We start from the raw sequence: 72,089 nt of genomic DNA, 5'->3' as shown, positions 1-72,089 counted from the left end.
TGCTGGAAATGTAAATTAGTGTAGCCATTATGAAAAGCAATATGGAAGTTCCTCAAAAAACTGAAAATAGAAACACGACATAACCCAGTAATTTCATTTCTGGAATTTACCCAAAGAAAACAAAACCACTGATTCAAAAAGATATATACACCCATATGTTTATTGCTGCATTATTTACAATAGCCAAGTTATGGAAGCAACCAAAGTGCCCATGGTACATATACATAATGGAATACTATTAAGCCATAAAAAAGAAAAAGTCTTGCCATTTGTGACAACATGAATGGATCTAGAGGGTATCGTGCTAAATGAAACTAAGCCAGGCAGATAGAGACAAATACCATATTTCACTTATATGTGGATCTAAAAACAAAACAAAATTAATAAAACAGCAATGACTCATAGATACAGAGAAGTGACTGGTGGTCACCATGGGGGTGAGCTTGAAGTTGGGGCATGCAATAGGTGAAAGGAATAAAGAGGTACAAAATCTCAATTGTAATATAAATTAGTCACAGGGATCAAAGTACAGCTTTCAGGAAAGAGAATATAGTCACTAGTTCTGTAACATCTTTCTATGTTGACAGATAATAATTACACTAGTTGGGGTGAGTATTTAATAATATAGATTTTAAAAAATAACAGGAAATAAAAAAATAAGCTTAACACTTTTTTCTAGTTATTCCATTAATATCAGCTTTTGAATTTCTTAAGCATAAAATTCTACACTTTATGCAATTTGGAAATTTGTTATTCAACTATGAAATCATCTGAGTGCAATATTATTGAGAAGACAATCAAATATTTACTCCATATGTAAATATGAGAATTGAATCTTCTTAATTCTTACTCTGGTAATGGCAAAATCATCAAACTAACAACAACAGAAAGCTTAAAAATCCAAATTTAGATGTAAGTTTCCATGTAGTGATTACAGAATATTTATGAGAAATTAGAAAGTAATATTAGATAAAATCACAATTACCCATACTTTTCACTTCACTACTACCTAATTCCATAATTATGCTTGTCTCTCCTTACTCTAAAAATAAAGCAATAAGGTTTGATTATAATAATACCTCAGGAAAAGAAGGTTTCAAACCTTTAAATATAATCCTTTGCTTATAACTCCCTGGGTTCATGTTGAGTGGCTTACACTACACATGCAGACCTAAAAACATGCAAGATTGTTAAACTCTAGCAAATAAAACTTTCAATTTTTAATGGACTCAAAGGCAGCTTATATAGATTAGGAAAAGCTTTAAAAATATAATTTTGAAGTTTTCCCACTAATACCTATCTGAATTTTTTTTAAGAAACAGTATTTAACTTAATACAATAATGACCTTTCTCTAGTAATTTGCAATATGTATTATTCCTTTAGGGGATATCATCATGCATCCTGGTAAGATGAGCTTTCCTATGTAAATGCTACCCTTTTAAGGTCAAAAGCTGTACTCAGTTAATGATGGCAAAGGAAAAATGGTCAGGTGTTCAATATAAATGCAATGAAAATCCAGAGCTTTTTGATAATCCTCTAATATATTTTAAAGTAGTTATAGCTATTTTAATATATCTATATATGTATGTATACTTATAAACATAGTTATATACACAAATACATTAGTTTCTACAAGTAGCACACAATTATGCTATTATTTTAAATTTCAATTTGAGCCTTAATCTATACTAACAAAATTAGTAAGACCCTTCTAAATATTATTAGCATTGTACATAAAATATTTTCCTTCAAGCATTAGGCATGTATCTGTTTTAATATCATAGAAAGTCTAAAGTTCATATTGAACCACACATCCATGCAGCATAAATATTCTCTGTGAAGTTACCCTTCTTGGTTCACAATTAGAAACTCATCCTCGAAAGAAAAAGATTGAGACATTTAAATAATTACTTATTTGCTTATAATCAAAGAATTTTTTTGCAGCCATTATTGAAAATCTGTCTCTTCTATTATTATTACCTTAGTTAAACAAAATGTTGCAGTCTAAAAAAAGCTAACTACAAATGTATATTTTATTATTATTATTATTTATATTTTGGGTAAAATCAGCTTTTGCATCTGCAAAAATTTGAAGAGTAAAATGCACTTAGAGGGAAAAATAGAACTTGTTAAGAACAAATTTAAGAACAGCAGTTACCTATAAAGCTGTCAAATGGCACTGTTAACTATAGTAATTTATTCTGTAATTTAATGTAATCTTGACCCTGTCACATGTTAATACAGCACAAAGAACAGTGGGTAAAAAGCATGCTTATTAATGAATTGGGGATATAATATGCCATTGTTTTTTGCCACATTCCTTTGAAATATCTTAATATAGGAATTAGCAGAGCCTAGACAATTTCAATATATAATTATATCTGTCCATATCTTGCTAGTTAGTGCTGTGATTAAGAGACATTTAATTTTTAATTATGCTATAGATGGCAGGTTGATTTCAGGTATAACAAGGATAACTCTGGGCATGAACTATGTAACATGGGTTATAATTTGTCTTCTAGGAAAGCCTCTGCTGGAGACTTTTAGCAGAAAGACAAACTAGACTTAATGGGGCAGGGGTTGGTGGGAGGAAATTGCGTAGCTGATTCTCTCCACTGTTTTAATGACTTTTCTGGTTAAGACGATGGCAACACAAATAAGGTAAGTGCAGTTTCCTCAGTGCGTGTTGACAGATCAAGGCCATGACATATTTAATTCTCCATTCATTTTTTCCTGTCCCATTTCTCATCTTCCCACCAGATACACATACATACATACATAAAATTACTACCAGTGATGTGTACTGCCAGTTTCTTCATGTTTGATTCCATTTGTAAAAATTACCCTTAGCTGCAAGGGAAGATTTTATAGACAGGAAGTAAAGAATTTCTTGTTCATACAAATAAAGACTATTCTGTTGGAGAAATACGTGGCGGGTAGCCCCCCTTTTCCTTTCATTGTGTTTTTTCTCAACCTGTAATACTCCACTTGATCACCCTCCCAATCACCGATATATATCATTAAAGTGAAATTCTTAAATTAATGTGAAAATAACAAAGGTTTCAGAATTATTCCTTGGAAAAGGAGAGCCACTTTGGTTTACTAAATTAACCTGCAATCCCATGATAAAAGGTCATCAAGAGCACGGGACGATACCTTCTGACTTTGATTGGTCTGACAGGGCAAATTACTGAGTAGTACTCGCAACACACAGCTAGGTGAGGCTCAGAGACCGCTAGACTGCACAGACTTGATTCATGTAAGCCGCTTCAAGGGGATGAAAACCTGGAGTATGCAAGAACATTATTTTCAGTGGAACCGAGTATAACCAGAACACTCATCTTTCATGTCTTCTTGTCATAGGGGAGGAATCACTGCTACCCATGTTGGGTATGGGTGGGGTAGAAGGCAATCAACAGGTAGCCCTTTACTCAATATGGGGGTCTCTGATTTCTCTAACACTTCCCAAGAAATGGGTTTTTCAACTAAAGGTGACGGATACTATGTCCTAATCCTCCGACATGAGCCATCATCCTCCCAGCTCTTTTTGCAAAAGCTCACAAGGAGACTTAGTGTCTTGCAGGCCCACCAACCACTGCCAGATGGACACTCGAAGCTGTGATGTAGATACAAGATGCTCTAAATATAGCCTTGACCAATCTCAGAGAGAAGTATCCCAGTATCACAGTACAGGACAAATAAAAATTTACATGCAGATTTGAACTTCCCCTTGGGATGCATAAAGGAAGATGGAGACTTTTACAAGGAGGGGTCTCCTGTGCATACTTGCTTAGAATGTGACTTGCTTTTTCCTCCCTTGGGTCTTCCCAATGCACTGCAGTCTCCCTCAAGAGTCTTGGTCTGGACACCACCCTAAAGAGCTTGGAATTCATAGTTAGTGTTTATATTTGACCTTGTAGGCCTGGGGAAGTTCTTGAAAACCTACAGCCCCATGGCTTATATTTCTTTTCATTTCTTAGGAGCCTAGCACTTACCCAGCCTGGAAATGCTGATATTTGACACTATCAGAAGTTACAGATTTAGTGACCAAAAGGGAAAGTGGTGGCAGATCCTGGGGAAGGTGAGCATTTACTTATAAGATCTCTGCTCCTTTGAAGTTCTTTGTAGTCTCCCACCCAATGAAGTCGGGATCTCTCGTTTACAAAGCATAGTTTAGAATACTTCAGCATGCCCAAAAGGTCTAGTGGAATTGGGAAATTCAATGTTCTCCAGTACACTAAGATCGATACGCTGCCCCAAGTCCCATTTCTTCCCTGTTATGTCCTGAGGTTGCCAGGGATGAGAATAGAGTCTTCTATGGATCTGTGCTACTGTTAGAATTAAATCATGAGCTTAATCATCAACTGAGTCTGTTTTCCTGCTCTGGGAGAAAAAGGTCTCTTTATATGGTACCATGGAGACCCAGTAATACTGACATTTTATTTCAATTGTTAATTAGTAGATCTGAATCTGTCATTTTTCTGTCTTCAATGAATCAATGACACTTATTAAAGCCATCAATTTCTGAGTCCTTACGGGCACATGTCCCTCCTTCTCTCTCAAATACTCTAGACCCAGTTTGGGAAACTTTGATCTGTAGGTCAAGTTCAAAATGTCTCCAGTTTTCATAAATCTGCTTTTATTGGAAAACAAGCACACCCATTTATTTTTCTATTGTCTGTGGCTGCTTTTGCAGTGCAACAGCAAAGCTGAGTAGTTGACAAAGAACACATGGTCTGCATAGCCTATAATGTTTACTGTTTGATCTTTACTAAAACTTTGCCAAGTCCTGAGGCAGATTGTGTTCCTGCTAGTGCCCCCTTTCCACACTGATTCGTATTACATCACTATCACTTACCAGTTGGTCATCAGAAGCATGCTTCTTAATTTTTCTGAGTTTCACTGTGCTTATCCCTATGTAACTTTTTAAAAAGCTAGGTCATGTTTTTCTGGTTCATCTTAGCAGGAGGAAACGTGAAGAATAAGTCAAATACAGTATCAAAAACAAAGGAAATTTACATCTTTACTGAACTCTTTCAAACATGTACCAAACCTGTGGCATTTTTCTCATGTGCCCCCAAACAACTTCTTTCCATTTTTTCAATCACACACAAGAATGTTCGCTTTATTTCATCATGTCTTTACTATCATCTCTTCCCCCATATTCTCCTCAAACTAACTTCCAACAGTGACTTTCTATGTTTTCACTGATTCAATTTCTGTTCCTCCCTTTCTTCCAAGCTTCCTATTCTTTCTATAACTGAGCTGTGCTGTTTATATGTTATAATAATAAATCAATCATTTTCTCTGATTCATTTTAGCTCCACCATCTTACCAGTTAAGTAAATCAAAACAATTCAGATGTGACAGATTCTGCATACGTATATGAAAAAAAATGTTTTTGTTCTTATCACCCATTTCTCCTAGTAAAAACTGCTCATTCCTCTGCCATGGACATACTCAAATCCTAATCAAAGCCTTTCTTTCTTCTCCAACTAACTGGATTACTCTGAGATATCCTAAAGAGTACTTTAATTTCAGCCTGCTGCATCCAGAGACATGGTGCTAATAATATTAAAAGTGCTTTCAAATTTGAAACTATTCTAGAATCAAAACCAAAAATAACAGAATTTAATTCCCACTTCCTTAAGAGGCTGTAAGATAAGAAAGCTGATATTTTCACTAAATCCTTTTTCTCATGGGGTCAAGCCTCAATAAAACTGAAAGACACATAGTCTGTTGACTACAGACTTCCCCAAAAGGTCATTAAGGTAACCTGGTGATCATGAAAAGCCAAATGTACTGCTTACTTCAGTAAAGAAGACCAATCTTAGTTGAGTCTCTGAATTCAGAAGTGAAAGCTAGGTGGATTATTTATAAGATTCTGCAGGCGTGGCTTTCATGGAGAGGTCCTATTTGGAAGAAGGCAAAATTTGTTAAACAATAAGTTTGAGGGACACAAGAAAGGGGTAGTTTGAAACAGTGAGACCATTTAATAGATCCAGTTGAGCAATCTATTCTGAGAAGGGTGGCATTTTTCAGAGGGTTAGTGGAGTAACGCATTTTTCACATAAATAGATATTCAATAAGTCTTTGAGGAAAAAGAAAATTTTAACGTTACTCTGGATTTGCTAAGCAAAATGCTGAAGATGTTCCCCAAGAATTTTATCCTGTGATATTCAATAAAATATAAATAAGTACTTCTGTGACGGAATTTTTCAGATATGAACAAGGCTATGAACATTAAAATGTGTGAGTGTGGTAGGGGGTATTATCCAGCTGGGAACAATATAATTACATCAGCCCTTAAAAACACAGAAATTTCTCCAGCTAAAGTCAGAGAGATATGGTGGAAAAAAGAGAGGAGAGGTGAAGCCAAAGGAGAAGTCACAGAAATGTAAAGCTTGAGACAGACTTGACCCACCACTGCTCGAATTAAAGATGGAGGAAGGAAGAGGTCTTTAAACCATGAGATATGAACAGAACATCCTCTAGAAGCTGAGAAAGATCCAGGAAGAAATGATGGGGACCCCAGTCTTACATCTGCCTGGTAGTGAATTCCAAAAACAACCTGAAAGAGCTCAGAAATAAATTCTCCCTTCAAGCTCCAATAAAGAATTGTAACCCTATGCATACCTTACTTCATATGCATAGCTTTGTCAGACTCTAAAGAGAAACCACTTGAGCCACAGTATACTTGGATTTGTGACCAGTAGAACTATGAGATAATAAAGTAATGTTGTGTTAAGCCACTAACTTTGTGATGATTTGTTACGGCTGCAATAGAAACTAGTTTCATGGGCTAAACTATCTAGCACAGTAAACTTGTGGTAATGCAGACTATGGAATCTCAAAAAATTAAGCCGTAATAGTATTAAATAATATTTTTAATCCTTTAATATTTCATGTATACAGTTAATTTTCCTTTAGAATGAATAACTTGCAAACACAAGAGTTCACAATTTTTCTGTTCCTCTAGATAGCTTGAGATTGGTAAGCAGTGGTTCATAAAATGCACAACTTTTGGAAATTTCTGTTTGAGACATTTCCAGTCATTTCTTCAGGAACCAGCAGCTAACATTTGATGAAGTTTAATTTTAAGAAAAATTAAAGATTATATAATGTAAATGTGTCCTGAACAGAAACTTGTAAATATTTTAGTTATATTTACCCTGATACAGATATTCACCTTCGAATAAACTTCTAAAAAATTACTTCACATACAATACCCATTGTTTTCTCAAAATGTTTTAGCTCAACAGTCTTAACTAGGTAGATTTACACAACAGCTTAGGAAGTCTCTTGGTACTTAAATATTAACAGTTTTGTTTCTGTTACCCATTTAACCTTGTAAAAATCTGCTCTTTCTTCTATTAGTGGACTCATCGAATTCCTAACTAGTTCCTTCTTTCCTCTTCACCACTGGTTTGATTAAAAAGTTACAGATATGGATTCTATGGCTGCCAGATATTAAAGGAATGAAACTAAATATTTAAAATCCTATGACATATATTTGACTGGTTTGGGGATACCAGAAATATTTGTTACCCCTGTTTCCTTCCTTTGAAAAACTAGATAGGATAATCCACATGTCTAAGATACAAATTCTTATATTTCTGTGAAAATGCAGCTGTAGATGTCATCATGAGTAGGGACTTTTATAGTGTCATAAAAATTCAGTGTCACTATAAATTTATGCTGCTGAAAATGTCGACATTTACGGCAACTTCTACAAGGACATATTTTTAAATGATACTAAAACTTGATGCAGCAACTTTTATTTAGTTAAAAAGTAAGGTTATAGAACAAAAACATTTGCTCTAATTTTTTAAACTATCAATATGGATGATAAATTTTGAAAATTATCAAATCATATCATGGTTTGATGGGTACTTAAAAATCAGATTGCTTAAAATTAAAAAGCATGAAAGCATGATCATGTATTATTCAAATTAACAGTTAATTGCTGCATATAATTAATATTCATTTACAATGCATTTAATACTGACTTTTAGTACCTTATAAAATTATTTAAGATACAAGCATACGATGAAGCTTATTTAAGAATTACAGATAATCAGAAATTTATATGAGCAATCCATTTTCACTCATTTCATATTCTAGGACAAGAACAGTTACTATTTTAATTAATATAAAAGAAAATAAATTCATAATAGGATTGCCCAAGTCCACCAACTCATGCAGAAGTACTTTCTCCTTTTTAGCAATAAAGTCTCCTTTGCAATAAGGAAGAGTAGCTTCATTAACTGGTCTACTTTTTGCAACTGCAGTAAAACCAAAGAAACTTAACATTCAAATCCAGTAACTAAATCACAAAAACTGCTGTGGACTTATTGGACATGTTGTGACAGTGCTGGTGGTAGATGAGAAACTTTGGCAAAGATTTAAGAAAGCTTGCTCAGAATCTTTCAGCTTTTTGCAGTAGCTCAGGAACTTAACACCCACCAGGAGGGCCAGCCTTATATGTGCAAGTCTTACATGGTCTATCTTCAGAGTTAGGGCTTCAAAGAGCTACAGTTCAGCCCTCAGAGGCAATCTTGCTGCGCCTTGGATTCAGACACCATGTTACAGTTCCTAGTTATGAGATATTGCTATGTGAGCATTTCCTGGGGTTAAGTGTTTACCTTTAAGTTGTGGCACTGCGTAATTTTATTGTTCCTAAGTTTCTGTCTTGAAAGCGTACCATTGTGAAGTTTAAGTGAACGTTTTTGGAGATAGGATGCCTGGACCACAAACCATTATAATGCTATAAATGTGACTGATACATTTTTACGATTTGCTGTGTATCCTCATATTTGAATGTGTTCAGAGGTGATCTGTCAAATAAGCAGGTACCTCATCTCTTTGGAAGGAATAAAGAGTCTCAAGTTGAAGGACAAGTTCTCAGAGCTTATAGAGATGTTTAGATTTTCAGCAACTGATTACTATCTTTTTATGTAATAAAAGAAATAAGGGACTACTACTTCCAGGAAAATGGCTTAAGCACACTTTTCTTTGTTACCAAGTATAACTAAAAACTTAAATATAAAACAAAAATAAGATTGAAAGGTGGAGTGAAGAAAGTAGACTGGCTAGGGGCTTTAGAGGACAAGAAACAAGATGACTGTGAGTTCCCTCTGTTAACTTTTTGCCCTACAGAATCTAGACTTGGCACTAATGAAATTGCAACCTGTCACTATTAGGGATGAGCAAAAAAAAAGCTCCAATAAAAACCTGCTTTCTCTAACCAAAGGACTAGGAAAGGGGCAGCCTAGTAAGACAGAAAACTTTAAAATAATTATTACCCTGTTCTTGCCACATTAAAAAAAAATGGTGGCCCTATACCATCTGTGACAGCACAATCCAATTAAATGGTTTAAATGTTGCATTTTATGTCTATTTTACCATAATAAAATAATCAAATAGCACACTTGTGCTCCAATATTAATTACATTAAATTTAAGTGGTCTAATTACTCCAATTAATAGACAGTGATCAAAAAGCAAGACCCAACTACATGTGTTCATAAGTAACTCAATTTAATATAATGATATGAGCAGTATGAAAAAAAGAATGGAGAAAATTATATAATACAAACATTAATTAAACAAACTCAGGAATGACTATATTAACATCAAATAAATAGTACACTTTAAGACAAAGAAAATTATCGAGACAAAGAGGGAAAATATATAATAGTATTAACAGTAGTTGTTGAAAAAGCTGTATTTTCTTACGGAATCACCTTGATATATTCAAAAAATACCTTCTAATAAAAAATGTAAGGGTTTATTTTTTGGACTCTGTTCTGTTCCATTGGTCTGTATGTCTGTCATTATCCTAGTACAACATACAGTTGTATAGATATAACACTTCTGTCATTTTCTTTTCCATTTGCTTTTGACAGACACTTAAATTGTTTCCACTTTTTGGCTATGACAAATAATTATGCTATGAACATTCATGTGCAAGTCTTAGTGTGGATGCATGTTTTCATTCCTCTTGTGTGCATACCTAGACGTGGAATTGTATGGTGACTGTATTTAACCTTCTCAGATACTGCTAGACTATTTTCCAACTTGTCAGTACCATTTTACAACCTCACCAGCAGTCTGAGGGTCTCAATTTCTCCATATCCCTGCCAACAGTTGTTTTCTGTGCATTTTATTATAGTCAATCTAGTGGATAAAAAGAGATATCTCATAGTGATGTTAATTTTCACTTCCCTAATGACTAGCTGGGCATTTTTCATGTGCTTATTAACCATTTATGTGTCTTCTTCATTTGCTCATTTAAAAACAATTGCCTTCTTATTGTGGAATATTAAGTGTTCCTTCTATCTTCTAGCTAGAAGTCCTTTATCAGATATAATGACTTGTAAATATGTTCTCCAAGATTGCAACTGTTTTTTACTTTCATGCATTGTCTTTTGAAGCATTCAGAGTTTTTACTACTTATGGAGATATCAACATTTCTTCTCTTTTATGTGTCATGCTTTTGGTATTATATCTAAGTACTCTGCCTAACCAAGATCATGAAGATGCTTGAGTTCTATTCTAAAAGTTGAGTAATTTTAACTTTTCCTTTGAGGTCTGTGATCCACTATGAGTTTCTCTTTGTAGGTGCTGTAAATCAAGAGTCTAAATTCACATTACTTGAATGTATATAAACTATTGGAGCAGTACTATTGAAAACACCATGACTTTTCCACGGAATAATCTTTTTCTTTTTTTTTTTGAGAGGGCATCTCTCATATTTATTGATCAAATGGTTGTTAACAACAATAAAATTCTGCATATGGGAGTCAATGCTCAATGCACAATCATTAATCAACCCACAGCCTAATTCTCGTCAGTCTCCAATCTGCTGAAGCATAACGAACAAGTTCTTACATGATGAACAAATTATTACATAGTGAATAAGTTCTTACATGGTGAACAGTACAAGGGCAGTCATCACAAAAACTTTCAGTTTTGATCACTCATTATGAACTATAAACAATCAGGTTAAATATGAATATTCAGTTGATTTTTATACTTGATTTATATGTGAATCCCACATTTCTCCCTTTATTATTATTATTATTATTATTTTAATAAAATGCTGAAGTGGTAGGTAGATGCAAGATAAAGGTAGAAAACATAGTTTAGTGTTGTAAGAGAGCAAATGTAGATGATCAGGTGTGTGCCTGTAGACTATGTGTTAATCCAAGCTAGACAAGGGCAATAATACATCCACAAATGCAGAAGATTTCTCTCAAAACAGGGGGGTGAGGTTCTAAGATTCACCTCTGTTGATCCCCAATTTCTCACCTGATGGCCCCCCTGCGACTGTGCCTGTCTTAGGTCATTCCTCTCTTGAGGAATCTTGTCCGTCTCTGGCTAACCAGTCATCTTCCGGGGCCATACAGGGAAATGTAAAGTTGGTAAGTGAGAGATAAGCAATATTGTTTGAAAAGGTTAGCTTTTTACTTTTCAGATTTATTCCCTGTGGCTTTCATGCCCAGCATTTGTCCTGAGGTATCTTTACCACTTGAAAGAATTATGATACTCGGTAAATTCGACATGAGGCACGAATTCTATTTAAGGGTTGTAATTAGGAAGGAAGAAGAAAAGCTATAGAAGTAACAGATGGAAGAAAACATGGGAAGATTGATTATTTATTTGACATATCTTCTTGTAGAGTAACTTAAGCATGTATAGGTTTTAAACTACTAAGTAAATTGTGCACACACATTAACATAATAGGAATACAGTTAAATAACCAAAGCAGACCTACAATTGCTAGCCATATCCAGTGAAGCCAAAAAAACCACTTAGGTACCCTAGGCATTTGTGAAAACTTATCAATGATATGATGGCTATTGTCTAACTGAATTTAAATATTTTGAGAAAAATCAGACAAATTAAAACAACTCATTTCTGGGAACTGTTCACATCCCATATATTCTTTTAACAGTAGATAGACTGTAGTTGTAAGATTCTGGAGTGCTACAACTTGCACTTTTCCTAATTCTTGGTTGAGTTCCAACAGTATAGATCCAGTCAAATTTGTTGTTTTACTGAAAGCATAGGCCAGCTTAGATATCTCCTTCTTCATTCCAATGGCAAGTCCAGGAACCGGTGGGATGGATGCAGCTACAACTGCAGCATTGCCTGGATCTTTGTTGAGGTATTTTGATGATCATCTTCTGGTATGACTCTTCCAGAGAGTGCTGATGTTGGAAGTTCTTCTTCATATCGTATCTTAGTTCATTTTCTGGGTAGCCAAGTTAGGCTTTGATCCTCTGTATAAACACAAACAGACCCTTTGCCCACACTTTGATATGCCCTTTATACCATTGTGTAGAACTAATTGGAGGTCACCACACAGGAACTGCTTTTTTTTTTAATCTATGCTTACATGAAGAATATTATGTTTGCTAGGCTCTCCCCTATACTAGGTCTTCCCTATAAACCCCTTTACAGTCACTGTCCATCAGCATGGGAAAATGTTGTAGAATCACTACTTGTCTTCTCTGTGTTGTACAGCCCTCCCCTTTCTCCCACCCCCCATGCATGCTAATCTTAATACCCCTCTTCTTCTTACCCCCTCTTATCCCTCCCTACCCACCCCTCCTCCCCAGTCCCTTTCCCTTTGGTACCTGTAAGTACATTCTTGGGTTCTGTGATTCTGCTGCTGTTTTATTCCTTCAGTTTTTCCTTTGTTCTTATACTCCACAAATGAGTGAAATCATTTGGTATTTCTCTTTCTCTGCTTGGCTTATTTCACTGAGCATAATACCCTTCAGGTCCATCCATGTTGCTGCCAATGGTAGGATTTGCCCTCTTCTTATGGCTGTGTAGTATTCCATTGTGTACATGTACCACATCTTCTTTATCCATTCATCTACCGATGGACATTTAGGTTGCTTCCAATTCTTGGCTATTGTAAATAGTGCTGCGATAAACATAGGAGTGCATCTGTCTTTCTCAAACTTGATTGCTGTGTTCTTAGTGTAAATTCCTAGGAGTGGAATTCCTGGGTCAAATGGTAAGTCTGTTTTGAGCATTTTGATGAACCTACATACTACTTTCCACAATGGTTGAACTAATTTACATTGCCACCAGCAGTGTAGGAGGGTTCCCCTTTCTCCACAGCCTCGCCAACATTTGTTGTTGTTTGTCTTTTGGATGGCAGCCATCCTTACTGGTGTGAGGTGACACCTCATTGTGGTTTTAATTTGCGTTTCTCTGATAATTAGTGATGTGGAGCATCTTTTCATGTGTCTGTTGACCATTTGTATTTCTTTTTTGGAGAACTGTTCAGTTACTCTGCCCATTTTGTAATTGAATTATTTGATTTTTGTTTGTTGAAGCATGTGAGATCTTTACATATTTTGGACATAAAGGCTTTATCGGATCTGTCATTTACAAATATATTCTCCCATACTGTAGGGTTCCCTTTTGTTCTATTGATGGTGTCTTTTGCTGTACAGAAGCTTTTCAGCTTAATATAGTCCCACTTGTTCATTTTTGCTGTTGTTTTCCTTGCCCAGGGAGATATGTTCAAGAAGAGGTCACTCATGTTTATGTGTAAGGGGTTTTTGCCTATGTTTTTTTCTAAGAGATCTATGGTTTCATGATGTACATTCAGGTCTTTGACCATTTTGAATTTACTTTTGTGTACGGGGTTAGACAATGGTCCAGTTTCATTCTCCTACATGTAGCTGTCCAGTTTTGCCAGCACCATCTGTAGAAGAGACTGTCATTTCCCCATTGTATGTCCATGGCTCCTTTATCAAATATTAATTGACCATATATGTGTGGGTTAATGTCTGGAGTTTCTAATCTCTTCCACTGGTCTGTGGCTCTGTTCTTGTGCCAGTACCAAATTGTCTTGATTACTATGGCTTTGTAGTAGAGCTTGAAGTTGGTGAGTGAGATCCCCACTACTTTATTCTTCTTTCTCAGGATGGCTTTGGCTATTCAGTGTCTTTGGTGTTTCCATATGAATTTTGGAACTATTTGTTCCAGCTCATTGAAGAATGTTGCTGGTAATTTGATAGGGATTGCATCAAATCTGTATATCGCTATGGGCAGGATAGTCATTTTGATGATATTAATTCTTCCTAGCCACGAGCATGGGATGAGTTTCCATTTGTTAGTGTCCCCATTAATTTCTCTTAAGATTGACTTGTAGTTTTCAGAGTATAGGTCTTTCACTTCTTTGGTTAGGTTTATTCCTAGGTATTTATTCTTTTTGATGCAATTGTGAATGGAGTTGTTTTCCTCATTTCTCTTTCCATTGGTTCATTGTTAGTGTATAGGAAGGCTACAGATTTCTGTGTGTTAATTTTGTATCCTGCAACTTTGCTGTATTCCGATATCAGTTCTAGTAGTTTTGGGGAGGAGTCTTTAGGGTTTTTTATGTACAATATCATGTCATCTGCAAATAGTGACAGTTTAACTTCTTCTTTACCAATCTGCATTCCTTGTATTTCTTTGTTTTGTCTGATTGCCATGGCTAGGACCTCCAGTACTATTTAAATAAGAGTGGGGAGAGTGGGCAACCCTGTCTAGTTCCCAATCTCAGAAGAATAGCTTTCAGCTTCTTGCTGTTCAGTATAATGTTGGCTGTGGGTTTATCATATGTGGCCTTTATTATGTTGACGTACTTGCCCTCTATACCCATTTTGCTGAGAGTTTTTATCATGAATGGATGTTGAATTTTGTCAAATGCTTTTCCAGCATCTATGGAGATGATCATGTGGTTTTTATCTTTCTTTTTGTTGATGTGGCAGATGATGTTGACAGATTTTCGAATGTTGTACCATCCTTGCATCCCTGGAATGAATCCCACTTGGTCATGGTGTATGATCCTTTTGATATATTTTTGAATTCAGTTTGCTAATATTTTACTGAGTATTTTTGCATCTACATTCATCAGGGATATTGGTTTTTAATTTTCTTTTTTGTGGGGTCTTTGCCTGGTTTTGGTATTAGGGTGATGTTGGCTTCCTAGAATGAGTTTGGGACTAGTCTCTCCTCTTCTATTTTTTGAAAAACTTTAAGGAAAATGGGTATTATGTCTTCTCTGTGTGTCTGATAAAATTTCGAGGTAAATCTGTCCGGTCCGGGGCTTTTGTTCTTGGGTAGCTTTTTGATTACCGTTTCAATTTCTTTCCTCGTAATTGGTTTGTTTCACTTTCGTGTTTCTTCCTTGGTCAGTCTTGGAAGGTTGTATTTTTCTAGGAAGTTGTCCATTTCTTCTAGGTTTTCCAGCTTTGTGGCATATAGGTTTTCATAGTAGTCTTTAATAATTCTTTGTATTTCTGTGGAGTCTGTTGTGATTTTTCTGTTCTCATTTCTGATTCTGTTGATTTGTGTTGATTCTCTTTTTCTCTTATAAGTCTGGCTTGAGGCTTTTCTATTTTGTTTATTTTCTCAAAAAACAGCTCTTGGTTTCATTGATTTTTGCTATTGTTTTATCTTCTCAATTTTGTTTATTTCTTCTCTGATCTTTATTATGTCCCTCCTTCGGCTGACTTTAGGCCTCATTTGTTCTTCTTTTTCCAGTTTCAATAACTGTGATGTTAGATTATTCATTTGGCATTGTTCTTTCTTCTTGAAGTGTGCCTGGATCGCTATATACTTTCCTCTTAGGACTGCTTTCGCTGCATCCCACAGATGTTGGGGCTTTGTGTTGTTTTTTTCATTTGTTTCTATATATTCCTTGATCTCTATTTTAATTTGTTCATTGATCCATTGATTATTTAGGAGCATGTTGTTAAGCCTCCATGTGTTTGTGAGCCTTTTTGTTTTCTTTGTAGAATTTATTTCTAGTTTTATACCTTTGTGGTCTGAAAAGTTGGTTGGTAAAATTTCAATAGTTTGGATTTTGCTGAGGCTCTTTTTGTGGGCTAGTATGTGGTCTATTCTGGAGAATGTTCCATGTGCACTTGAGAAGAATGTATATTCTGTTGCTTTTGGATGTAGAGTTGTATAGATGTCTATTAGGTCCATCTGCTCTACTGTGTTGTTCAGTGCTTTCATGTCCTTACTTATTTTCTACCCGGTGGATCTATCTTTTGGGGTGAGTGGTGTGTTGAATTCTCCTAAAATGAATGCATTGCAGTCTATTTCCCTCTTTAGTTCTGTTAGTATTTGTTTCACGTAGGCTGGTGCTCTTGTGTTGGGTGCATATATATTTAGAATGGTTATATCCTCTTGTTGGACTGAGCCCTTTATCATTATATAGTGTCCTTCATTATCTCTTGTTACTTTCTTTATTTTGAAGTCTATTTTGTCTGATATTAGTACTGCAACCCCTGCTTTCTTCTTGCTGTTGTTTGCCTGAAATATGTTTTTCCATCCCTTGACTTTTAATCTGTACACATCTCTGGGTTTGAGGTGAGTTTCTTGTAAGCAGCATATAAGCAGATTGTAAGCAGCATTCCATTACTCTGTGTCTTTTGATTGGTGCATTCAGTCCATTTACATTTAGGGTTACTATTGAAACATATGTACTTATTGCCATTGCGGGCTTTAGAGTCGTGGTTACCAAAGGTTCAAGGTTAGCTTCTTTAGTATCTTACTGCCTAACTTAGCTCACTTATTGCGCTGTTATATACACTGTCTGGAGATTCTTTTCTTCTCTCCCTTCTTATTCCTCCTCCTCCATTCTTCATATGTTGGGTGTTTTGTTCTGTGCTCTTTTCAGGAGTGCTCCCATCTACAGCAGTCCCTGTGAGATGCCCTGTAGAGGTGGTTTGTGGGAAGCAAATTCCCTCAGCTTTTGCTTGTCTGGGAATTGTTTAATCCCACCATCATCAATTTTAAATGATAGTCGTGCTGGATACAGTATCCTTGGTTCAAGGCCCTTCTGTTTCATTGCATTAAATATATCATGTCATTCTCTCCTGGCCTGTGGGGTTTCTGTGGAGAAGTCTGATGATATCCTGATGGGTTTTCCTTTATAGGTGACCTTTTTCTCTCTAGCTGCCTTTAAAACTCTTTACTTGTCCTTGATCGTTGCCAGTTTAATTATTATGTGTCTTGGTGTTGTACTCCTTGGATCCTTTCTGTTGGGGGTTCTGTGTATTTCCGTGGTCTGTTCGATTATTTCCTCCCCCAGTTTGGGGAAGTTTTCAGCAATTATTTCTTCCAAGATACTTTCCATCCCTTTTCCTCTCTCTTCTTCTGTACCCCTATAATATGGATATTGTTCCTTTTGGATTGGTCACACAGTTCTCTTAATATTGTTTCATTCCTGGAGATCCTTTTATCTCTCTCTATGTCAGCTTCTATGCATTCTTGTTCTCTGGTTTCAATTCCATCAATGGCCTCTTGCATCTTATCCATTCTGCTTATAAATCCTTCCAGTGTTTGTTTCATTTCTGTGATCTCCTTTCTGGCATCTGTGATCTTCCTCCCGACTTCATCCCATTTCTCTTGCGTATTTCTCTGCATCTCTGTCAGCATGCTTATTATTTTTATTTTGAATTCTTTGTCAGGAAGACTGGTTAGGTTTGTCTCCTTCTCTTGTGCCTCTGTGATCTTGGTTTGCCTGTAATTTTGTCTTTTCATGTTGTTAGGAATAGTTTGCAGAGCTGGGACTAGTAACGACTGGAAGAACTTCCCTTCTTGTTGGTTTGTGGCCTTCCTCTCCTGGGAGAATAGCAACCTCTAGTGGCTTGTGCTGGGTAGCTGCGTGCAGGCAGGGCTTTGGCTTCCTGCCCAGCTGCTATGGAGTTTATCTCTGCTGTTGCTGTGGGTGTTACCTGGTTCAGGCTGCTGCTCCAAAGTGGTGGAGATGCATTGGAGGCGGAGCAGCCGGGAGGCTATTTATCTCCGTAAGGGTCCTCTGTGCTCCCTGAAACCCAGGGATTAGAGTGCCCAGAGATCCCAGGATTGACTACCTCTGAACTAAGTATCCCTCCCTGCCCCTTTAAAACTCCCAAAAAGCACCCGCCAAAACAAACAACAACCGCAAAAAAAAAAATAGCTGCTCATTTTTCTTTATTCTCTGGCGCTTCCCTGTTCCCCTAGTATTGGGGTCCCTATCCCTTTAAGACTTCCAAAAAGTGATCACCAAAACAAAACAACAAAAAAGAAAAAAGAAAAAAGGTGGCCACTCGCATTTCTTTTGTTCCCTGGCGCCAGTCTCTGATACCTGCTCACTGGTCTTGCTGCCCTGTTTCCCTAGTATTGGGGTCCCTGTCCCTTTAAGACTTCAAAAATGCACTCACCACAACAAAACAACAACAACAAAAAAAGATGGCCGCTCGCTTTTCTTTTGTCCTCTGGCGCCAGCCTCCAGTACTCGCTCACCGTTCTTTCTGCCCTGTTTCCCTAGTATCCAGGGCCCCGCATATGCACTGTGTCTGCGCTCTGGTCTGGATGGCTGGGGCTGGGTGTTCAGCAGTCCTGGGCTCAGACCTCTCTCCTCCCGCCATGAGCTGGGGGGAGGAGTGCTCGGGACCCACCGGGCTGGGGTTTGTTTCTTATCCCCTTTGTGAAGCACTGGGTTCTTGCAGGTGTTGATGTGGTCTGGATCTTGTCCTGTGTCCTCTGGTCTTTATTCTAGGAAGAGTTGTCTTTGTTATATTTTCATAGATATTTGTGGTTTGGGGAGGAGATTTCTGCTGCTCTACTCACGCCGCCATCCTGCTCCGTGGAATAATCTTAACATCTTTATAAAATATCAGCTACTCATAAATACTATGATTTATAAGAGTTTATTTGGAGGTCCTCAATTCTGTTCCATTAGTTTGTACAGTCAACATTGTTAGTACCACATTGTCTTGATTCTTAAAACACTACAATATTTTGAAACCAGGAAATGTAGTCTTCCAAATGTTTTATTCTTATTGGCAAATGTTTTGACTAATTTGGTCTAATTTGGTCAATTCAGTTGGCTATTTTAGACACTTTTCATTTCCAAATAAAATTTAGAATTAGCTTGTCAAAGGCCCACTGGTATTTTGATGGTGGTTGCACTGAATCTATAAATCAATTTGAGGGGAATTGTCATCCTTTTAATATTGAGTCTTGTAATCCATAAAATGTAGTGTCTCTTGTTTTGTTTAAATCTTCCTTGATATCACTCAAAAATATGCTGCAGTTTTGGGAGTATAAATATTTACCTTAATTTTGTTAAGCTCAGTAGTTTAATACTTTATTCCTAAGTGTTTTATTATTTTCCATTCTAATCTGAATGGTATTACTTTCTTAATTTCATTTTGTAGAGTTCATTGCTAGTATACAGAAGTACAATTGAATTTTGTATATTGATCTTCTATCCCACAACATTTATGAAGTAGTTTATTAGTTATATTAGTTGTTGCATATAACTTTTCTATATAGAGAATCACATCATTTGTGAATAAAGGCTGATTTTATTCTTCCTTTCCGTTCTAGATGCCTTTTGTTCCTTTTTTTTTCCAGGCTAAACTTACTTGAAACTCCAGCACCCTGGTAAATAGAACCAGTGAGAGTGGAGAACTTTGCCTTACTTCTGATGTTAGAGTGAAAGATCGCTATTGTGTATGATGTTAGCTATAGGTTTTTCACAGATGACTGTAGTAAAGTTGAATACATTCTCTTTTCTTAGTTTATTAATAGGTTTTGTTTTTTATCCTGATGAGTGTTGGATTTTGTCAAATGTTTTCTCTACATTTAGTATAATAGTAAAAAGGTTTTAAGAATCAGTAGAGTTTTTTGCATACAAGAGAGATTTAACTGGTAGAAAACTTAAAAAAAGAGACAAAAAGGTTGACAATGCAGATGACTTCTTGAAGTTAAAGTCATATATTTGCATGATTTGGTTAAGCCCTAATTCTAAGCTTCAGCCCTATCAGAGAAGGTGGGACTTTTTAAAATCATTCTGATTACATGTATTTGTATTAGGATATCTGAGGTTGCTTGAAGCAGGAACTAAAAACTGTTCTTTATCAATAAAGAATATCATATTCTTAACAATGAGCAGAATCATCCTTATTTTATTACTGATCTTGAACAATTCTTTTCTTCTCACTGAGGGACTTGTTTACACCATGATGATTTTTAAAATTTTACTTTATAAAACTCTGAAGTGTAACAGTATTATCTTATTTCCATTGTATTCATCCATATGGTTGTGGTTTATGGCTAGTAATAATGGTTTTCTGTGTAAGATTGTCACACATATTTGTCTTTAAATAAATGTGTTAGAATAATTGTGAATGGACATGAAGAAAAAAATGACTGAAAAAAATGTCCATGTTGTGTTGTAAGGGAGGTGTGGTGATGGATGTGGTCAAACTTTCAGATGGTATGACACGTGAACCATTTTTGGTAAGAAGGGTAAGAAAATATAAATGCTGGTGGTAGCCTTAAATATTAATAAATAATAGTAGCAGTAAATGTTGTTGAGAGAAACCTTGGATTAAAAATATGATCTGTGAAGGGTGGAGCCAAGATGGTGGCGTGAGTAGAGCAGTCAAAATCTCCCAAAACTACATATATTTATGAAAATATAACAAAGACAATTCTTCCTAGAATAGAGACCAGAGGACACAGAACAACATCCAGACCACATCCACACCTGCAAGAACCCAGCACCTCGCGAAGGGGGTAAGATACAAGCCCCAGCCTGGTGGGACACGAGCGCCCCTCCCCCCAGCTCCTGGTAGGAGAGGAGTCGGAGCGGGGAGGGAGAGGGAGCTCAGGACTGCTGAACACCCAGCTCCAGCCATCCACACGAGAGAACACACACAGTGCATGGGTGAGGTGCTGGATACTAGGGAAACAGAACAGCAAGACCTGTGAGTGGGTCCCTGAGGCTGGCACTAGGGGACAAAGAAAAGTGAGCTGCTTATTTTTCATTTTTACTTTTTAAAATTATTTATTTCCTTTTTTTTTTTTTTGCTAGTGCTTTTTGGAAATCTTAAAGGGATAGGGACCCAAAACTGGACAGAAGTGTCCCAGGAAACTTAGCCTGGCAGCAGGAAATCTGGGGATCTCTGGAAACTAACCCCCTGGGCAGCAGGGAGCATGGAGGCCCCTCATGAAGATAAATAGCCTCTGGCAGCACCCCCTGCAACATGGCTTCACCATTTCAGAGCAGCAGCCCGAGGCAAGCCACGCCCACAGCAACAGCGGAGATAAACTCCATAGCAGCTGGGCAGTAATCAGAAGCCTTGTCTGGGTGCAGCTGCCCAGCACAAGCCACTAGAGGTCGCTGTTCTCCCAGGAGAGAAAGGCCACAAACCAACAAGAAGGAAAGTTCTTCCAGCCATCACTTGTGCCAGCTCTGCAAACTATCTCTATCACCATGAAAAGGCAAAATTACAAGCAGACAAAGATCACAGAGTCAACACCAGAGAAGGAGAGAGACCTAACCAGTCTTCCTGAAAAAGAATTCAAAATAAAAATCATAAACATGCCGACCGAGATGCAGAGAAATATAGAAGAGCTAAGGGATGAAGTCCAGAGGGAGATTACAGATGCCCGGAAAGAGATTGCAGAAGTGAAACAAACTCTGGAAGGGTTTATGAGCAGAATGGATAAGATGCAAGAGGCCATTGATGGAATTGAAATCAGAGAACAGGAATGCATACAAGCTAAGATAGGGAGAGATAAAAGGATCTCCAGGAATGAAACAATATTAAGAGAACTGTGTGACCAATCCAAAAGGAACAACATCCGTATTATAGGGGTACCAGAAGAGGAAGAGAGAGAAAAAGGGATAGAAAGTGCCTTTGAAGAAATAATTGCTGAAAACTTCCCCAAACTGGGGGAGGAAATAATCGACCAGACCACGGAAATACACAGACCTCCCAACAGATCAAAAGGATCTCCAGGAATGAAACAATATTAAGAGAACTGTGTGACCAATCCAAAAGGAACAACATCCGTATTATAGGGGTACCAGAAGAGGAAGAGAGAGAAAAAGGGATAGAAAGTGCCTTTGAAGAAATAATTGCTGAAAACTTCCCCAAACTGGGGGAGGAAATAATCGACCAGACCACGGAAATACACAGACCTCCCAACAGAAAGGACCCAAGGAGGACAACACCAAGACACATAATAATTAAACTGGCAACGATCAAGGATGAGGAAAGAGTTGGTTGTCAGAACTCAACCAAGAATTAGGAGAAGTGCACTTTGCAGCACTCCAAAATCTTGCGACTATAGACTATCTACTGTTAAAAGAACATATGGGATGTGAACAGTTCCCAGGAATGTGTTGTTTTAATTTGTCTGATTTTTCTCAAAATATTCAAATTCAGTTAGACAATAGCCATCATATCATTGATAAGTTTTCACAAATGCCTAGGGTGCCTAAGTGGTTTTCTTGGTTTCACTGGATATGGCTAGTAATTGTAGGTCTTCCTTGGTTATGTAACTATATTCCTATTATGTTAATGTGTGTGCACAATTTAATTAGTAGTTTAAAACCTATAGATGCTTATGTTACTCTACAAGAAGATATGTCAAAGAAATAATCAATCTTTCCATGTTTTATTCCATCTGCTACTTCTATAGCTTTTCATCTTCCTTCCTAATTACAACCCTTAAATAGAATTCGTGCCTCATGTCGAATTTACAGAGTATCATAATTCTTCCAAGTGGTAAAGATACCTCAAGACAAATGCTGGGCATGAAAGACACAGGGCATAAATCTGCAAAGAAGTAAAAAGCTAACCTTTTCAAAGAATATTGCTTCTCTCTCACTTATCAACTTTACATTTCCCTGTCTGGCCCTGGAAGATGACTGGTTAGCCAGAGACGGGTAAGATTCCTCAAGGGAGGAACAACCTAAGACAGGCACAGTCGCAGGGGGGCCATCAGGTGAGAAATTGGGGATCAACAGAGGTGAGGCTTAGAACCTCACCCCCCTGTTTTGAGAGAAATCTGCTGCATCCGTGGATGTTTTGCTGCCCTTGTCTAGCTTGGATTAATACTTAGTCCATAGGCACACACCTGATCATCTACATTTGCCGTCTTACAGCACTAAACTATGTTTTCTACCTTTATCTTGCATCTATCTACCACTTCAGCATTTTATTAGAAAAATAATAATAATAATAATAAGGTAGAAATGTGTGATTCACATATAAATCAAGTATAAAAATCAAACTAATTATCATAATTGACCTGATTGTTTATAGTTCATGATGTGTGATCAAAACCGAAAGTTTCTGTGATGACTGCCCTTGCACTGTTCACCATGTAAGAACTTATTCACTATGTAAGAACTTGTTCACCATGTAAAAACTTGTTCGTTATGCTTCAGAAGATTGGAGACTGTTGAGAATTAGGCTTGGGGTTGATTAATGATTGTGCATTGAATCTCCTATAAAGAATTTTATTGTTGTTAACAACCATATGATCAATAAAATATGAGAGATGCCCTCTCAAAAAAAAAATCAACTTCTACATTTCTGCCTGGAATAACTAAGTATAGGATCTTTGCCCCATCTTAGTATCCTTAGTATGTGATTGAGAAGAGAAAAATTTAAGAATTAATTGTAGGTGGTACATCCTGAATGTACACTCTGAGATAATGAAAGTGTAAGCAATAAACAAATGAAAACCAAGTTCAATCTCATTAGAGATCAGGGAAATACACATGAAAAACACAATGTGAAAATAACTCGTGAGAATGGAATGTCTGAAAAAAAGTCAGACACTACCAAAATTGTTGATGAGGATGGAGATTAAGGGAACTCTTATACATTGCTAGTATAAATTAGTACAACCATTTTTAGAAAACTGTTTGGCAGTAGTGACTATAGTTGAACATATTTCTGACCCAGCCATTTACTCCTGGGTATATGTATATATCTAAGAGTAATGTGTGCATACAAGCACAAAAAGACATGAACAAAATGTTCATAACAGCCCTCTTTATAATAACTCTTAACTGGAAATAACATGAATATCTATCAACAGTAGAATATATAAATGGTGGCATAGTTATACAATGAAATCCTATACAGCTTTGAAAAATAAGCTAACTATAGCTACAAAGCAACAATATGACTCTCATAGACATAATAAAATGTTTAAAAAGATGCAGCCACAAACCAATACACTATCATTTACACAAAATTACGTTAAAAAATATCAGAATTAGTCTATGGTGTTGAAAGTCAGGATAGTTGTTCCCCTGGGAAAAAGGAAATTAGGGAAAATTTTTGAAGAATATTATTAATGTTCACATTAAATGACCCAACAGATTGCCTGTGAATGTTCAGAGGATCATAACTGTTTGTTTATGTTTGAAAAATTACTCTGCATATATACTCAGTATTCTCATCTATAAAATCTACCTTATAAAAAAATATATATGATCTGTGTCTTAAATAAAACTAATGTAGGTTGAATAATATAAAGATAAAAGCTAACACACACACAAGCACAAATATGTACACTAAATGGAAACATATGGCTCTTTAACTATCAATATAACTTGAATTTTTTTCTGTATCCAAACACACAAAATCATGTTTTTGTTTTCCTTCCAAAGACCTCAGGTGCAGATTGTTGAGTTAATCATATTCTTTAATTCATAGCATGATATCTTCATCAGTTTGTCAAGCCTTTTGCATTTTCAAATATTTTCCCCTGTATTTTCAGTTTTCACAGAATTTCTACCACTCCCCAAGTAACATTTACTCTAATGTATTTAAAATAAATTCTGGATATGCATATAACCATGTAAAGTAGCTTTATGTCCTGTATGTGTATGCACTTCTTTAATTTACAAAATTTGTTTGCTGTACATTTCATGCTGATTAGTATTTTTTCCCTCCACACTGAATTTTTAAGATAAATTGTTCTTGCTCTGAAATGCTTTGGAGTATTTCCTTTCCTCTCAAAAAATTGAAACATAGTTAAGACCTGTATAAGTCATATTCTCCATTTATCTCAGTTGAAAATCAGTTCTTCCTTCAAAAATTCTGGACAATGGAAAGTTAGGTTTTTACCAATTTATTAACATTATCTCAATGCCATTTAACTAATGAATTATGGATTGTTCTGAAAATAATGAACTTTTAAATTACTAAGTTCGATACATGTTTAATCTAAACATTAGCCTGTTTTGCTTAGTCAAGTAACATGCAAATGAATTTCTTTAGTCTATTAGTTTCTGTATAATTTAACAATGAATATTATACTTCTTAAGTAATTTTGATATCTACTTGGACTTGGAAGACTTCTGGTACACATGGAGGAATGTTTCTAAGTGTCTGTCTCCATGTGGTATTTTCTCTTTGAAGTTAATTAGTTTATAGAAACCACAGTGTCTTAATGAAAATATAATTTGCACTATAATATAAATGCATATGTACATATAATAAAATACATAATATAAAATTATGTTTGCATTCATAAAAATATTTAATGTACATAATTTAGAATTGTGTTTTAAAAGAATTAAAGTGATAAAATGTAGACCAGTGTAGGCAAAAACACCTTTTTTTACTACTATTTTCTTCATTTATACACATTTAATCTGTATTAATTATTTGATATTTTAGTATAGAAAGCCTATTTGCTTTTTATAATGTAGCAAAAAACAGATTTTTATTAACATTACTGTTAAATATAAGCAAGTTATTAACTGAATTATTAGGATATTTCATCTTTTTTTCCCTAATAAGTCACTGGCTCTAGAGTGTAGACTTTAAAACATAGGTCACAAACCTTAGCCTAAAGAATTGATTATTCCTTATCAAATATTCAAACCAGGAAAAACACTTGTGCCTTTGTGCTAATTTTCCCATCTAGAAAATAGGGGTGAGCAACATTATTCTCCTTAAAGTACTGCAAAGAGGTTATAACGGTGACACATAATATGAGCACAGCAAATTATTAGTAAGTAGTGTTAAAACTGTGAACAGTATATGGATACACACTTACAAACATACAAATACTATGCTTATTATTATTTTTTATTATTTTACACTGAATGATTACATATGATAAATAACTAAAACTTTTCTGTTTTACTTGTACCTCACGCACATCTAAAAACTTGCTATTCATCTAATTCCTACTTTGCTATTGGAAGTTTTTAACCATTTAGGACTTTTAATTTTAAAGGCTGTATATAGAAAATCCCTTCTATTATTTTTAAATTATTAGATATTTGTCCAATCATACAACCTAAAGACTTAGGTTAATTTGAGTCAAGTGATGAGGTTAAGAAGAATAGTTAACTTCCCAGATAGAGAAATAATAATTATCCAAATATTGCAGTTATAATTATAGCTAATGCCACATCTTTGGAACACCTATTTTCATTAATATTTTATCCTTCATTTTTAAACTGGCCATTATTCTGAGATTATTATTTCAGATTTAAAAGGAGATGAAATTTATAAAGAAATTTGATACACCAAAGAACAAATTACACTAATTTGTGACCACAACCTCATATGGACCACAATGGAACCCACAGCCTCTGCTCTTTCTGTCACATACAAGAGGCTGTGACCTTATGTGCAATTATGTAGGAGTGCCACAGAAACATTCCCTAACATCCACATGAATGCCGGTCTGCAACGTTTACTCAGAGCTGTCATTACCTGAAAGAGGCATTTTCCTCATCAGCATATGGTCCACATATAACAGGAGTTTCCAAGCAGAGACTTGTATGTCTGTTAAAATTAGACATTTTAACATATTTTCTAATAAACATGCTTAATTGAGCACACCCCTAGGTCTAGGACTCAAATGATTCAAATCTTCTTACCAGAACTGACCAAAAGTTCAAAAAGCATATATATCCTCTTTTTTCCTTTCATAGGTCTCACTTTTAGCAATGGTGGGCTACCTGTTCCACACAGCCCTCCCACTGAGAATAATAAAATTTACCAAATTAAATATATATGTGTAATTTTATATAATATGCATTTATACTATAATTATATATGTACGACATTATATAAAATAATCATACTATATTTCATACATGTATCTGCACTTAATATATATGTGAAAATTAATGTATATACATTGATGTATGTGTATATGTGTGTGTATATACATACATATATGTATGTATATACATATATGTTTGACAATTACATGGATAAAGGCATCAGAGAGCTTTCTGAGTGGCAATGCACTGCAGGTAAAGATAAAATTATAGAAATAAGAGAAACCCAATAAGAAGAGCCAGACATTAGCATCACTTTTTCTATAACGGTCATTGATGAATTCAAAATTGTAGTCGAGAGATTGAGAAGTTTTTGACAGTTTCATGGAACCAGAGGTGCAATAACTGGAGTCCAAGATTCATTTAGAAGTGGGACCTTGGTAAATTCTGGACTTTAGAATGGGAACCTAAAGGGCTACTTGGTAAGAGGAAGGTCAACAGGATATAGAGCTGTCCTCACAGGCACTGAAGCCAATTTTTAAATCAGTGCAGTATCTGACTAGAGAAAGGTGGCATGTTCCCAACCTGGCTTCCTGCCAAAATTGAAAGATGATCTTCTGTGAAGGAACTCAATACAATCCAGAGATTTATATGATTCTTAAATATTTTCACTCTCAGTGGCCACCACTCAATAAAGAAACCCACGTATACACAAAACTAGGAGTAAAACAAACCATACATGAAAAGACTGAAATTAGTAAAGATGTATTTACAGAAAATGTGATTACTATGCACAAAATAATACAGAAGTCTTACAGATAATTCAAAACTATAAAAATAAGAAATTCTATGAAAAATACAGTCACAAATTCAGAACTCAAATAATGGGTTTATTAAACCATTAGAGACAACCGGAAAGAGAATTAGTGATCAGAACAAAATGTAGAGACTGATGTGTGAAAAAACAAGAGAATGTAAATACAAACATGAGTGCAAAAGACTTATCATACATAGTGGAGAGATCTGAACTGATATCTCAAAGTGAACGTACCGAGACAATAGAACCAACATTTAAAGAGAAAAGGGCTAAAATTTTTCAAATGATAAAATATTTCAAGCACAGATTCAAGAAACTTTAAGAAAATGAAGAACACCTTGTGAAGGTACATCACACAAAACTGTCTTTTAATAAACAACAGATTTTCAACAAAGCCAAGGAAAAGGGAGTATATTGGTGCTCTATTGGCAACAACAATGATAACTGAGTTCTCACAAGAAACAAATAAATCAAAAGAGCAGTGGAATTTTATCTGAAAAATGCCAGGAAAAACTTGCTGATATGTATTTCTGTACTCAACAAAAATGTTCTTCAAAATGAAGGCAGAAACAAATGTATTTACACAGAAAAAAAAGTGTTATATGAGGCCTTTTTTCCCTAGCCTGGATAAAATTTGCTGGATATTAGTAACTACAGATCAAAACCATGATACATGTTTGTGCTGTTAAAAAAGAAATATAAAAAATATTATTCACTTGAACATTGAAATACAAGTGCTCTAACTTTCATCTTTGACACACTATCATGGAATGGTCCTAGATGATATGCCATGGCTACATTTCCTTTTGTTAAGTCTTTATTCGATTCAGCATTAAATATATTCCCTCTCTACCCAGACAGGATCTGACTGTTTCAGATTAGAACCCCATTAGTAGGGGGGCACTTGATTTTTCCCCAGTTCTCCACCTCGTGCTTCTTTTTATAACCCCACCCCATCTCCATACACTGCTTTGCTGGCCATTTTGGAACACTTGATATACCATTCTCTGCAATTTTTGTGTATCTCTTAACTGATTTTGTGTATAGTTGATTTTACTACTTTTTTTTACTTCATACTAGCTTAGTAAATAATTGCTCTACTACCTTTACTGTGGGTTTATTTTCACTGATAAAAAATATTTAGGCTTAAGAGCATTTCCGTCTACAGAAGTTCTTTAATATATCCTGTAGGGCCAGTTTAGTGGTGGTGAATTCTTTTAACCTTCATTTATGTGGGAAACTTCTAATCTCTCCTATAATTCTTAATGCTAACTTTGCTGGGTAAAGGATTCTTGGTTGAAGGTTCTTCTGTTTTAATACATTAAATATTTCATGGCACTCTCCTCTACCCTGAAAAGTTTCCGCTGAGAAATCTGCCGATAGCCTGGCGGGGTTGCCCTTATAAGTAATTTTTTACCTCTTCCTCATGGCTTTCAAAATACTTTCTTTATCCTGAATCTTTGTCATTTTAATTATTATATTTCTTGGTGTAGTCTTTCTGGGGTTCCTTTAATTAGGGGTTCTCTTCACTTCCAGGATCTGGCTATTTTCTTCCCAAGATTTGGAGAAGTTTTCAGCAATTGTATCTTCAGAGAGACTTTCTATTCCTTTGTCTCTGTCTTCTCCTTCTAGTACCCCTATTATGTGAATGTTGTTTCCTTTGGAATTGTCACACAGCTCTGTTAGCAGCGTCTCATTTCTAGAGATTGTTTTCTCTCTCTGTTCCTCAGCCTTGTTCTTCTCCTGTTCTCCAATTTCCATCTCATTCATTGTCTCTTTTATTTGAAGCAATCTAGTATTCATTCTCTCCATTGTATTTTTCATTTCAGTTACTGTATTCTTCAACTATGATGGCTCTTTTTCAAATCTATCTCTTTGTTGAAGTCCTTCCTGAGATCATCAATACCTTTCCATAGATCAGTGAGCATATTTATGACTGTTGTTTTGAAATCTTTATCAAGAAGATCAGTGATCTCTGTTTCATTCATCACTTTTTCTGGTATCTTATTCTGTCCTTTTGTTTGGAACATATTCCTCTGCCTTCTCATTTTGTCAGCGTGTCTGTGTTTCTTACTTTGTGTTAGATAGATCTGCTATGCCTCCTGGTCTAGAGATAATGGCCTTATAAAGAAGTTGAAGGGTTGAAGGCATCCTATGGTGCCTAGAAGCTTGAGACTCTTTACTCACCTATGTCTGGTTCTCCATTGTTGCTGTTGGTGGGCTATGGGTGGGGCTGCCTTTCTGCCTCTCTGACAGCAGTTGCTGATCTCTGTCAGCAGAGGCCTTCATGCATGGACCCTGCAGCAGAGCTTCTGCTGTGATTGCTGTGAGCAGGCCCACCCTCTGCCTGTCCAAAAGTGATAGCAGCTCTGCTGAGCTAATGGGGTGGGCAGGGTGGGTATACAGGAGACAAGGCATGGGGCTAGTCCTCCAGCAAGGAGAAAAGAGAATTAGAAACTGGATCTTGCAGGCCCACAAGTGCTTCCCCTATTGGGCTTAGGGAGGGCCTAGAAAGCTAAGAAAGCCTCCCTCTGCCTGCCAGGAAGCAAATACTGACCATTGCTGCTGGGCTGAGTGGCCAGGTGGTGGGTGGGCAGGTGCACAGAGAAGCACCTCAGGGCTGACCTGCCAGCAAGGGGAATGGATCATCTGAGGCTGGCTCCCTTGAATGCCTGGCCAGTTGGAATGAAGAAGGACTCAGGAAGCATCACCCACCTGCCCTTTCTCCTGTGGAGATAGTTCTGTTCAACTCCCAACCCTCTGGCACCCTTCCTGCTGCTGATCAATCTTTCAAACTGCCACCTCTATGCTGGGTCTCAGCAGGACCAAAGAAGTATGTCTGTCCTCCACAAGTGGAAGGAGTCACAATCTCCCTGAGTGCTCCAGCTCTACTTGGTGTCCAGTCCTGTTATCACCAGCCCAATGCAGTGCGGACTTGTGCTCCCAGAGCAAATATCCAGGGCCAGGTATCCAGACTCACTGAGCACGTATCCCCTTCCCTCTTCCATTCTCCTGCCTCCTCTTTGTGCGTTTGGATGAGGCAAGCACTTGAGTCCCATTCGATTGTGGCTCTGCTGCTTCACCCTTCTCTGTATGGTCTTTTCTTCACCAGTTGTAGATGATGAAGTCTGTTCCGCCATCTTCGGGTCATTTCCAGGGTTAGTTGTTTTTGCTGTAGTTGCTTCCTTGGAATGTATTTTGGAAAAGGTTTCTGCCCTCCCTTCCTACTCTGCAATCTTTTTCACCAGAAGTCCTTCCCGTATATTTTTTGAATGAGTCAATAATTATTTTAATTTTAATGCAAGGAGTTCCAAACACTTGCTTTCTATATCAAATATGGATGATTTCGTATATTTAAATTCTGACACCATGCAACATAATCAGTGCCATTAAGTTTAAGTATGGGAAGATGCTCATTTTAAGACTCAGAAAAGAAAACATTATGGTTATTAATTTCATTTACATTCAAAGTAAATACTATTCATACTTCAAAATAACAGTGAAGGAATAGTGAAAATGGCTGGAAGAAACAGAATTCCAGGTCCCATCAGTTGTAATAGAAATTTTGTCAGAGAATCTTTACTGAAGAAACAAGGAAAAAGGAGTTTGACAAAGTGGGATAGTGTAGACATGCCTCCCAACTTGTGATGCTTACCCAAAGTATGGCTATTTTGAGCTTTGTCTATCATTATAGTCAATTCAGCTTTGAGTACAGTAAACCTATTTTACACATCAGTGCATTAAAGAGCATACCTCTATAAAATATGATTGTCATGGTTGTCATCATATCAGTGAAAAGAAGTGGAGAAAGCCGTAAAGGAAAGTTTACTGAGCATATCACAAGGGGTGGGAGAAGGGGAAAATGCTTTCATACATCTGTAGGTATATCCTATAGCTACATATTCAGGCCTTACCTTATGATTATTTCATGTACTTACTTTACACAATTTTGTTTACACCAACTAATTTGAAGGAAACATGAATCTTACAAGTCCCTGTACATCTAAGATATATATAACCACATTCATAGTTATAAGAGAGCTTTTGTAATCTGGGGATTCCTGAATGGCTGATAAAATTATGACTTATACATTTACTACTACTTTTAAAAGCCAGAAATCAAATGTTTCTACAATATACACTCATTCATGTTTGTACTTTTAGAATGTAATTCCCTTTTCTTCTGAATCTTCTACCCCCAGCCTAATACTTCTCTAAAGGAATGAGAGGTATGTGAAATATTTGACATTAAGAAAATTCCCTTGTAATTTTCCAGTCATATGCATTGTCTTTGGTGGGTATTATGAACTTATTTCAAATGGATAAGGATATTTGCATAATGAGGCAAAGCTTTTAAACAAGATGATCTTGTGTATAAGGCATTGTTCTATTTTTGAAAGCTTAGCTCTGTCTTAGTTACACAAAATGCAAGATTTAGAAGCATGTAAACCAATAATACTTATTCAATCTAAGCTGTAAGGGTAACTTACTATGGGCACTGGAGGTTGAGATGGGATATTGTATTTGCATATATACAGTATATGGAAAACTATTCTACCATTTTATGGAGGAGCAATCATATTTAGTTTAATGTCTTTTAAGTCCCATAAAATGATATTAGGAAATTTTGCTATTTGGATGGTGAGCAGTCAAAGCTGTGGTGTTAACTCATCATAACACTACTAGTTTGACTCTTCAGGCTTCATTAAATTAGGGATATAAATATGCCAGATCAACCAAATGAAATTAGAACGCTCCTGTTTCAGGGTTTAGAGTAAGCTGAATGAGCTTGGTAACTTTTTGTATTTGTGGTTGGTGGGGTGCTTGCCTACCTTGTGATTGCATGACCATTTCAATAGGAATCAAGATTAATATGTATCAGCAGCTCTCAACTCCACACTAGGTCTTTCTTGAGAATTCTATCAAATAGGCAGGACCCAAATCATTTTTTTCACTCTTCTCTTGTGCGCCTAACACAAGCTTAAAGTGTGCTTTGTGGCTGTTCTAAGCAAGAGCATTTGGAGCTATAGGCAAGTTTGAAATAGTCTGGGAATAATAATAGGTCAAGTTATTCCATTTTTATCATCTATATTTTACCAACTGAATATTTGGAGTTTGGAAATTCTGTCTCTGCCACTTCTCTTAAAACTGGCTACTCCTTAACATGAGGAATAGTGATTTACAATGCAGTGAAAAACTTTTAAATGACTTACATAGGAGACCAGAAACAAAGTAAATTGTCTTTTATAATTTTTAATGGGTTTTAAAAATACTTGAATATTGGGGAGAATAATGTTATAAAAATGGGCAATATTTCTGTTATTTTTCTGGGGTCTCTATAACTTTCATTTTAATTTTCTGTATCTGCTCATGACAGGGTAACACAAAGTCATTTTGAACTTATATATAGTTATCTTAAAAGTTATCTCTGTATATATGAGTTGAGATTTTTGTCTTATTTTGTTCTAACAGAGAAGTGCCTCAGAAGCAATCATACGATTTACACAGAACCCCTACACATTCAAAAGTAACAGCTTATCTTAGGCATCTGTGGAATAATTTGAAGGAGAGAATTGAATATGAAAGGTAAGTCCCTTACAAAAAATGTGGAATGGAATATATGTATCCCTGAATCCAAAATTGGAACTTGACACAACTTAAAAAAGAACAAAAAGCAAACATAAATCCTACTAAACTTAAAGTTGCAATACCATATATTGTTTCACAGTAATATTTATGGCTATACTTTTCATTGCAAATACTCACCTGTTCAATTTTAAGTTAAAAAATATTTTGTCGGTCTAGAGTAGAAATCTGATATTTGTAATATCATTCATTGGAAGGGTGTGTTCTGAGTTCTAAATACATTTATAAATATCCATTTGAAAGATAATTCACTTATATATTGACTATCTGCTGGAACCCATTCAACAAAATGGCATTGTAATCCTGATCTCAGTAAGTTGTTTTACCTTCTAAACTACTTGCAATCATCTATTAGTCCATTGTCAAGCTGCTTGCAGAGGACATTGACCGGTATCACTGAATATGAGTTATTTTGCAGAATTCTTTTTATAATCTGATTCCTTACAAATATTTTGAGCCTATTTCCAAGTATAATTCAAAAAAATCAAATGGAGAAAAACACAATTGCCAACTGATTTGCCTTTGTAGAAAACAAACAATAATTAAAATTTATGAATAAAAATTTAGATTAGTCTAGTTCACTGAAGAGTTTTAATAATTCCTGGATTTTAAATTGTTATCTAAATTTCTGAGAATCCAAAATTCATATTCAGTTTGCATGAATCAGATTAAGATTAGCTGTGTAATTGTTGCTTCATTTTTTTTAAATTGAAATATAATTGATATATAATGGTTTCAAGTGTACAACACAGTGATTTGACAATTATATATGTATTTCTAAATGCTCACTACAATAAGTGTAGTTACTGTCTGTCAACAAATAAAGACATTGCATTATTACTGACTACATTCCCTAGGCTGTCCTTTCATCCCTGCTACTGATTTATTTTATAATTGGGGAACTTGTACCTCTTTATCCCTTTCACCTATTTCATTCATACTTCCACCCCATGGCAAGTACCAGTCTGTTCTCTGTGTTTATGAGTTTAATTCTGTTTTGTTTGTTTGTTCATTTCCTTTTTAAGCTAAAATGCATTTCACTGTAAATGATTCAAAGTTATATGGAAGTACTAAGAAGTAAAAATAGACAGTTTTACTACTGCAATATAATATCAGATTGGACTTTTTACCAGATTATTCCTTTTAAAGTTAACTAAAGAATATTGCCACCTCTTTCTTCAACATATAGAGAGTTCAAAACCATATATTTGCAGAGAATATATCTCACCCTTATTTGCTTACTGGGAACATTGTTAGAAGACTCTTTTCATAGCTCAGATCCATTATATCCTGGAATGTCAATTGAAAGTTGTTTGCTTGGTTTCCAGTAGAGAGTTAGTTATTGTGTATCTGTCTGCAGTATTCTCATTGTGAGTGACAATCATAGACTATTCTGCTGAATACCACCCCTGTCATTGTTGGAGTTTGCTGCTTGACGATTTTGTCTTTTTTCACCTTACTCTTTACAAGTAGATAGAAAAACTGAGTGATTCATCAGAAGAAATACAAAGTTAACTCAGCTTTCAAAAACCTGCCTGCTGTCATTTTCTATAGTTAAGATTTTTACCAGAAGCATTGAATGTCTCACCCTGACATCAAACTGCAGTAATTAATCATTAAATAGTGATTGAGGCAGTGGACCCCAGAAAATATCTCCATACACTACCATATGCCAGAGCCAGCTGTAAGCGTGTATTTAGAGAGAAGCAGTGCAGAGGAGAACAGTGCCTGACAGTTCCCTGCTGTGAAGTCCAAGAACAGTGTGCTTCTAACAGGGGCCAAAAACAGTGCTTGTTTGTGTTGACCTTCATTACCTGACACGGTTTAAAGGATAAAATGTCAATGTTAATGTACTGAAAGTTTACACATTTAATCACATTTTAATGAGTACACAAGCATTTTTCTCAGTTCAACATTTATTATTTTTCTATTTTTCCTTAACAACAACAAATAACTTTAGCAACCTATATCTGTTCTCAAAAAAAAGGACATTTAAAATTGACTACTCACTCACAAACCAAATAAAACAAATTTAATATGTTTAATTGTTTTTAATTGAGGAAAAACTAGACAGGGAAGTGGATGCTGTCTTCAGACATTTAAAGGGCTAGTGTATCAAAAAGAAAGTAAATCTGTTGTCTGTTTCTCCATGGGCAGTTAGAAACATTCACATGTGCAAGTCATTAAAAGATACATTTGAACTCGATTTAAGGTAAAATTTATTAAGAATTAAAACTCTCTAATAATGCCACAGCCTCTGTCATGAGGAAATGAGCTTCCCATCACATATGGGGACTCACATTTGATTGAAATGTAGTGAGGATGTAGTAGAAGTTCTTTGAAAGTGGGATGGTAAGATCACACAGTCTTATCAAATGTTTTAAATTCGAGTTCATATGCAAAATTGACCAACTACTATATACTTATCTCACTCTAGATATCTTATTGATTTCTACAATTTAAAAATGTATGCAAAATAAAAATATCAGCCTTTTTGCTTATTGAGTATAGAGGATAACTTGTTTGCAACAGGAATGTATTTATATATCTTTATTTTATTTGTTCTGGAATAAAAATGAAAATTTGCTTTGCTTTCATTCCATTATATATGCTGTCTCTATTCTAATAACATGCATGTATAACTAACATTCATGGATTTTCTTTCTAACACAATTGATTACCAAATTTACACCAAGAGCTTTCTAATCTGGGCTTTTTATAACTTTGGATAACATTTAAAACAAAAAAGGATACAAAAAAGTATATGACACAGAACTTCTGACTTTAGGTATTATTATTTTTCCCTATTACATTGATGAAACAACCCACATATCAGAATAGTTAAAGAATCGTCCCCAAGGTAGTAGATAGAATATCGTAAAATAGAGTTGAAATATTTAAATGTGACAAATTTCTCACAGACTTCAGTATAGAATTTGCCTACCAATACATGGAGGTCAAACTTTGCTCTTAGGTAAGAGCACATGCATAGATCAAGGATAGGGAGTTTGTTTGCCAAAAAAAAAAGAAAAAAAAAGGGAGGAAGAATTTTTAATATGTTAGATCAGTAAAAGTTTCTTGGTTTATTTTCTGTTTCATTTAGAAATTGTTGTTTTTCTTTCTTTGTTTACTTCTGATGCTATACCAGATATGTTTATAGAATGAAAAAAAATATATGTGAATTAATGTGATTTATAGCTCTAGTTGGTGGGTGGTACTTTTTATTAGCTTTGTGCATATGCATTTGGTGCATTACACTTTGATTTGGGTGCATAATCCTTTAAGCAAGAACTAAAGGATTTAGGTTAAAGGGATACATGAGGTTAGTTTTGAGTTGCTGTAATTTTGTAGTTTCCCTTTCTGTTGTAATGGAATGAGAATTCAAGTCAAGGATGGTTCACAAACAGAAATTATCTGAAAATATTTTTGTAAACAAGCTTTCTGCCATTTAAATGTTCTAGTCATATGACTTTTAATATTTTTTCCTTTTTCTTAAGTATTCAAATATGTTAATTCTTTATGCCCAATTTTAGATCTCCATTCAAGCTGAGTTACTAGTGCTCCGTTCCCTCTATGTTTGCTTTGTAAAATAACAACTGCTTATTTGAGGACTGTACTGAGTTTGGTAGTCACTGATGTCTGTCTTTCGTACATAGCTTACATCCCTTTCTTGATGGACAGGCGTCTCCATTTTCCTTGTGATTTTCCTCTAAGAGTCTGTTTTAATGACTGACACCAAAGTATGAAAAGAATAAAGGGATATTTCTAAAGGCTTAGATTTCCAAGTGTGTAATTCCTTTACATTTTTCTCAACTTGATCCATATTTATATTTCATTTGTATGCATCTAAATTTAGGTTACTTCTTTGGTCACAGAACCTTAAAATACTGAATGTTGAAATAAACTCTCCTAAATTAATAGTGTTTAATTTTAATAAAGTGTTAAAAAAAATCTCTGTTTTCCATGAGGAATTAATATTTCTATCAAACTTCAGAATAGTAAAATTACCTGGTTAGGACTGAAACATCGGTTTTTATCTTACTCTAAACAAAAGTTCCTTGAAGTTTGAGTTATCAATAGCAGCAAATTTTTTTATAAAATTGTTTCCTTTGTTGTGATGCACAGTTAAAAATGTATGTGGATATGCGTTAAAAAACAAGAAAACAAAAATAAAACCCTCAGAAGATCTCTGCTTTTGGAAAGGCAGTTTCATGAAAATTGAGCAAATTTGAAGAATTACATATTAGTGTTAAGAATGAGATAATATAGAAGGGAAAACAAAAGCTGCCATTTTGTTCCCATGCCAGCTGCTCTGGTGAACTCTTGAAACAATTACAGAAAATGGGCCTTTTGCAAACTTTGAGTAACACGTATGGCCTTCAGTGGGCATATGCCCCTATGGGGCACACAAATTCAAGGTCTTTGTGTGACATAAATCCAAATAAATACCAATAAAAAATATTTAAAATGCAAATGGAATGAAATTAAGCTACTTGAGAGGCACTGTACATCTACCTAACTTAATTTCATGTGAAGAACACTTTCTTGGAAAATACTGTATGTCTTTCACAGTATAAATGTGAAGTAATCAAAATCACTTTCAATTAAAGCTCTTTCTCAGTTCACTAAGGAATATGGAGAGAATGCCAAACTATATTCATGTACCGCATTATGACTTTGACTATATTTTATTTTATAACTTGCAAAATTTTCATTTTTATAGTGCCATCATCATCCTGTTACTTAATAGAAAATGTTTTATTGACATTTATGTTCTTTATCTAATGTGTATTTAAATGATGGCTGCCATCTTCTTTAGAAGTGACTGCTGAAACAGTAAAAAGTGAGTAAGGGAACCTGTTCTTATTCTAATTATACAAACTGAGAATGTAACCTTGGGCTAAGTATTTTACCAATTTGGCTACAGGGTTTAATTAAAAATACTGTAGTGCTCCAACAGTGTATGATTGTTTTTACTGTGATTTATTATTTTTACTGATCCATGAAATATATATGTATATATGTATATATGCATATATATTTATTGTTTTCTATTTGATCTTGAAAATAAATGTGCAAGTTATTTTAAACTTTTTTTTATCTAAACCCTTAATACTGTCAATGACCATCAGAAAAATATCAGGCTTAAGATATAGAAGTCCTCTCATAGATACAACACACTAATTTATATACTCAAAGATACAATATGCTAATACCCAGTGTTGATGAGCATATACCAGTGAGGGTCATCTAGACTCACTATTGATGCTCACAAAAATTCTGATCCTTGAAACAAAACAATTGGTTAATTGTAACTTATGTGTAGCCTTGATTTTATTAATTTTTCTTAGCCTTAATCATAGTATGAAAATTTTTCATTCTAATCACCATTTTGTTCCCTTTCTTACAATTTTTGGGTTTTTTTTGCTCTTAAAGATTATTCAGTACCATGTCTCTAAATAAAAATCTGTCAATTAGGCTTTTATTATCCAGGATAAAGAATCTGAAGAACAAATGTATTAAACATAATCTAAGATATATTCAAGTTTTACCTCTAAATTTGGCCATACTGTATATTTAACTTATTTTTCTAGTGAAGAACCATCTACATTTTCACTGAAAATACAGATTTAGATGTTTGTAATATAAAGTATTCATATTTGCTTCTAAAACTGATCTTTATATACTCTATTTCATCTTAACGAAGAAATGTATATTTTCCTAGCATAATTCTAAATTGGAATTTGTATTATTTCTTCAAATACAATTACTTTAGTATTATTTTCTTTACTGTATCTCTACCTTGTATATAATGTCACCATCAAACTGATATACTGTTTTGTAATTATTTGTTTTTTATTTTTGTAGCTAGCCTCCAAGATGGCCCCAGTGGTCTTTGGTTCCTGGGTAGCCCACTCCCATATTGAATCGTGGTAATTCCAGTGTGACAAAATGAATACAAAGTAAATGATGGTGTTTGACTTCCTAGGCTAGTTCATACAAGCCAATGAAGCTTCTGCACTGTTTTGCTGAGTTCTACTGGGGAAATAAACCATCGTGCTGGGAGGAAATGAGCAGCCCAGTAGGGAGGTCCAGGTGGAGAGAAACCAAATCTCCCAGCAAAGAGTCATCATCAAATTTCCAGCAGTCTGAGTGGGCCCTGTGAGTCACCACAGCCAGCATTTGTGAATTCATGACACACCGCACACCAGGTCCATTTAGGGCAGCCATTTTTGACTTCCTGACCCACAGAATCTGTGCGATACAAAAAATGAGCATTGCTATTTTAACTTATTATATTTTTGGAGACAGTTGTTATATAGTCATAAATAATTAATACAATTTCCTACTCCCTATAGTTTCTTGGATATACGGCCTATGATTTTCTTTTTCCACATCTATATTGTAGATACTTAGCACAATGCTAGTCTAAGCAAAGGGGATGCTCAATTAATGTCAGTTAAATTTAAATGCACTGATATCGTAAGTTTAGAAGGAGCTTAAAAGGCATGAACATCTATGGTTCAAATATTGTAAGAAAGAAATGCTCAACCTTAACATGGCCTAAAAAACAAAATATTATATTAGGCAAGCATAATATTAAATAATTTGACAGAGCAATTTGTCTAGTCTCTTTTAATGAAAATCAGTTAACTTATCCCAGCAAACTGACCATAAAAAGGTTTACTCAAAGTTAGTTTTTAATAATCATCTAAAATCTTGAGATGGTCAAGGAAGTTAATTTATAATGCAAATATTTCAACCTTTCCAGGTTCATATATTTTTTCTATATTCTATGACTCAACGGTTTGGATCTCAACTTCCCAGACATATCAACAGAACAAAACTCTTCCCAATTCCCTAAAAAGAAAACTTTGCTAAGGTCACTTTAGTTTTGCTTACTGTCATCCTGAATATGCAAAACTGAATCTCAGGTTTTTGCCTCAGAGTTAAGGCTTAAATTAATTGTGCCCAGCTGTCAAATCTTTATACATCATTAGATCCTCAGAAAACTGAATCAAGTTAATTTCACTTACACCTCTTCATTAATTATAGTTTTATAATATTTTCTTATCTTTTATTGAGAGATGTTATAAGAATTAGTCACATGTAGAATGCTCCTGTGTCATAATATTTTTGGATAGAGAAGTTTATTGAAGTATCTCAATTTATTAGAATTGATTCTAGAAATAAAGAATTCATATGGATCAAAGAAATACAAAAGAATTTTTCCACATTTAAATAAGATTTAAAAAAAAGATGTGAATTAGAACTAAGATTAGACCTATCTTCTGAAGATTACTATGAAAATCCTTTATTAATAAACTAATGAAAACAATTGGAAATAATAACCAAAATACTTAATATATCACTATATTTTTAACAACTATTTAAATCACAGAAAACTTTACCTCTCATGTTGCTTGGCTTTCAAGAAATAATTTATGTTGTCTGTTTAAATTCTTGTGTTATAAAATGATTTTGAGTATCTTTTACTCAAAATGACACTAGTAACATGTCATTGTACTGATGCTCTAGCAAGAACAAGTCCAGATTAGACATGAGACTTAAATAATTACTGGCATAAACATGGAACAACCTTCTTGTCAACTGTATATAAATATGCTGTAGACTTGCAGAATACTAGTTACAGTTTCTCATTTTGAACATGTCTGAATGAGCCTTTTTTACAAATTAAATTTGGTCCATTTGATAATATAATTTGATTATTTCATGATCAATACAAATGGGAATAACATAATAAAGTAATGGTTTCTGTAAAGGAGCAATTTGCATAATGCTTGCATAGAAAGAAAGAATACAAGGGCAGTGCTGTAAAAGCAAAACAACTCACCAATTCATTTTATTGACTTTAAACACATGTGGTTAGAAATAAAGAGAATACTATACTGAGAAAATAATGAAATTTGAAAAAAAAAAAAGCAGAAAGACTCAGAGCATGATCCATATTGGGAATATTTCTTAACTTTCTAAAACCAGCTTTTAGCTTTGCCACTTTTGACATCATTTTTTCGCTTGCTTTTCTCAGCCATCATAAAGAATGACTAATTGAAGGATTTCATGTACAGCTAAAAATGAATGAGTCCCTTCATTTCAGTCCTATTATTGTTCAGATGACAATATACAAACTACAGGTGAACATTCAGGTAACTAAAGAATGAACCCATACTCTGAAGCATTTTTTCAATCAAATTTATTTTGATTGAGAATAATCTTTCTTATTTGTCCTGTCTTGCTCTTTATAATACTCCTAAAGTCATGTTTCTTCCCTTTCTAATTCACTGTTTTTATTTTCAGGAGATTTTCTCTTCTTTATTTTCTTGGTAGAGGGTATAGCTTGAACCCGTTATTTGATATCTTTCCTGACTTCCATGTGAAAGCTACTACTTGTCAGTTTTAGTTGGTTTTCAGTTACCATCCACTTCAAGATATACTTATTTACTTTATAATTATTGTCTTCTTTTATTATTGAATATCTGTCATTTTCCCATTATAATGTCAGATACATGAAATAAGAAGCTTTGTCTCAAAGCTTAAGTGTCATCCTCACAGTAGGTGCTTAATAAATATTTGTTGAATAAATGAATTAACAGACAGTGAAAATGATAAAAAAAAGACTTTAAAAAGATTTGGTAGTACAATTATTAGAGTATTGGCAATACTAAGAATTTTTAGAATGGTTTATTTTGATGGAAACCATGGTATACAATATTTGACATTGATATCCTTGCCAAACTATTGACCAGAAACTCAACTCATATGAAATTAAAAAGGTGACCTCCAAACACTGAGTCTAATTCTGGGTAGCCTCAGCCTGGAGGTATTTCTTGTTGTTCTTTTTATCTAATTTAACTTCTCTTGGAAAGTGAGTAGAAGTAACACATCAATGATCAATATAACTGATCGAGCTATCCCTGTTTTCTTTTCCAGGTTTAGGGTTGAAAATTATCTAAATGATCATCTGATTTCATTTTTTGTAAATGGGAACAGGGGCCTCAGAGGTTCTTAAGAAAATGGACAGCAGTACTGGGCTTGAACAAGCTTTTGTGTAATTCTAATGTTATGTACATAATTGAACAATAGTTTTCAATTCTAACATGAGAGATATTAAAGATGTCTAGAAACAGTAAGAACTGAAAATTCTACATCTTTATTTTCATACAAATCCATATATATCTTTGAAAAAAGTATTTAATGAAGTTATGGGAAATGAAGGTTTATCATAAAGGATTTTTATACATTGAGAGAGGACAGAAAGAAGCAGGAGGCATTAATCATACAATAAGCTACAGCATATTATATGAACATGATGAAACATGTATTAAGATATTTTAAAATAAAATAATATAAATAAAAGTAGAAACATTTTATTCAAACTTATTACATTAAAGAAATGCACACCTATTTCTAAGACACTTGCTTAATACATCCCACATGTTGCCCCTTTAATATAACATAGAAGACAGGAAAATTTCTATAATGTTCCTAGACTTTTACAGTATTGAGTACCATTAAGGTAGAAGAATACAGTTTTCCCTCAGTCTTAGACCTCATGTTTCTGCTTTCTGGTAGTTTGAAGAAAAGGAAAAGATTATTAATAATATATTTTAATATATAAAATATGAGAAAATGTACTATGCATATCCATATATTATGCATTTGTGTAGATATGAGTAAATATCTGTATAGTTTTAGTCAAGGATATAAACTAAAAATAGTATTTTATACTTACACTTAAGGCATTGCTACTCAAATCTTTTTATGAGTGATTCAAGAACAAACCTAATTTTGTTTTGGAATTTAAAAGATAGAATGTAATAATTTTAAGTATTTAAAATTTTAATCATACATAATTTACTATCATACCGTTTCAAAATAACCTAAAATTTCTGAAACCCTTGAGGATTCATAGAATGGGCCTTTTAGAATTTTGAGAAACTGACAAGTACTGGAGAAGGTATATTGAATCAGGTAGTTGCTTTCTAAAATCTTCAAATCAAAATAGACAAAAAGCCAAAGTAGTTTATTTTCTATGAGTCAAAAACAAACACCCCTCTCAGTCTCAAAAACACATAATGGAGCTACAAACAGTCACAGCAAATTAATAATGTAGGGTACTTCTTAGTACTTACTAGCAGAAAGTTAATATTTGTTAGTTCATTCAGCAAATTTTTCAGTCACTGGGGTTGTAGTTTCATAATACTTAACATAAAAGAACATAAATATAATGAAAGAAACATGCAGGCATATGTTTTGGCAAAACTACTAACATGTGAGGTGTCCAGAAGAAGGAATTCTTGCCATGTTTGTTTAATATCAGCCTTTTCTCCCCTTATCCACCTTCTATTCTCCTCATTCTACAAACCCTCTAAAGCAAGAAAGACAAAGTTATCAAGGTTTGGCATTGTAATAAAATCGCTCACAATGGAAATTAAAAGAAGCAAAATACTCCTTATTGGGCTGAGCAAGACAGTGTTGAATAAATGTCTACTTGGAAGTCTCTCATGGGTTTAGAAATATAGGACAGGAAAGAAGAAATAGATAAATGGATAAATAAAGGAATAAGAGTAGGACACCTGCATTGAAAGCAATTATTTGTAGGAAAAATATGAACCTTTCAGGAATTTCTGAGGTTAAGAGGCTATGTGATAATAGGTGATTAAAAATCTATTTTAATTAACAGTGTACTTGGACTACCCACAGTATTTGAAAGAGATTTAAAATGAAAATATTAAAATTCCTATTGCTTTTCTGGCTCCTATGAATATAACATTGTTCTAAGACTCAGATAATTAGATCACTGCTTTTTAAGCATTATACAAATAGCAAAATCATTAAAATTACTAACTTAGGGAAAACTGAAAGAGATCTTATTTTGTAAAGAAAGATAATGAATTTGGATGAAACATCTGAATTTGGGAAACCTTTGAAACATCAATGAGGAGGTTTCATGTAGGCTGTAGAGCCTGACTTGAAGCTCAGAAGAGGTGTCTGGAGAGAGTGACAATCAACAGGTTTATCAATAAGATTTGGGGCCAAGAGAAGACCACCCCCAATACCCCCCATGACAGAAATGCATAATCTTTGCAAAACTGATATGTAACATAGAGAATACTTCATTGGCTCCTGGATTATGATTGTTCTGTAGTCATCCTTAATCATTATACTCAAACTTCACTTAAAGCCTACTACATGAAACCTTTAGAAAATAAAGAAGTGATAAATTTCATGAGAAAAGTAAAAAAAAAAAAGAGGACAGAAGACATAGAATTTGATACAAAGATATACACTGAGTATTGAAGAAAATTAATTTGAAACAAGAGGTAACCATAGAAATTTAAGGTTCCAAATATCCTAAAAAATCTTTGGGTAAAGGGTGCACACTGCACTTCCCATAATCTATAGGATTATATCAATTATTATGAAAACTGAGCTTTTTTATTTTAATATTTAAAGAATTGTCACTTAATGTAAATGGAGAATTTGGGGCATTTTATTTAGATATTTAAAAGGAGGAAGAGTGACATTAGAAGATGGCAGAATAGAAAGTCCCCATAGACCTTGCTCCCCACAGAAACACGGGTTTACCAACCATGTAAGGCACAGATACCTTCAGGAGAGGTCTAAATTCCAACTAAGAAGTTGCAGTATCTCAGTTGAGCACAAAATCAAGATTAGCCACACTGAAATGGGTAAAAAAGAGCAATTTCAGTCTACCTATGTCAGCCCTTCTCTCAAGCCAGCACAGCCCAGCACTGAGAATCACAACTTTTACCTTGCAAGGCAGAAAAAGGGAAGAAGAAATGAGGTGAATGTGCAATGTCCTTGGCTTTTCCTTAGTCTCCCTGAGAAGCTGGCTTCTTATTATGTTTCCAAGATGACTCTCAGCAATAACCATTAGGAAACTTTGAAGGAAAAAATAGAGTTTATTACTTACAGGGTGTACAAGGCATGCCAGTGGGCACACAGTGAGGTTGCAGGGGGAGAAAGATTAAGGGAGAGGTGATGAGGGGAGGGAGAGAGAGAGAACAAGGGCCTAGGGTTCTGCTTTTATTGGGGTTGAGAATCAGGGCCTAGAGTTTTGCAGGCTCATTCTTTATTGATGCAGTGAAACATATTTAAAAAATTTATTTTAAGACATAAAAACAGGAAGTTGAAACATGGGAAGAAAAAGACAAGTGGCCCACATGGTGAGTTATTGAAATCAACTAAGATCTCTAAAACAAAGGAACCTAAGTGGGGGAAGGCCGCCTGGATTTGTGTCTAGTGTGTGGCTGGCAATGTGTTTATTCAAGAGAGCCTTGTTGAAGCAGATGCCTTTTTGAAATCAATCCCTCTTTGAAAAGGATGCTTGGTAATCAAAGCTTAAATCAGGCACTTGCATTACAAAAAGAAAAGCCTACTGTCAGGGCTTACACTACACATGCCAAATTAACAGAATGGCAGACAAAAAAACACATGTTCATTCAAAAGGACGCAATAAAAGCGTAAGGCAAAATTCAGCATCCTTTCATGATAAAACTCTTAACGAGCTATAGAAGGAAAATACCTCAATGTAATAAAGGCCATATCTATGAAAAGCCGACAGCTGACATCATACTTAGTGATGAAAACCTAAATACTTCTCCCTTAAAATCCAGTACAAGGTAAGGATTCCATTTTTGCCACTTTATTTGACGTAGTTATGACAGTCTTCGCCAGAGCAATCAGGCAAGAAAAAGAAATAAGGCACATCATCCAGATCAAAAGGAAGAAGCAAAATTCTCTCTATTTTCAGATGACATGATTTTCTATGTAGACCAGTCTAAAGAAAAACTGCTAGAACTAATAAAATCAGAAAACCTGCATGATATTCATTTAACATGCAAAGATCAGTTGCCTTTCTTGACACAATGAACTACTGAAAAATGAAATTAAGAATGAAATCCCATATAAAATGACATCCCAAAACTAACATACTTAGGAATAAATAAAAACCAAAGAAGTGAAGGACTGTGTACTGAAAAAAAATCAATCATTGATGACTGAAACTGAAGACACAAAAAATGGAACATCCTGTGTTTCTGGATTGAAGGAATTAATATTGTTAAAATGTCCACACTACACACATTAATATACAGATTCAATTCTATCCTTATCAAAATCCCATGGAATTTTTAACAGAATAGACAAAATAATCTTAAAACTCATATGGAACCAAAAAAGACCATGAATTACCAAAACAATCCCAAGATGAACAAAACTGGAGGCATTACAATTTCTGAATTCAAATTATTGGGTGAAACTACAGGAATCAAAACAGTAGGATACTGTTATAAAAACAGACACAGACCAATGAAACAGAATAGAGAGGCCCCCTCAAAAACCCATGCTTAAAGGATCACCTGATCTTTGGTAAGGGTACCACATAAGGGGAAAGGACAGACTCTTTGACTAATGATACTGAGAAAACTGGATATTCACATGCAATAGAATGAAAATGGATCCTCATCTTACACCATATACAAATAACAACTCATAATGGACTAAATATTTAAATATAAGACCTAAAACTGTAAAACTCCTAGAAGAAAACATAAGAGGAATAGATTCATAGCATTGGACTTGGCAATGATTCCTTGGATACAACACCAAAAACCCAATCAACAAAAGCAAAACTTTACAAGTGGGACTACATCAAACTTAAAAGCTTCTGCACAGAAAAGGAAACCATCCACAGGGTGAAAAAGCAACCTACAAAATAGAAGGCAATGTTTGCAAATCATGTATCTGGATAAAACATTAATACCCAAATCATATTAGGAAATACAACTCAATAGCAAGCAAACAAAACAAAACAAACAATCTAATTAAAATGGCAAAAAACTTGAATAGACATTTCTCCAAAAAGGCATACAAATGGCCAACAGGTATAGAGAATATGCTCTACGTCACTAATCATTAGGGAAATGCAAATCAAAACCAAAGGAGATACCATTTCATAGCTTTTGGGATGGTTATTTTCAAAACAAAAACACAAAATAACAAGTGTTAGTGAGGATGTAGGAAAATTAGAATCCTGTATACTGTTGGTGGGAATGCAAAATGATGTATCTGCTATGGAAAACAATACAGTGATTCATTAAAACATTTTAAAATAAAGCTTACCATATGATCCAGCAATCTTGCTTCTTGTTCTATATCCAAAAGAATTGAAATCAGAATTCCGAAAACTATATGAACTGCCATGCTCATTGCAACACTCTTCACACTATTCCAAGATATGGAAAAAACTTAACTATCTATTGACAGATGAATGGGTAAAGGAAATGTAACACACACACACACACACACACACACACACACACACACACACACACATTGGAATAGTATTCAACCTTAAGAAGAAAAAATAAAATCTTGCCATCTGTGACAATATGGATGAAATTGGGAAACATTATGGTAAGTGAAATACGCCAGCCAGAGAAGGATTGATACTGCGTTCCATTTATATGAGCTATCTAGAATAGTCAAGCTTATAGAAACAGGATGGTAGTTGCCAGGGGCTGGAGGGAGGAGGAGATGGGGAGGTGCTGCTCAAAGGGTTTTAAGTGTCAGTCATACAAGATGAGTGAATTCGAGAGATGTGCTGTACAGCTTTGTGCCTGTAGTTGTATATATCTACAATACTATATTGTGTACTTACAAATTTATAGGAAAGTATATCTCACATGACATGTTCTTATATAAATAACAATATAAACATAACAACAACAATATAAAAATTAGGTAATAAAAGGGAGGAAAAGACAACTAGACAGCAGAGAGCAAATTAGAAAGATACAAAGAGGTGAAGGTGTGTGCCATGGAAAGAAATAGTTGCTCATGGTGGAAGCCTGGATCCTAAGGTGCAAGTAGAGCTCTAGAGTGGCAAAGAAAGGCAACAAAAATTGCCAATCAATCAATTAAAATATTCTTTCACTAATATCAAATGTAACGTTCTAGTTCAGCTGCAGAAGGGAGATCTTGTTTGAAACATTCTTAATGACTGGAGTACTGACAAGTTAGGTCATTGGAATTCAGTAAATGCTTCTTGAATTAACGTATGAATGCATGGATTAATGGATGAACACAAAACACACGTACAGAAATACATAATGAGAGAGAGAAGTTAAATTCCCTTGGTCCTGCCTTAGATTACTTGAAATAAAGTTTTAAAGTACTAGAAGCATCCATGTGGGAAGGAGAACAGGGGAAAGAAGAAATCCTGTGAGTGGGAATATATGAAAACCACGGAAGTAGTATATTGTCATGACTAGAACAAATATTTAAATATATTGTTAGCCGCCAATAATTCACTACTGATTTTAAGAGATTGGTGTACCAAAAGCTATAACTAAACTATAATCACTTGACAATGCTGAAGGAGCCATTAGGTAAAACCCATCTCCTGAAAGTGCTGGTGCCGATGTGTGAATTGAGCACCTCTCTTATGTTCAAGCAAGATTTGATTTTTTTTTATTGCATCTGCATCCTGCTGAAGACAGGGGTGCCAATAGAGAATTCATCATATATTCTGATACAGAACATTGAAACTTTATTTTTTAATTAAAATTCAAGCCGCTAAAAGTGGATACAGTAGACAGTTGGACAGCCTTTTGGGCAGAAACTATTCTAGAACAAAAAAACAGTTTCTCTACATGACTGCTTTGGATCTCTCTTCTCTCAGCCTTTCTTGGTGCATAAAGTGAAACTTTACCCCAAATGCATACTATTTGGAAACAGAAAATGCTTTTTTTGTTGAAGGAGACAATGGGAAATGCATAAATCAACCTTCTCAATTTGGATGACTTCGGTAATTTGCATTCATCTGTTTAAAAAGAGATGTCTTTGGAGACTTCCTATTTTTACATAAAAATTATACTCAGCATCTCCCAGCCTCTTTTGTTTACTAAAATTAGATTTGTTCCCTTGTACAATTCAGAGGGCCTAATTTGTTCAGAGGGAAGTTACATACTATTTAGAGCATGGCTCCTTCTCAGGTACCACCTTCAAAATAATATGTACATATGGACTGCAGCCCCCCCTGCCACAGCATTGTAAATGATCCAGTGATTCATGGAGTCACTTCTGTAGGTGAAAGGCCACCTCTCTTTCACAAATCAGAAAAGAAAAATGGGCAGAAAAGTAAGGTCTACAAGTAACACGGGACTGTGTGAGAGTAAGTGCCGTGGCCTTCACTATTACTGAGCAGTCAGAGGACCGTGCATGGAGCAGTGCACTGAAGCTGCAGCTTTGCCAATAACGGAATTCGAGCTCCATCCTGATGCTGAGAAGCTCTATGATTGCTGTGGATACATTATGATGGCTGTAGTGCTGTCTTCTTCTTGTTGGGTATGTAATTCTAACTGGGAAAGTTATTAGCAGAGTAGTTGCAGAGAGAAGTGTACAATACCTAACAGGAAGGGGTCATGTCATGAGACAGTGAAAAATAAGAGTTGTTATACATATATGTGTATGTTTATATATATAAATATATATAAATGCTTATATACTCTTATTTATTTTATATATACATATATATACATGTATATATATATTTAAATGGTGTTTATAATACCCGTGCTCTGCTCTGTAAGCCTTTCAACACACAAATTCCAAGGTAAAATGAAAAAAGCTAGAGATTTAAAGCCGTGTATATGTCTATTTTTTGCCCTTTACCAGGTGTATAAAATTGGGCAACCAGTTAAACCTTTCTAAACCCCAGTTTTCGATTGTGGAATACGGATAATATCCTGAAAGTCCAGGTGTCAAATTAGCAAGGTCAGCTTTATGGACACATGACCTGTGTTCAGGGGGGGCCCCACTGTTGGTTATGTGCTCTGCTCCTGCTGTGTTGACATTCTTAACCCTTTTTGTCATAGGAGCCTCCTATTCTCATTTGGGATTAGGTCTTGCAATTATGTAGCCTGTCCTGCAAATTAAAAAAATCACCTGACCCACTGATCACTGTATGTTAGGTGCTCAGTATATATTAATCTTCTCTTTGTCTTCTTCCTTCTCTTCCTGAATGTACATACCTAACAGACAGTCCCCTAGTTTCACATGCCCCCTTCTCCTTGCTTATAAAACGTCTCATGTAAAGCCTTAGGCAATAGCCACTTGATCACAAGTAATAAGGAATTTGCCCAAATTACTATTCTATTTGTTGTTTTATGGGTTTTTTTTTTCCTATTTTTGTCTTCTACTCTTTTTCTACCTTTTAACTGTGGTTTCTACCTTTAAAAGTGGTATTAACTTCACATTTTTTTTGTTCTTTTTTTCTTTTTTGAGAGGGCATCTCTCATATTTATTGATCAAATGGTTGTTAAGAACAATAAAATTCTCTATAGGGCACTCAATGCACAATCATTAATCAACCCCAAGCATAATTCTCAACAGTCTCCAATCTTCTGAAGCATAACGAACAAGTTCTTACATGGTGAACCAGTTCTTACATAGTGAGTAAGTTCTTACATGGTGAACAGTACAAGGGCAGCCATATCACAGAAACTTTCAGTTCTGATCATGCATCATGAACTATGAACAATCAGGTCAGATATGATTATTCATTTGATTTTTATACTTGATTTATATGTGGATCTGATTCTTCTTTCCTTTATTGGTCTATCAGTTTTGGGGTTTTTTTGGGGGCAGGGAGGTTTCTTTTTAGTGGTTGTGCTAGACTTTGCAATATATGTTCACAACTAATCCAAGTCCACTTTCAGATAACACTGAATCTGTAAAGCAATTTTGGAAGTATTGCTATCATAACAATACTGAGTCTTCCAGTAAATGAAAATGAGGTGGCTTTGACTTTGTTTCGGTATTCTTTAATTACTTTCAACAATGTTTTGTAGTTTTCAAAGTATAAGATTTGCTCTTCATTTGTTAAATTTATCCTTAACTGTCTTTTGTTTTGGAAACCATTGTATACAGAATTGCTTTCTCAATTTCATTTTCAGATTGTTCGTTGAATATGTATAGACTTATAGCAGATTTTTATGTATCAATCTCTTTTATTCTTCAGTCTATTGAACTTCTTTATTTATTCTAAAAATTTTTTGACAGATATCTTAGATTTTCCATATATATTTTCATGTCATCTGTAAGGAGAAAATTCATATTATCTATAAGTAGAAAGAGCTTACTTTCTCCTTTCCAATCTGAAGATCTTTAATTTTCATACCTGTCCTATTACTCTAAGCGATTCAGTTCACTGTTGAAATGGTGAGAGTAAAGTGGTGAGATAAATCATTTAGCTTTTTAATATTAAGCATGATGTTAGCTATGTGGTATTTTTTGTTGTTTTTGTAGATACCTTCATGATGTTAAGAGAGTTCCTCTCTGTACTGGTTTGTTGAGTGTCTTTATCATGAAGAGCTGTTAAATTCTGTCAAGTGCTTTTTCTACTATTGAGAACATCATGTGGATTTTGTCCTTTATTTTGTTATGGTGTATTACATTAATTGACTGTGGAAGTTAAATCAACATTGAATTTCTGATATCACACTGGGTCATGAAATATAATCCTTTGTAATTTGAAGGATTCAGTTTGGTAATATTTTGTTCAGATATTTTTTTTTTTTGGTACCAGGGTAAAGCCAGCTTTATAGACTTATTTGAGAAATATTCCCCACTTATCCATTTTATGGCAGGGTTTATAAAGAATTGCTACTAACTCTTCTTTAAATGTTTGGTAGAATTCACCAGTTAAGCCATCTTTGCATGGAACTTTATTTGTGGTTATTTTTTTTACTACTGGTTTAATATCTTTAATTATTATAAGACAAAATGATTTTTGTATTTCTTCTTGAGTCAATTTAACTAATTTGTGCTTTCTAGGAACTTATACTATCATGTAAATTATCTAATTTGTCAGCATACATATATTCATAGTATTCCCTTATAAACCTTTGTGTTTCTATAAGGTTGTTGTCAATGTCCCCTTGTTCATTCCTGAGTTTATCAACTTGAGGCTTCTTTGCATTTCATTATTGCTCAATCTAGCTAAATTTACTTTGACAAAATATCGACAAATTTACATGGTAAAACTGGGTGATCCTTTTAAAGAACTAATTTTTATTTCCTTGATTTTTCTCTATTGCTTTTCTACTTTAGACTTCATTATTTTTGTATGCAAATTTATCTGCTTAAAATAGACTGTTATAAGATACAAAATCATGACAACCACAGAGAAAAACCTATAGTACATAAACAAAAGATAAATAGAAAAAAATCAGAAGTTCTAAATATGGATACCCATCATTAGAACACCTAAATATATTAAGCAAATACTGATAGGTCTAAAGTGAGAAATAGACAGCAATGCAATAATAGTAGGAGATTCAATATTCCACTTTCAACAATGGATAGATCTGTACAGAAAATCAATAAAGAAATGCTGGGCTTGGATAAAGAAAAGATACATGTAATGGAATACTTTTCAGCCACAAAGAAGGAGATCTTGTTATTTGCAACATGGATGAACCCAGACAACATTATTTTAAGTGAAATAATCCAGACAGAGAAAAACAAATACTGTATTATCTCATTTACAAGTGGAATCTAAAGAAAAAAAATAATCAAATTCATAGGAACAGGGCGTAGAATGGTGGTTACCAGGAGTTGGGGATTGGGAAAATGAGGAGATGTTGATCAAAGGGTATGTGACCTCAGTTATAAGATGAGTAAGTTCTGGGATTCTAATGTGTAGCATGGTAACTATAGATAGTAATACTACTGTATACTTGAAACTTCCGCTGGCTTGACCTTCCCTGAGACTGGGTTTAAAACAAAGTTTCTTTGGGGATATCTTCAGAGTTCTCTATTTTTATGGACTGCTCTCCTTCTGGGCAGTATCTCTGAGCCACTGCTTCAGAACTGGGGGCACACCCCATGAACTGCTTTTCTTGGATGGGTTACCCATAATAGAAAGCAGAGTGCTAAATATTTGTTCTGCTTTTGAAAACTTACTTCTCCTAGAGCAGAGCCTCTACACTGTGAGTGTGTGGGGCAAAGCAGAGCTGGGTACCAATTTAGCCTGCCCAGTTACAGTTGACCACCTCATATATGTGTGGGCTGGATGAATAAAATAACTTCCCGATATCTTGGCTGCATTTGCCAGGAATTTCACCTTTGGAACTTGTTGCTGGTAGAAATGCTTCTCACTTTCTCTTCTCACTAAGAACAGATCCCATGACTGGGAGCTGAGGAAAGGAGTCCTGTTTTCTAGGTCATAACCAGATTTGAGCATCGAGGCACTTAAATGACACAGACTTTTTACCCTTACCAAGATTTGGTAGATTTTCTTGCATAAACCTTTCTTTATTTGCTTTCAGAGTTCAAATGTTTGAATTTTTAAAAAATAATTTTCATGAGTTACATTTATTTGTTGGGCAGCGGGTTAGTGAGGCTCTCTATACCACCATGCTAGAGATCTCTTAATGTTTTTTATCATGATTTGACAGGTTTGGAAAAGAACTTAAAATGACTTCTTCTATTTCTACAATTATTAAAACTAAACTTCCAGGTTTCAGCCACAGCTTTTATTCCAGAGGGCAGGACACTAGAAGAAAAACTATTAGAGCGGACATATGTGTATGACTCTACATATGTCTGTGTAGGTTGAGACTATTGAAATTGTGCCTGTTTTTACTCTATGATATTGAGTAGTTTTGATAAAAATAATGTGCAAAGTAATCACAAATAAAATTATTTCAGAGAGCACTTTGGATTAGACAAAGAAAAATACGGGATGAGATTTAGAGATGAAAGAAATAAATATTTTATGTTGATAAATGTTAGGATAAACTTTACCATTAAGTAGCAAAGAAATATTAAAGAAGGTATGATATTAATAAGTTCAAGGCGTATAAGTTATAACCTAACTTTCCAGTGTTCCAAGCTACGACATTTTAAATTGTCATGCTCTAGCATAGTTTTTTGCAGATGATGTACTATTCTTAATGACCCATGTGACGCTACTCCACAGAAACATCTTTGACCTTCTGCTAGAAAGTTGCCCTTTGCTATCATAAAGAATGCTGAGTTTATTTCTTTACTCAAACATGTGATACCATTTTCTTTTGACTTAGTCAAACTCTTTTACCTCTGAAGCAATTTTTAATTTATAAATCTACTGTCTCACTAAAATTTTCCTATATTCTTCACTGCTACACCTAAACTAGATAAAAAGCCATAAATTATGCCTCCAATGTCACCCTATCTATTTAATCCCACTATCTTTGACCTGAGAAGGAATCAATTATATTTCATATGCTCAAAAAGTTGAACTAAAAACTCATGGTTAACATCATTGTTGTAATATGATGTCAAATCAATTATTTTTTAAATGAGACATGCAATACCCTATGTCAGACTAAATTTTAAAAATGAATGACTTATCATATGCTTGTGTTTACAATATCTTGCCAAAATTTATATGTAAAATGAAGCACAGCTAACTACTATTTTAGGATACATAAGAGTTGGAATGAGGAGAGTACATCAAAATATAAATCCTACAACAAATGTACATCTATTTCTGCCTACAGGCTGTGATTCTTTTTTTTCAATAAAGAATGTTTGAACAACTTTCACTGGTGGCACGCTGTTGCTCTCTGTTCAAGGATTAATTAAAACATGTTCCAATAAAAACTCCAGCATGAATACATGGAACCAGAGCATGTTCTGTGTGTCACTTCTTCTTATGTGATAAGCCATACTCTCCTGCAATGGATGCACATTGCTTACGTTTTTAGAACTATTAAGCTGGGATAATTATGGAACAATCTAGGCAATGTTCAATAACCCATGCAGATGCCTGACAGGGCATGTTTTCTCTTAATTAGGAATCTGAATGCCTAATGCTTGTATATTAACTGAAATAATTGAATAGATGTTTTACATTTCTTTCACTTTTACTGATATCAAAGACAAATTAGCTAGAATTAAGTGTTTTAAAAAGGAAAAGATTTTATTATGTCACTATATATGTCAATAATATCATATTGCAGATGTTATTTTAATAATTTTGTTTGTATTTTTATCCTAATATTAAAGATAACATGTTATAGATTCTGATACATCCTATATCACCTTCCATTATTACTGGAAATAAAAATTAAATGTCTTATTCTTTTTCTAAATATCTGTTCTAATTAGGTTGAATAAATACTGTACATTTATGCAAGAAGTATGTCACTAATACAGTGTAAGCATATGTACTTCTTATATTTAAAATGCTAGATAATTTGGTGTTTATTTATAAGTATTAATACAAAAGCTGTTTTTAAATATAACAAATTACTCTCTATTAGAAATACATGTAATGACCTATTTCCATAGACATTTTTAGTAAGAGATATCTTGATGTGCAAAACCCTGCAGACACTTTATGGAAATTAGACAATATTGTGGAAAAATACATCAAAACCATATTGTTTTTGCTTAATATTCTGAGAGGTGGATTATTTTTTTTATACATAATGCAAAATAAAGGACCCTACATAGAGGTGAATATGAGCTTTTGTATGTTTCAATGTATTTCTCCCTTTGATTTGCTCTTGCACCTGATGTATTTGCAAAATTTTATTTATAAAACAACAACAAAAAAGATATCAATTGGGAACTATGTGCTGTGTGTTTGTTTACATGTACAATCAGATTAATGTTGATTATATACAGAAACAATTGCCTTCATGGACTCGAAGACTCTTAAGAGACATAAGTTTTGGTAAAAAATATTTAACAATCAAAATGGTCTATATTATTTAGTACTTTTTTTTTTTGAAGAAAAATATGGAGTTTGTCTTACACCAGAGAGTTGAGGGTTGTAGAAATGTTGAATGTCAAACAAAAATATGCATATCAGCTTTTCTCCTAAATAATACAAATTATTCCACATTAGATTAATGTGATAGTCATGCAAAGCATAGAGAATAGATGCTGTGTGGGAAAACAAAGCTGTAATTTAGAAGAAGATGAACTCTTCTTGAAAGAAAAGGTTGAAAATCATAAACTATCCTAATTTTGCATTATAATTCAGAAATGCGACACTCCATTTTCAAGAAGACATTCAGCATCTCCTATTGTTTGCATTTTATTTTGCCATTTTAAAGTCAGAGAACCTGTATTAATACATTATATTGACTTAAATAATATATCAACTCTTCTCTTGTCATTTTTGTTAGACTATATATGATAAATAATGTACATATTAGCTCACACTTGATAGGGAAAGATATATACTACAGTAAAAAAAATAATAGCAAAATTATTAATAGAACAGGAAATGCTCAATGCCCAACAGTCATTCCCTCTAAACAACAAAAACAAAAAATTGAGTCATATTAATGTATTCAACAGTGCCTTGGTGACACATCACATGCCATCTGTCATTATATGCCTACATTGCTGAAATAGAATTATGAGGTTTTGCGACAATTACTGCAGAACATAGTATGTCACATTCTTCTTATATTTTGGGGGGAGGTGGTGTATTTCATTTCCACTTAGTCTACTGACAGGCAAAATAAAAAAACAAGCAAATATATGAGTCATATTGAGATGAAACGAAGAAATCATATCCTGTGACTTATTAAATATACACCTAGAAGTGGAAACATTCTCTTCATTGATCCTGTGTTCTACCTTTCTCTATATTCTTTTTGACAGATACCATTTTATTTATACACATTTTTAACTCAAAATATCCTTTGCTACCAAGTAATAAATCCTTGTGGAATGGAAATTTACAGAAATAATTATTTACAGGAATCAAGCATAATTACATATAATTCATGCTGCAGCTGCTTATAATTGTAGTTTTCCCCAGGACCTTTCCTTACTTAAAACAACCTGAGAATTGCTTCTTTACAAATGGTTAATCAAAATAATAATATTTCTATAACTAGATGCAATGGCATTAAACAGTGAGTGAGAAACCTTTTTCTCCTATAATCAGTTGAAAATATAAATTAGGTATGACAGAAAAAATTTGATAAATACCTACTATGTATAGAAAATTGGACAAGGGACTTCAAGCTACTAGGCAGGATAAATGGAACTCATAGTCTCTACCTTAGAAGAATTAAAATGTAGGATTAAATACGTAGCCAAACATAAAAACAAGGTAAAAATATTTAGAATAGATAACATTGACAAAGTACAAAATATAGAATTACCATGTTCCTATTTTCCTTAGTACAAGATCCACTTCTTTCACTGAAAGGTAAAGGATAAAAATTTCTTCACATAAAATTTATCTATGAGACAAATGCTATGCTGGATCTTTGCTGTGTGTATTTGTGTTGTTGAAGCACCCAATACTATGTGAATCAATGACAATACATAAAATTTGGGATTAACCAGAATGAAGTTCAATATACGACACTAGCACTTTGTGGCTGTGGCTGGAAAAACTATTTAACACACTGAAGCAAATTATTTAAACTTTTTGAGTTTTTCACTAGTTAAAAATAAGGATAAATATCTATCCCTTGATTCTTATAAAAATTCTTTCAGATATTGCACGTGAAAGTCCAACTTGTAGCACACTGAGCAAGAACAGGCTCTTAGGACAGCAGAGTGTCATAAGCAGCACTGTGGATACACCTTTTTCATGTTTTCTCTGCACTAGATTCTTTTCTTATAACCATAATCATAGGATGAATATTGTCGACTGATATGCAATACGTAGGCATGCCCTTTATTTAGTAATTTAGGAAGAAAATGCCAGTGTCTGGAGAGTGACTGAGCCTGTATTATATAATTAAATCTATGTATATTCTAATAAATCCTATAGAATCTATTCAGATTAGGTCATCGTCTGTGTGCATAGGTAGGGGGTTCTTGTGGTTTCTAAATGTGTTCAGTCAATTGACAGACTAGATGTATTGAGTCTTTCAGTGAACTGCAGCTCCGACGTGGCCCCTCTTTAACCATGGGCTGGCCCTGTGACCCATATTGAACAGTAGAATGCAATGAAGTAATTCCCTACACTTTCAAGAACACATCATTAAAAAAGTCCTTGCAGCTTCCCCCTGGGTGGCAGGTAACATTGTTCTGTGAGTGGATGGACAACCATATAAAGGATCCAAATACCTTAAGACAAATAAGGACATCGCAGATGTGGCATGACCCCCAAGGAGAGACTTCCGTGCCTGCATTGGACCCACACTGCTGCCTAGAAGTCTCCAACATTAGTTCCTATGGACAGCAGAGTTTAGAACCCATGAATCTTACATTGACCAGTAAGAGACAGGAACAGTAAGGAACCAGCATATAAACCATTTGTTCTTTTTTTAAATGGCATGTCCCAAGATGCTGCAATTTTACATTGCCTCCATGAAGCTATTCCAAGAGACTCAGAAAATAACTAGCTGTATTTTTGGAGAATCTATGGTTCACTCAGTAATAAGCCTCATGTTGCTTTGTCCACCTACTACCTTTTTCTCACTTCTCTCTTTTAATGACTATTATTTTTCTGACTTGTCCCCACCAATAAGTGCTAGTATACAAGCCTTCACCACAGCTCTGTTTGCTGAAAAGTCCAGGCAGGACAACCAAGAAAAGAACATTATAAAATACTTACACTCACAATTTCAGGAGCCAAGATGGTGGCGTGAGTAGAGCAGTGGAAATCTCCTCCCAAAAACACATATATCTATGAAAATATAAAAATATAACTCTTCCTAGAATAAAGACCAGAGGACACAGGACAACATCCAGACCACATCAACACCTGCGAGAACCCAGTGCCTCGCAAAGGGGGTAAGATACAAACCCCGGACCGGCGGGACCCAAGAGCCCCTCACCACAGCTCCCGGCAGGAGGAGAGGAGTCAACAGGGAGGGAGAGGGAGCCCAGGACTGCTGAACACCCAGCCCCAGCCATCCGGACCAGAGCACAGACACAGTGCATGTGTGGGGTCCTGGATACTAGGGAAACAGGGCAGCAAGACCGGTGAGCAGGTACCGGAGGCCGGCACAAGAGAACAAAAGAAAAGCAAGCGGCTATTTCTTTTTTTTTAATTATTAATTTGTTGTTATTGTTGTTGTTGTTGTTGTTTTGTTATCGTGAGTGCTTTTTGGAAGTCTTAAAGGGGCAGGGTGGGACACTTACACTAGAAGTAGGGAATCCAGAGATCTCAGGGCACTCTAACCCCCTGGGCAGCAGGGAGCATGGAGGTCACTTATGGAGATAAATAGCCTCCCGGCCGCTCCACCTCCAATTCAACTCCACCACTTTGGAGCAACAGCCCAAGCCAGGCCATTCCCACAGCAACAGTGGAGATAAACTCCATAGCAGCCAGGCAGGAAGCAGAAGCCCTGTCTGCATGCAGCTACCGAACACAAGCCACTAGAGGGCGCTGTTCTCCCAGGAGAGGAAGGTCACAAACCAACAAGAAGAGAAGTTCTTCCAGCCATCACTCATCCCAGCTCTGCAAACTATTCCTATCACCATGAAAACACAAAATTACAGGCAAACCAAGATCACAGAGGCAACAACAGAGAAGGAGACAGACTTAACCAGAATTCCTGAAAAAGAATTCAAAATAAAAATCATAAACATGCTGATGGAGATGGAGAGAAAAATGTAAGAGCAATGGCATGAAGTCTGGAGGGAAATCACAGATGCCAGGAAGGAGATCACAGAAGTGAAACAAACTCTGGAATGATTTATAAGCAAGATGGATAAGATGCAAGAGGCCATTGATGCAATAGAAACCAGAGAACAGGAACGCATAGAGGCTGACATAGAGAGAGATAAAAGGATCTCAAGGATTGAAACAATATTAAGAGAACTGTGTGACCAATCCAAAAGGAATAATATCTGTATTATAGGGGTACCAGAAGAAGAAGAGAGAGAAAAAGGGATAGAAACTGTCTTTGAAGAAATAATTGCTGAAAACTTCCCCAAACTGGGGGAGGAAATAATCAAACACACGACAGAAATACACAGAACCCCCAACAGAAAGTATCCAAGGAGGACAACACCAAGACACATAATAATTAAAATGGCAAAGATCAAGGACAAGGAAAGAGTTTTAAAGGCAGCTAGAGAGAAAAAGTCACCTATAAAGGAAAACCCATCAGGCTATCGTCAGACCTCTCAACAGAAACATTACAGGCCAGAAGAGAATGGCATGACATATTTAATGCAATGAAACAGAAGGGCCTTGAACCAAGGATACCGTATCCAGCATGACTATCATTTAAATATGATGGCAGGATTAAACAATTCAAAACAAGCAAAACCTGAGGGAATTTGCTTACCACAAGCCACCTCTACAGGGCATCTTACAGGGACTGCTCTAGATGGGAGCACACCAAAAAAGAGCAAAGAACCAAACGCCCAACATATGAAGAATGGAGGAGGAGGAATAAGAAGGGAGAGAAGAAAAGAATATACAGACAGTGTATATAATAGCTCAATAAGTGAGCTAAGTTAGGCAGTAAGATACCAAAGAGGCTAACCTTGATCCTTTGGTAAACACGAATTTAGAGCCTGCAATGGCAATAAGTACATATCTTTCAATAGTCACCCTAAATGTAAATGGACTGAATGCACCAAACAAAAGACACAGAGTAATAGAATGGATAAAAAAGCAAGACCCATCTATATGCTGCTTACAAGAAACTCACCTGAAACCCAAAGATGTGCACAGACTAAAAGTCAAGGGATGGAAAAACATATTTCAGGCAAACAACAGTGAGAAGAAAGCAGGGGTTGCAGTACTAGTATCAGACAAAATAGACTTCAAAACAAAGAAAGTAACAAGAGATAAAGAAGGACACTACATAATGATAAAAGGCTCAGTCCAACAAGAGGATATAACCAATCTAAATATGTATGCACCCAACACAAGAGCACCAGTATATGTTAAACAAATACTAACAGAATTAAAGTAGGAAATAGACTGCAATGCATTCATTTTAGGAGACTTCAACACACCACTCACCCCAAAGGATAGATCCACCAGGCAGAAAATAAGCAAGGACACGGAGGCACTGAACAACACAGTAGAACAGATGGACCTAATAGACATCTATAGAACTCTACATCCAAAAGCAACAGGATATACATTCTTCTCAAGTGCACATGGAACATTCTCCAGAATAGACCACATACTAGCACACAAAAAGAGCCTCAGTAAATTCCAAAATATTGAAATTGTACCAACCAACTTTTCAGACCACAAAGGTATAAAAGTAGAAATAAATTTTACAAAGAAAACAAAAAGGCTCAAAAACACATGGAGGCTTAACAACATGCTCCTAAATAATCAACGGATCAACGAACAAATTAAAATAGAGGTCAAGGAATATATAGAAACAAATGACAACAACAACACAAAGCCCCAACATCTGTGGGACGCAGCGAAAGCAGTCATAAGAGGAAGGTATATAGCGATCCAGGCACACTTGAAGAAGGAAGAACAATCCCAAATGAATAATCTAACATCACAATTATTGAAACTGGAAAAAGAAGAACAAATGAGGCCTAAAGTCAGCTGAAGGATGGACATAATAAAGATCGGAGAAGAAATAAACAAAATTGAGAATAATAAAACAATAGCAAAAATCAATGAAACCAAGAGCTGTTTCTTTGAGAAAATAAACAAATTAGATAAGCCTCTAGCCAAACTTCTTAAGAGAAAAAGAGAATCAACACAAATCAACAGAATCAGAAATGAGAACAGAAAAAATCACGACAGACGCCACAGAAATACAAGGAATTATTAAACACTACTATGAAAACCTATATACCACCAAGCTGGAAAACCTAGAAGAAATGGACAACTTCCTAGAAAAATACAACCTTCCAAGACTGACAAAGGAACAAACACAAAAGTTAAACAAACCAATTACGAGCAAAGAAATTGAAACGGTAATCAAAAAGCTACCCAAGAACAAAACCCATGGGCTGGACAGATTTACCTTGGAATTTTATCAGACACACAGAGGAGACATAATACCCATTCCCCTTAAAGTTTTCCAAAAAATAGAAGAGGAGGGAATACTCCCAAACTCATTCTATGAAGCCAACATCACCCTAATACCAAAACCAGGCAAAGACCCCACCAAAAAAGAAAATTACAGACCAATATCCCTGATGAATATAGATGCAAAAATATTCAATAAAATATTAGCAAACCAAATTCAAAAGTATATCAAAAGGATCATACACCATGACCGAGTGGGATTCATCCCAGGGATGCAAGGATGGTACAACATTCAAAAATCCATCAACATCATCTGCCACATCAACAAACAGAAAGATAAAAACCACATGATCATTTCCATAGATGTTGAAAAAGCATTTGACAAAATTCAACATCCATTCATGATAAAAACTCTCAGCAAAATGGGTATAGAGGGCAAGTACGTCAACATAATAAAGGCCACATATGATAAACCCACAGCCAACATTATACTGAACAGCGAGAAGCTGAAAGCTCTTCCTCTGAGATCGGGAACTAGACAGGGATGCCCACTCTCCCCACTGTTATTTAACATAGTACTGGAGATCCTAGCCATGGCAATCAGACAAAATAAAGAAATACAAGGAATCCAGATTGGTAAGACTAAGTTAAACTGTCACTATTTGCAGATGACATGATATTGTACATAAAAAACCCTAACGACTCCTCCCCAAAACTACTAGAACTGATATTGGAATAGAGCAAAGTTGCAGGATACAAAATTAACACACAGAAATCTGTAGCCTTCCTATATACTAACAATGAACCAATAGAAAGAGAAATAAGGAAACCAACTCCATTCACAATTGCATCAAAAAAAATAAATACCTAGGAATAAACGTAACCAAAGAAGTGAAAGACCTATACTCTGAAAACTACAAGTCACTCTTAAGAGAAATTAATGGGGACACTAACAAATGGAAACTCATCCCATGTTCGTGGCTAGGAAGAATTAATATCATCATAATGGCCATCCTGCCCAAAGCGATATACAGATTTGATGCAATCCCTATCAAATTACCAGCAACATTCTTCAACGAACTGGAACAAATAGTTCAAAAGCTCATATGGAAACACCAAAGACACTGAATAGCCAAAGCAATCCTGGGAAAGAAGAGTAAAGTAGGGGGGATCTCACTCCCAAACTTCAAGCTCTACTACAAAGCCATAATAATCAAGACAATTTGCTACTGGCACAAGAACAGAGCCACAGACCAGTGGAACAGCCTAGAGAATCCGGACATTAACCCAGACATATATGGTCAATTAATATTTGATAAAGGAGCCATGGACATACAATGGTGAAATGACAGTCTCTTCAACAGATGGTGCTTGCAAAACTGGACAGCTACATGTAGGAGAATGAAACTGGACCATTGTCTAACCCCATATACATAAGTAAATTCAAAATGGATCAAAGACCTGAATGTAAGTCATGAATTAAACTCTTAGAAAAAAACATAGGCAAAAACCTCTTAGACATAAACATGAGTGACCTCTTCTTGAACATATCTCCCCGGGCAAGGAAAACAACAGCAAAAATGAACAAGTGGGACTATATGAAGTTGAAAAGCTTCTGTACAGCAAAATACAACATCAATAAAACAAAAAGGAACCCTGCAGTATGGGAGAATATATTTGTAAATGACAGATCTGATAAAGGCTTGACATCCAGAATATATCAAGAGCTCACATGCCTCAACAAACAAAAAACAAATAATCCAATTAAAAAATGGGCAGAGGAACTGAACAGACAGTTCTCCAAAAAAGAAATACAGATGGCCAACAGACACGTGAAAAGATGCTCCACATCACTAATTATCAGAGAAATGCAAATTAAAACCACAATGAGGTATGACCTCACACCAGTAAGGATAGCTGCCATCCAAAAGACAAACAACAAAAAATGTTGGCGAGGTTGTGGAGAAAGGGGAACACTCCTACACTGCTGGTGGGAATGTAAATTAGTTCAACCATTGTGGAAAGCAGTATGGAGGTTCCTCAAAATGCTCAAAACAGACTTACCATTTGACCCAGGAATTCTACTCCTAGGAATTTGCCCTAAGAATGTAGCAATCAAGGTTGAAAAAGACAGATGCACCCCTATGTTTATTGCAGCACTATTTACAATAGCCAAGAATTGGAAGCAACCTAAATGTCCATCAGAAGATGAATGGATGCAGAAGATATGGTACATATACATAATGGAATATTACTCAGCCATAAGAAGAGGGCAAATCCTACCATTTGCAGCAATATGGATGGAGCTGGAAGGTATTATGCTCCGTGAAATAAGCCAAGCAGAGAAAGAAAAATACCTAATGATTTCACTCATCTGTGGAGTATAAGACCAAAGGAAAATCTGATGGAACAAAACAGCAGTGGAATCACATAACCCAAGAATGGACTAACAGGTACCAAAAGGAAAGGGACTGGGGAGGATGGGTGGGTAGGGAGGGATAAGGGGAGGGAATACGAAGGTGGGTATTAAGATTAGCATACATAATGAGGGGGTTGGAGAAAGGGAAGGGCTGTACAACACAGAGAAGACAAGTAGTGATACTACAACATTTTACTATGCTGATGGACAGTGACTGTAAAGGGGTTTATAGGGGAGACCTAGTATAGGGGAGAGCCTAGCAAACATAATATCCTTCATGTAAGTGTAGATTAATGATAACAAAAAAAAAGAATAAAAGAAAAGGGGGATTACTCCCTGATAGGATGAAACTAACTGTAAATCAACGATTAATGCATGCTTTAAATATCCTTAATTTTGATCACTTAAAGGGTATCAGATAAAAGGCTATGGAGGTACGTTTTTCTGATATTCCTTTCTCTTAAAAAAACAACAACTGCCATTCCTGTGTGGTGACCTCCAATGAGTTCTACACAATGGTATAAAGGGCATTTCATAGTGTGGGCAAAGGGTCTGTTTGTGTTTATACAGAGGATCAAAGCCTAATTTGGCTACCCAGAAAATGAACTAAGATACGATATGAAGAAGAACTTCCAACATCAGCACTCTCTGGAAGACTCATACCAGAAGACGATCATCAAAAAGCTCAACAAAGATCCAGGCGCTGCTGCCGTTGTAGCTGCATTCATCCCACTGGTTCCTGGACTTGCCATTGGAATGAAGAAGGAGATATCTAAGCTGGCCTGTGCATACAGTAAAACAACAAATTTGACTGGATCTATACTGTTGGAACTCAACCAAGAATTAGGAGAAGTGCAAGTTGTAGCACTCCAAAATCTCACAACTGCAGACTATCTACTGTTAAAAGAACATACGAGATGTGAACACTTCCCAGGAATGGGTTGTTTTAATTTATCTGATTTCTCTCAGACTGTTCAAGTACAGTTGGACAATATCCATCATATCATAGACAAATTTTCACAAATGACTAAGGTGCCTAAGTGGTTTTCTTGGCTTCACTGGAGATGGCTGGTAATTATAGATCTGCTTTGGTTATGTAACTGTGTTCCTATTATGTTAATGTGTGTGGGCAATTTAATTAGTAGTTTAAAACCTATACATGCTTATGTTACTCTACAAGAAGATACATCAAAGAAATAATCAATCTTCCCATGTTTTCTTCCATCTGCTACTTCTATAGTTTTTCTTCTTCCTTCCTAATTACAACCCTTAAATAGAATTCATGCCTCATATCAACATTACCGAGTATCATAATTCTTCCAAGTGGTAAAGATACCTCAAGACAAATGCTGGGCATAGAAGCCACAGGGCATAAATCTGCAAAGAAGTAAAAAGCTAACCTTTCAAACAATATTGCTTCTCTCTCACTTACCAACTTTACATTCCCCTGTATGGCCCCGGAAGATAACTGGTTAGCCAGAGACGGGTAAGATTCCTCAAGGGAGGAACAACCTAAGACAGGCACAGTCGCAGGGGGGCCATCAGGTGAGAAATTGGGGATCAACAGAGGTGAGGCTTAGAACCTCACCCCCTCTGTTTTGAGAGAAATCTCCTGCATCTGTGGATGTTTTAATGCCCTTGTCTAGCTTGGATTAACACATAGTCTACAGGCACACACCTGATCATCTACATTTGCTCCCTTACAGCACTTAACTGTTTTCTACCTTTATCTTGCATCTACCTGCCACTTCAGCATTTTATTAAAAATAATAATAATAATAATAATAATAATAATAATAATAATAATAATGGAGAAATGTGGGATTCACATATAAATCAAGTATAAAAATCAAACAAATATTCCTATTTGACCTGGTTGTCTATAATTGATAATGCGCGAACAAAACCGAAAGTTTCTGTGATGACTGCCCTTGCACTGTTCACCATGTAAGAACTTATTCACTATGTAAGAATTTGTTCACCATATAAGAACTTGTTCGTTATGCTTCAGAAGATTGGAGACTTGAGAATTAGGTTTGGGGTGGATTAATGATTGTGCATTGAGTCCCCTATACAGAATTTTATTGTTGTTAACAACCATTTGATCAATAAATATGAGAGATGCCCTCTCAAAAAAAAATACTTACACTGGCATGTATAAGGATAGATTAAGAACAGAATAGACTGGAATCCCAGGCATTGGGTGACCTTAAAATTTATTTTTGAAATTATTTATTTTCCAAAATATTTTGGAAGTATAAGTTTTTCTAAGTTGAAATGTTTTAGCTTAGTTATGTAGCAGCCACTAAGCCCTGTTCTGATACAGGCATACCTACTTCTATTGCACTTCATTTTATTGTTCTTCACAGGTAGTGTGTTTTCTGCAAATTGAAGGTTTGTGGAAACCCTGCGTTACCAAGTCTACTGGTACCATTTTTCCAGCAGCATTTGCTCACTTAATGTCTCTATGGCATGTTTTGGTAATTCCTGAAATATTTCAAAGTATTTCATTATTATTATACTGGTTGTGGTTAGTGATCTTGATGTTAACTATTGTAATTGTTTTGAGGCACCATAACATGCCACATAAAATGGTAAACTTAATCTATAAATGTATGTTTTCTGACTGCTCAGCCAACTGGCCGTTCCCCCACTTCTCTCCTCCTCCTTGGGCCTCCCTATTCCCTGACATATGATATTGAAATTAGGCCAATTAATGACCCTCCAGGGGCTTAAAAGTGCTCAAGTGACAGGAAGAGCCACACACATCTCTCACTTTGAATCAAAAGCTAGCAATGAAGGTTTCATGAAGAAGGCGAGTCAAAAGCTGCGGTAGACTGAAAACTGGGTCTCTTGTGTCAGGTATCCAAGTTGTGAATGCAAAGAAAAAGTTCTTACAGGAAATTAAAAGTGTTACTACAGGGACACACAAATGACAGGAAAGCAAAACAGCCTTATTGTTGATATGAAACAAGCTTCAGTGGTCTGGATAGAAGATCAAACCAGTCTCAACATTTCCTTGTGCCAAGACATAATTTAGAGCAAATCCCTAACTCTTGTTTAATTTTATGAAGGTTGAAACAGGTGAGGAAGCTGAAGATGAAAAGCTTGAAGCTAAGAGATGTTGGATAATGAGGTTTAAGGAAAGAAACCATCTCTGTAACATAAAAGTTCAAGATGAACCAGCAGGTGCTTATTTGGCAGCTAAAGCATGTTATCTAGGTCTTGCTAAGATAATGAATGAAGGTGGCTACACTAAACACAGATTTTCAATGTAGAGGAAATAGCCCTCTATTGGAGGAAGATGTCATGTAGCACTTTCATACCTAGAGAGAAGGTAATATCTGGCTTGAAAACTTCACAGGGACAGGCTGACTCTCTTGCTCTGGGCTGAAGCAATTGGTGATTTTCAGGAGAAGCCAGTGTTTATTTACTATCTGGACTGCTAGTGACCTTCAGAATCATGCTAAATCTACTCTGCCTATGATCTGTAAATGAAACAACAAAGCCTGAATGACAGCATATCTGTTTATGACAGCAAATGCTTTACTGAATATCTTAAGCCCACTGTTAAGACTTACTGCTCAGAGAAAAAGATTCCTTCCAAAATATTACTGCTTATTGAAAAGACAGTTGGTCACCCAATAGCTCTGATGGAGATGTACAATGAGATTAATGTTGTTTTCATGGTTGCTCACACAGCATCCGTTCTGCAGCCCATGCATCAAGGAGTCATTTTGACTTTAAGTCTTATTATTTAAGAAACATGTTTCCTAAAGCTAAAGCTGCCATAGATAAAGTTTCCCTTGATGGATCTGGGCAAAGTAAATTGAAAACCTTCTGGAAAGGATTCACCATTCTAGATGCCATTAAGAATATTTGAGATTTATAGAAAGAAGTTAAAATTTCAACATTGACAGGATTTTGGAAGAAATTGATGCTAATCTTCGTGGATGTCATTGACAGTTCAAGACTTGAGTGGAGGAAGTAACTGCAGATGTGGTGGGACTAACAGGAGAAGCAGAATTAGAAGTAGAGTCTGAAGATAAGACTGAATTGCTGCACCTCAGGATAAATCTTGAATGGATGAGGAGTTGCTTCTTAGGAATGAGCAAACAAAGTGGTGTCTTGAGATGGAATCTATTCAAGGTAAAGACTGTTGAAATGACCACAAAGGATTTAGACTATTCATAAACTTAGTTGATGAAGCTGCAGCAGGGTTTGAGAAGATTGATTCCAATTTTGAAAGAAGTTCTGTGGGTAAAATACCATCAAACAGCGTCTCATGCTGCAGAGAAATTGTTCATGAAAGGAAGAGTCAATCTATGTGACAAACTTCATTGCTGTCTTATTTTAAGAAGTTGCCACATCCATGCCAACCTTTAGCAACCACCATCGTGATCAGTCAGCAGCCATGGACATCAAGGTAAGACCCTCCACCGGCAAAGAGATCATGACTTGCTGGAAACTAAGATGAGGGTTAGCATCTTAACCCTTATTATTTTTTCACAATAACTTATTTTATAAATTACGGTATGTGCATTTTTTTAAACAATGTTATTGCACACTTAACAGACTACAGTATAATATAACCATAACTTTTATATGCACTGGGCAACGAAAAAATTCATTTGACTTATTTTATTGTGATATTTGGCTTATTGTGATGGTCAGGAACTGAACTTACAACACCTCCAAAATACGCTATACTTAAGTATCACCATCGTCTACACTGGATTTAATTCTAAGGGTCCCAGAGGCAATATGCTTTGTGTACAAGTAGGCTAAATTCAGACACTGCTTTTAATATTAAGATGAATTCAAAGTTAAATGTTAGTTGTTACTAAAGCAATGGAAGTTCTCATATGAAAAGAACTTATCGTGAACACTGTTAGGAGTTCTTACCACCTCTATTAAAGGAAATGAGATATTGTGTAAGAGAAGCCACTTTCTTTTGAAAATGCAAGCACTTTATAAGGTAGGAAAAGGGCAGCTATGGAATCTATACTTGAGCATATCCCAGACCAGGGCCTAGAAGTCGGGAGAATTAGCTGCAGGTGCTTAGGATTTAGAAAGTGCTGAAGGGACGAAAGGCCGTGTTGGTTCTTATGATCAACTATTCTTTTTATCTTCCCATAAGACCACCTCTCTCGTTTGTTGCAGGAAGGGCGGGATAGGAGGAGGGGGCAAGGAGGAGTCCGAATGTTTGATTTCAAATACAAAATAGAATTCCTCAGATGATGGCCCTGTAGCAATGAGAAAAGGCACATTAGCTTAAGCAGCCTGGGGAGGGCCGCGGGGGTGGAGTATTAGAATTATTCACATAATTTAAAGCATCAAAAGTAAATCAAGACAATGGCCTATTCAGTGTTTAGACCTGTGCGATTTCTGGCCCCTTTCCACACATTTTTCTTTTGTTTATCTCCTGAGAGATGCCCACATGTGTACAATACAAAGAACTGAGTCATAAAAGCAGAGGCCTGTTAGCCTCCCTGAGGACCAATTAATGGTGCTCCAAATCTTGTGGGCAGGCAGATAAAAAGAGAGAGTCAAGGAAAAGAGGATGAATACTCAACAAGAGCAGGATTTTTTTTGTCAGAGGTTGGGAGGGACTTCTTTAGCTATTCTTATCTAACTTCTTTGGGGTTTGTGGGTGTTTTTTTCCTTCTTATTTTTTTCTCTCGGCTGCATCTGTAGTCTCCCTAGTAGTAATGTGAACAGAGAGGAAAGTAGAACTTCAAAATATCAACCCGGCTTTCATCCGAACTGATGACAGCACGAGCCTGACGGAAAAAAAAAGAGAAAAAGGCCATTTAGAATGTTTCTGTTCCTCCTTTCATATATTGGCAATTTTATTGATAGGTGCTTGAGTTTGTATTACCATTTGTATCTCCAAGCTGGGTATTACTGTGAATGCAAGGAGCTTTGTAGTTCAACCTTTAACTCCAATCTCACCCCCTACGGGTCCATAGGCCTTTGAACAGCAACGAGGTGGCACTTTGAAATCAGGAGTTGAAAGTGCTTGACATGGAAAGGGGAGCTGGAAAGTCTTGCTCTTTGAACCTTTTCTTTTCAAAGTCCCACGGAATGTACAGGCAGGACGATAAAGGGCAGGCTGGGGACTCTCTGGGTGAAGAGGGGATATGTGATAATGAGGTTTTAAGTGTTTTCGTCACTCCGTCCTCCTCTGTTTTCTCCCTGCTAGGAAATTAAAACTGCCTTAAGATAACTCAGTTGCCTTTGGGTGGCAGTAGTTGGATTTTTTTTTTTAACATGTTAATTCATTGCTTAATGTCATTATGAGAAAAATCCAGCCAGCCAGGGCAAATTGAAAAGTAGACGTCAGAATCCTTCTTGCTCAGGGAAGTTGGAAGAATGTGGAATGATGTTCAGAAACTGTCCACGGGCCAGGCAGTGGGGATTTCTGAAACTTATCTACTGAAAGGAAAAGGTGCTGCTTGGCATTACTTGGAAAGGGCCTTGATCATTCCTTTGGCATTTCCTCTGCTTGACCACAGAGCAGATTAAATTCTAAATCCACCACTGTTTAATCCAAATTCAGACCATTGGTGAGTATGGTGAGCTAAGACAACAGCTTAATTCTGGGGAAGTGTAATTCTGCATCAACAGAACGAAAGGTGAAGTTGCAAGGACAGTAATTCTACATGCATATTCTATTTTATTAACTACTTTGGGTCTGAAGATACTTCTAACTTAGGAGCACAGCAGTTTTTAAAAGAATGTTTTCCAGTACTGATGCATCCAATCTTTCATGAAATCTGTCTTTTGACCAGGGCACACTCCTTCTGTACAAAATCCAATTATAATGATGAAGTACAGGAAGCAAAACAGATCACAAGGCCGAGAAATGGATGCCATTGAGTTTGATGCTTTCAAAATAATGATTTATAAATATTTCTGGTCTGTTGGTTAGAACACTTAACAGTCATATCATAACAGAGTTAATCACTTGATTGTCAAGTTTTCAAAATACATTTTTACAACAGTGTTAAATTTGATAAAGAAAAAGAGGCCAGAATATTTATTTGGCACCTATTATGTGACAGATGCAGTAGTTGACAACCTGTCTTACAGATCTTTTCCCATTATTCTCTATAACCCAGAGATAAGACACAGTTGGTTATCCTAATAGTACAGTTGATCTTGAGATTTACAGAAGTAGCTAAAACATGATCACAAGGCTCAAAAGTCATGAAATTAAAATATATATCCAGTCATTCTGATTCCAAAATCCATGCTTTTGAACTGCATGACAAATGAGCATCGGGGATTTATTTGCATGATAGGCATATTTAGAGTAAACAAAATGATCCGTAAGCATCTAGATCATTTCTTACAACAA

The sequence above is a fragment of the Manis javanica genome, chromosome 15, assembly GCF_040802235.1.
Source record: "Manis javanica isolate MJ-LG chromosome 15, MJ_LKY, whole genome shotgun sequence".
Taxonomy (NCBI): Eukaryota; Metazoa; Chordata; class Mammalia; order Pholidota; family Manidae; genus Manis; species Manis javanica.
The sequence above is the reverse complement of the archived record's forward strand: the minus strand, read 5'-3'. Positions refer to the sequence as shown.